Below are 72,089 nucleotides of genomic sequence, written 5' to 3' on the forward strand. Positions count from 1 at the left end.
ACACATGTTATCATCTATAGGAGGGAAAAAAATGATATAAATCAATATGAATAAACCTAAGTCTTTAAGAATATAGTTAAGAAAATAATTTAATAAAATATTCTTATAATATAAAATTGTTATTTTATAATATTTTGTTATTTAAATATTAATATATTAAATAAAATTATTTTCACTCTTAAATTAACCTAAATTTTAATTTTGTTAACTATGTAATAATTTTAGGATTTGACTCAATGATTAGGTGTTGAATTACTCTCCTATCAAACATATGTTTGATTTTCTTGTTATTTTTCTATTTTTTTCTCGAATAAATAATGAGATGTATCGTCTTTTTATTAGAAGGTATTAATATATTCAATAAATATAAATAAAAACATAAATAATGTTATAAAGTATTTAATATAAGTAAAATTATTATTTAAATATAGATTTAGTATAGTAAAAACACTTCTAAGAATAATTTTTATTATTTTTTTCTGTTTAGAATTTAAATTTTAAATAATATTTATAAAAAAAAAACTTAATGATTGATTTTTATTATACCAAACCAACTTATTGTTAATAAATTTGGTTTCATTCGATCGATGAACACATTCACATTAGAGAATTTTACTCGTGATTTTCATTTGTGCATAATTGGAGAATAATCCTATCCCTGTAACCAAACAATCAGACGGAAAGGGGCGACGCCGTTTCGCTCTAGGGCTTCACTCCATCTCTCTATTAAAGCCAAGCCTGGCCTCCTCTCCTTTCCCTGTCCCTCATTGTTTCTTCCTTTCCTTGGTTAGGGTTTTAATTCGGAAAATTGTTTTCTTTCACCATTAACGCGATTTGAAAGCTTTAATTTTCGATTAGCTATCTGCTTGATTTTTTTGTTTGATTTTGATTATGAAGATGATGAAAGAAATTGACGGGTGATGATCAACATTTTTTTCATATGATCAAAAAAATACATTTTCGCTACGTTCTTTCTGATTCAATACTCTCTTTGATTTCTTCTGAAAATACTTTTGTAGTTGAATTTTTCTTTTCTTTTTCTTTATTTATTGGGGTTCTCTTTAATTTGGCTACATTTTTTTTATTCAATTAGGTCACAAGAGTCGTTTTCTGTAGTTAAACTCGATCTAGATCTGAATAATTGTGGGGTTATCACTTATCACATAGTTCGCTGATCCCAAATCAATTGGGATAAGACTTTAACTGATTTTGAGTCGCAGAGATACTGCTTCAAAAGTTCCCTTTTCGTTTCCAACTTCATGCTGCTTCTAAATCCGAAAACGAGGTTATAACAATGGCAAAAACACTGTTTTAATCCATGTTGGAAGTTAATAGCTTCTTATATGAGAATTAACTTGTCTTATACAGTATGAATTGTTGTGAAAATTCAGCTGGTGCAGTGCCTCTTGAAGCTCGCCCTATGGTCCTTGCTTCCACCTCATTGTAGAATCCAGGTCCGACACTTGACGTCTGGGCAGCTCACTCATAATTAGAGATGAGTATGAGTTGGATTAGATCGGGTTTTGATCAATCCAACTTTAATATATCCCTATTATTTATGTTACTTAAATCGTCTTATACCCGCTCTAAGACTTAAGGTGAAAACTTGACTCAACATCGACCCGACCCAAAATATGGAGCAAACACCGATGAAGAAGCTTGCATGGGATAGTTTGAAGATAAGAATTTTGCAAGATCTAATAATAATACCGGAAAAACAAAGATCTAAAAAAAGAAAATTGGAGTTGGAATAATCTTGAACATATTATTAAAAGATATAAATTTTTATAATTATAAATTTATAATTTGAAAAATTTTCCTCTGAGGAATTTTCCTAAGAATAAAATGGGAGAGGAAAGAATAAAACGGTTTCAAGGAATAAGAAATAAAAAAGTGAACCCTAAATAATATGTATATAATGACATTTTTATAAATATATTAATAATATATATTAATTATTCTGGTTGCGGCGGGTTGGTATTTTGTATTCTAAATTTGATTTTAATTCGAATCTGACTATTTTCATATCAAAATCCTATTTGATCTGAACTTAATATTTAAATAAAAAAATTCAATCTTACTATATCAAATCAAATCGAAACTCGTCGAGTACGAGTTATTTGTTTAATAAATAAACATATCTAGTTGTGAGTGATATTAAAAAATAGATTCATCAACACTAAATTGAATTTATTGTCGTTATAGCTTCGGAGAAGACTTGTCAGCACTCCACCAAGTCAAGGTAAGGTCTTCATACAAATTTCATCGTTCATTGGAGAATCCGTGAAAGGCTCAGGCATAGACTCTTGAGTTAACTATAGTGTGTAGACAAAAATCTTAACATTTGACATGTTCACATAATGTATCTGAATAAAGTTTAAAGTCTGACTACTAGATTTTTTAAATTTGATCAGCCTGTGATCACTACAAATAATCTTAACTGGGAATGGAGTGGGAGCTGAATCTTTCATGATTTCGACATCATCTTCTTCACTTTTTATGTTCAAACCTTTCTTCTGCGAACTCATTGATCGACGATGATCACTAAGTTCTCTACCATGACTCGTTATCTTTTTTGTTTAGCCACTAGCTTACGATCTTTTTCTCATCGACGGTGATAATTTGTTCGAATCAAAAGAGATTAACAATTAATAACCGATGAATCTAATTTGTTTCATCAACAGTTGTTACACTAGACGTTTATGACAGAAATGGGGGTTGCTCTTTTCTTATCCGTTTTGTTCTGTAACCTTCAGGGAGTGAAAGTACTTCTCAATCCATTTTCTGAATAAATTTCTAAGCTTTTTTATTTTTAGAATTTTCTTGTGGGTCTTTTTGTATGAATAAAACTTGTGAACCTTCCTGTATGATTTTCATTCGAAACAGATTAGTTACAAACTCGTATTAAAATTATATTTTTTATACTTCATTTGTATTGTGTTCTAATTTTATCAATTTTGATTTAGAACTTAATTTTAAAAATCTTCAATAGAATTCTATCAAATCAATTAATAAACTATGGGGCGTTTCCAAAGGACTCAGCCTAGCATGGCAATATAACTTTGAACGAGTTATCGTGCAAATTGATAATAGTGACATTATGAAACTACTTTCTCCTCCGACTCCGCCGTTGGACAGTCCTTTTTTCCAGGTGAGAATCATAGCTAAGCTTTGTCACAAAGCGTGGTACGTCGACTTTAAACTGATCGCAAGAGAAATTAATGAAACAGGGGACTATATGGCCAAGAACACATCCAAGGGAGATGAATCCCTAGCTATCTACAACTCTATTCTAACCGACCTTTACCGTATTCTTCACAAAGACTTTCATGCCTCATGGTCCGTCTTATTTGCGGCTTAGAAACGTTAGTAATATTTTAGCTTTTCCTTTTTATTAAAAAAATCATAAAAATATTTGTGTTGATTTAAAATAAAGTACTAATTATTTATTATTATTTTTTAAAATCAAATTTCAATATAAAATTTACTTACTTAATTCTAATGTCATAAATAAAAACAATCACTTCTATACATATAAACTAAAATTCTCAAAACATTGTTATAAAAAATTTAGATATATACTTGATCTTCCATTGAACAACTTAAAATTTTTTAAGGATGTGAACTAGAAAGAATAAAATAAAAAATAATATATATAATCGAAAAGAATAATAACAGATTATATTTGATAAAGTAATAAGTTGATTTAAGCACCAAATTTTATAAAAAATGATATTATGTATAATATGTAAAATAGCATTCGAGGTCCTCGTATTTTTTAAACGAAATATTATATTTAACTTCTTTTATGATTTGTGATAAAATGCAAGAACTTAAAACGTGTTTAGAACAACACCTCGTTTTAATCTCCTTGTATCATCCCAACTAAATAGGAGTAACGATGTTATTATAATTGTAAACAGTATTTTATTTTTAAAAACTAAGTTTATTTGATTAATTTGTTCATAATAGATATATGTTTTAGGGTTTTATTTATCTATTAAATATGTTATTTGTTTTTTCAACAAGTGTTTTACGTGATTTTTAATATATGCCTAATCAATATAACAAGCTCTTAATTTTTTAATCTTAATAAAAGAAATCAGATACCGCGTAGTGGCAAAATTAGGGAAATAATATATTCGGGGGAGAATTAAAAAAAATGAGACTGGTTGAGAATTATTTTGTGATATAGGTCATTTGTTATGGTGCGTGTGAAACTCATCATGTGGAGACAATTTTGATTCATTTCATATGATGAGTTATATTTTTTTCACATATTTTATGAAACTCGTCACCTTCATGTGACGAGTTTCACCTATATTGTAATAATACTTTAGATCTCAAAATAAATTTAAATATATCTTATTTTATTAATTAATTATTTTACCTGCATTGTTTACCTAATTTTACCTAACATAGTAGCTAGCCACCGGCCATATAAATAGAGACATAATATAATCCCAATCATATTCAAGATTTTAGAGTCTATCTATTTTACTAAAAATAGTTGACAAAAAATTATTTTTAGAAAATTATTTATTTTTAAAAATTAAGTAATTTATGATATTTTGAAAATATTATGCAGAATGTTTTTTGTTATTTGAAAAAAAAATTAAAATTATTCTTAATAAATTAAACACAATAAATTATATTATCACAAAGTTTTAGGATAATTCCTTATAATAGTACCATAAAATTATTATTTTTTAATATTACGCTTAGGTGATATGTTCAAAAGCCAAAGGCATTTAAAAAGTAAAAGAAAAAAATGAAAATAATTTTAGTGTTTGAAATTTGTGTAAATCTAACTATAAAATATTTTGTTTTTGAATTGTTTTAATATTTTTTTGAATATTCTAAAAAATATATTTGTTTAGAATTTTTTTAGTTATTTATAATTTACACATACTATACAAACACAAAAGCTCGAATTTGTGATCCTTAAAGAAAATAATATTTTCTTTTATGACTAAGAATATTTGATAAGTTTTATTTAAATATTCAAAATTTATACTTTATTAATTATGGTCCGTCCATTTTTTTGTTAGGTGGCGTTTATAAGGGAATTGGAATCTGTGAAGGAATTAGAATCTGTCAGGAATTGAAATCCAATTCCAGACATATAAGATGAATTTGATTTCAGTAATGTAAAATGATAGAATTACCCTTCTTGTTTTTTTTGTTTAATTTTAGTTTGTTTTATAAATTACATGTATCAATATATTATAAAAATTTAAAAAAATATTAAATTTTAATTTTATTGATTGATTATTCATTTCAACAAATTATAAAAATCATGCTAATAAACATAATAAGTTAAAATCATTCTAATTAGGGATGGTCATGGGTCGGGTTTTTGGTCCACCCGACCCGACCCAAGAACAAGGGAGCCTCCATCCAAGACCCGACCCGACCCGACCAAAATAAAGTTTCACCCGACCCGACCCGACCCGACCCGAATATATGAATTAGAAACCCGACCCGACCCGAAATAATAAAAAAAATTATTTTTATTCAATAAAAACAGTTAATTGAAAAAAATTATATATAGAGAGGTATTATTGTAATTATTTCTAAAAATATAAGGTAAAATTATATATTTTTTCGGGTCGGGTCTGGTATTTTTCACCCTAAACCCGAACCCGACCCGAATATCACACTTAAAAAAACCGACCCGACCTGACCAAAATAAAGTTTCCCCCGACCCGACCCGAATATATGAATTAGAAACCCGACTCGACCCGAAATAATAAAAAAATTATTTTATTCAATAAAAAAAGTGACTTAATTGAAAAAATTATATATAGAGGGGTATTATTATAATTATTCCTAAATATATAAGGTAAAATTATATATTTTTTCGGGTCGGGTCGGGTCGGGTATTTTTCACCCTAAACCCGAACCCGACCCGAATATCACACTTAAAAAAATGACCCGACCCGATAAAATATAAAGTTTTACCCGACCCGACCCGAATATATGAATTAGAAACCCGACCCGAAATAATAAAAAAATATTTTTATTCAATAAAAACAGTGACTTAATTGAAAAAATTATATAGAGAGGGGAATTATTGTAATTATTCCTAAATATATAAGGTAAAATTATATATTTTTTCGGGTCGGATATTTTTCACCCTAAACCCGAATCCGACTCGACCCGAATACCACACTTAAATAAACCCGACCCGACTCGAACCATATTTTTTTTTAAAAAAATTCGACCCGATCGGGTTGGAACCCGTCGGGTCTGAGTTGAGTGGCCATCCCTAATCTCAATCAAAATATGTTAATAAGTAACCAAAAGATTGATGAGGGTAGTATGATCAAATTTCACATTCCCTCCAACAAGGGAATTGAATTCTATCATAGAATGGATGTAATTTATTTTCCCTCATTTGATGAAAAGTTGAAGTCATGATGGATTCTAATTCTCTTGGAAAACTTGAACCAAACATGGGAAATCGAAAGGATTTGGATTCCAATTCTCCCTAATTCCAAGGGATTCATGCGAATCAAACGCCACCTTAGTCTTTTTCAAATTTTTGAATTAGTGACCGAATAATGTACTTGACATTGATGTGTACCAAATGGAAATTGTGCAGAGTTATGTCCTTGCATGGTAATTTAACCAAAAGTCTATTAAATGGGAACCCGAATTTGGCGGGGAAATAAAAGGGTGGACTTTCCTATTATGTTTAAACGTATACCTACCCTAACATAATTCGGTCATATTCTAGACTTTAGATTACAAATTTAAGTTTTAGTCAGTTACTTTGAACTCATACGAATTCTGTGATTAAAAAAAATATTATCCTAAAAATTTTGAATTTAAATAGTTATGTCTGTAGATAATAGTAAATGCATGTATTATTTAGGGTAAACACGTGTTCATCTTGAAATATGAATTTTTTATGTTACTTGTCAATTTTATTGAAGATATCCATTATAAAAAAAATTTTGTGCTCACCTCATACGAATTTTTTTATTAATACATATGTATTTACTCTGAAAAATATTTCTAGACCCGTCACTATCTAAAGAGTGTATATTTATCAATAACTAAGACATATTATAAAAAAATACTATCATATAATCGTCCAACTATTAAAAAGAAGTTTTAGCGTTACTTTGGCGCTTTGGTTATTTTTTTTAGTGAAAAATTATTATTAGAATCATTGCTATTATTTATTCAAATATTAAAGAATCATATATCATTTCTCTATTGTATATAATTTTGTAAATTTATCTAATGATGATTAATATATTAAAAATAATAACTAGATTTAATTTACAATTTATTCTTTGAATATATATTTTTTAAATATGATATATGAGATTTTTTTTAATTAACCTAATAGTTTTACAAATGTAGTATATAAATTTGATAATTTTAATATAGGATGGTGTGATGTTTTTCTCATATATCATAATCTCATTGACTATTAAAATGTCATGTCATTATAGATTAAAATTATCAAAAATAATTTATAAAATTATTATAATATAAATACTAAATTGATTCATAAAAATAAAAGTATCACATTTATTAAAAAATAAAAGTATCACATTCATAAAAATAAAAGTATAACAATTATTAAAAAAAAATTAACAAAGTCAGATACTATATATTAATTATTGATATTTAATTTATTGATCGATTGATTTGAAAATAATACTGTAAAAAATTATTATGAAAATGATTATCTTATTCTAATTTATTCTATTTATAATATTTAATTTCAAACTTTTAATCTTAATTAAAACGTAAGCATTAAAGGATGTTGCGTAAAACACTTCTATAAAGTTTAAGAAGGAATTTCTTTTTTTTAAAAAGAGAATTTAATTCCAACCAATCCTCATAGGGTTTGATAAATATTCTTTCTTTCATTCTTTTAGATAAGTGACCATACATGGAAGGTATAATACTAAAGTTAACCCCTAATGTTTATTAAATTAGTTATTTTGATTTAAATTTTATTTTTCTTTTAACATTTTAGTTCCAACGTTTTAATTTTTAGGGTAAATAGACTCTTAACATTTAATTAAATAGTCCCTTTGATCTTTTCTTTTTTTTGAAACATTTTGGTCCCTCATTTTGGAGCGCTAACCGTTTGTTAACTAACGATTTCCATTCAAGGTAGACATTTTTACCTCAAAATGAAACGTTGTAGGTCAAGATGCTATAAAAAAAATAAGGACCAAAATGATTATTTTGATAAATATTATAGATTAATGTTGATATTATACCTGCGTAGAATTACAGAGTATCAAATATGAATCAATTTCCCCTTCTGGCACCTCTTATGAAACTTTTTTATATATTCTTCCAGTTTTATCAATATTCTGACCAAATCAAACCCTCCTGACTAGGGAAGCTCTGCATGTAACGAGTGGGAACTCGACACAGCGATTAAATCAGAAGCTATCCTCCATTTATAAAGTTCCTTTCAAACGTTTTGATGGAGTTTAACAACACTTGACTTCTCTCTGAATCAGAATCTGGAACCATGAATCCTTTGAAAAGGCCACTCTCTCACCCTTTCTTTGGATTTAACAACTTTAGATCTCTCCAATCATCAATAAGCAATGAAGCATTCACTTCCCAAATTCCCATTTTTAATTCCAAGTTTTCTGGTTCAACCATGCCGGTTTCCACTGCCCATTCATCTTCATTCTCAAGGTTTAATACTCACTTCTCAAATTCCCTGAAACAACCAATTCTGACTTCCAAGGCGGCAACTTTTCCACAAATCAGGACTTTTTGTGTTGAAAAACCAAACCCAAATGCTGATCTTTCTGCTTCAAATGATATCCCAGTTGTTCCCACTGTTAGTGGACCAATTCATAGCTCTCAGCCTATTGATGCAGGGTATTCAATGAGGAAACCAATCAGTTTATGGCCCGGAATGTACCATTCTCCTGTAACGAATGCCTTATGGGAAGCAAGATCAAGCATGTTTGAGAGACGTTCTAATGAAACTCAAGATTCACAAACCGAATTAGTTGCAAAAACCCCTTCAATGAGCAGGACTAGTATTGCTTACAAGTTTTCTTCTGATTATATACTTAGGGAGCAGTATAGCAACCCTTGGGATGAGATGAGAATGGGGAAATTGCTTGAGGATCTTGATGTTCTTGCTGGAACCATATCATATAAGGTAAGAAATTTAACAATCTTTTGTAAGATTTATAGTTTTAATATATTTTAATGGCTCTATTATGCTTGTTTGAGCTTAGACTGGTGTTTTTAGTGCTTGAAACGGAGTGAAATATATGCATTCTATGATGATCTGGTACCGAGATTCGTACTTTCAGTGACTTGTTTGCTTTTGGACTAGCACTGTCGGAAAGATGATGCAACAAGGCCTATATTGTTGGTTACAGCTTCTGTTGACAAGATAATTCTAAAAAAGCCGATCCGTATCGACTTTGATTTGAAAATCTCCGGGGCTGTTGCATGGGTTGGGGATCATCAATGTAGATTCAGCTGGAAATAACTCAATCCACACTAGGTAGTGAAGAGGAAAGGCTAGTTAAGTTTTTTTCCCCTGCTTTCTTACATGTTCTGTATTTGGCCGCTGATAATTTTTCGTTTACATGTGTCTGTCTATTTGTTTCTTCTGGTTCTGAATATGTCCATTATCCTGTGGCAGCCTTCTTGAAATAGAAAAAATGTGAACATAAATTGATCATTTTGAGTTTGCAGCTAGATTGAGTTGATAACTATTCTGGTACATTGATAATCTAGAAGTTCGAGTTTGAAGGTTTCCATCGATATCATTATTTGTCTTTTTTCAAAAAAAAAATTGGCTGCTTTTGTATGCTTCACACTTGATGTTCTTGGTTGTAGATGCATGCTTTTGGCCTGTTTTGATCATCTATGTTGCATATCAGTCAATCATTGATTGATCATGGGCATTATGAGATTAACCCCAAAGATTAATAGAAGGAACCTTGTGCTAATCTCAGATATTAGGTTGTAACAGATATTTTGGCTTGTTGAGTTCGATAGAAAGGCGAGAACCTTCAGCTCTGATGAATTTTATCATCTTGCAATGACAATTAGCAGCTCAGCTATATCACTTGTTGAAATGTTATTTGTTCTTTCAAAGATGTTTCACTCAACTCCATACCTTTAGATCTTTATATCAATGTTAGTTGTTTTTGCTTTCTGACTCAACATTTCTGGCTTTTCCGTGGCCCGTTAACTCTCTGTAGGAAGCTTACAGCATCTGTTTCAACTTCGAAATATCGTTAACGTGGACCTGGGATATTTGTACCATATTAATTCCAACATTTAGATATAGCACGCACAGATGTTGCCGAGTGAACTGATTTTTATGCTTTTCTCTATATATGATTTTTTTTTTCATTTTGTAGATTCTCCGGATCCCTTGGATTCAGTTGCTCTTGTAGCGAACTTCACGTTAGTTGCTCGTGACTCCAAGACAGGAAAATCAGCTCCACTTAATCAGTTATTGCCCGAAACTGAACATGAAAAATGGTTGTGGACAGAAGCAGAAGAGAGAAACAAAATGAGAAAACAGAAGAGAGCAGCACAAAAGGAGGATATTGATGACGGAGATGAAGACCGATGTAACGCACTGTTGGCTGAAGGGCGAGTTTTCTGTGACATGCCAGCATTGGCGGACAGAGATAGCATTCTTATAAGAGATACTTGTCATGAGAATTCATTGATGTGCCAACCACAACAAAGGAATATTCATGGTCGGATTTTCGGAGGATTTTTGATGCGGAAAGCATCTGAACTAGCCTTCGCGAATGTTTATGCCTTTTCTGGTGCCGCACCTCGTTTTGCAGAAGTCGATCATGTTGATTTCTTTAAACCTGTAAGTAGCTACAACTATTAAGTTCTAAATAAACCTTTGCAGTAACTAATCTCGTTTGGCAGTAGCTATGACGAAATCTTTCGTTTTTATTTATATATGAAATGATCAACAGAACAACATTTCATTTAATGATTTTTCTTGGCAAATGAAGGTGGATGTTGGAAATTTCCTCCGTTTCTGTGTTTTATATACAGAACTTGAGAACCCTATGGAACCTCTGATAAACGTAGAAGTTGTGGCACATGTCACAAGGCCTGAACTAAGGTGCAGTGAGGTGAGTACCTGAAATTATAAAAAAAAAATTGTGTAATAACTGTTAGCTATGTTAAAGCACATTAGATCTAAGATTAAAACTTGATCGAGTTACCGTTATCGCTCTCTAAACCTGTTTCTGTAAACGAAAATAACGAACAATAGAATTCGACAAAGTTGTATATGAGAATAAAGATATTAAAAATGGTTCCACAATATATGCATGCACTTTGATCATCTTAAATGCTCTGAAGTCCCAGATACAACATCAAAAGCTAGTTGGAGTTGCAGAATGATAGTTAGTACCTTTCAAAGATTGTGTCCTCTTATGCTAGTTCTTTAATTTAGTGTTTAGATCGGTAAAATATTATCCGACTTGAATAGGTATCCAACAAATTCTACTTCACATTTACTGTCCGCCCCGAGGCCATGAAAGAGGGATTGAGGATTCAAAATGTTACTCGCCGGGTGCTTGAACGAAAGGATGCTGAGAGGTCCCAATAGGTATACTTATGGAGTTTCCTTAATAGGAAAGAGAATAAACTAAAACATCTTTAAGGCATTTTGGGGAGCAAAACACATTTGCTGTTTTACATATTCATTTGAATCCATCTCTGTAATAAACCCAGTGCCTGTAATTAACTCATTCTCAAGATGAAGTGATGGGGAATTTTCCATCCCAATCAGCCAAAAGCTGATTAATTAATTTCTGGAAATACAATAAAGAGTTCTACTTGTATCATTGAACATAAACTTCAATTGACAGTCACTAATTTATTTACAAGATAGATTCAACCTTATAGCTATACCATATTTAACTCCTGATATAGTATATTATATATGTGATGAGATTTGCTCACAAGGGCATTTGCATTGACAGCTGCATTTGAAATGGGACCTGTTAGATATTGGACATCCAACTGTGATGAAGATGAAGAGATTTACCAACAAGAACATATGGATGTGGGGCATTTATCACGACCTATGACGGAGTTTCATCATCGGAGGAACTATAATGCTGCCTCACGCTGAATCCAGAAAAGACTGGAGGATTTGGTAACGGACGTGCCAAACTGTATACTGTTCTCTCGCTGACCTTTGCAACTTCCTTGCATGCTCGATCAAGAATGGAAAGGAAATCCCTTACGATTGTGAAGATCCGGAACGGATGAGCTTCCTCCTGGGCAGAGTTCCCGTGAAAATACCCTGTTATTTCCTTCACCATAGAGAGAGCAACTCTGTCTTGGGCTTGGATTCTTACAATCTCTTCCTCTGCTTTCTTCAGGAACTCGTTCATTGATTCCGAGAATTTAAGGTTACTGTCTTTCAGAGCAATCCCTTCATTTAGCTTTATAACTTCTCTGATTTTAGAGATACCGGTAGCAAACTTTGCAACGTCAATGCTGAGAACATCGGAATCCATAGCAGCAGCCTTCTTCACATTAGTTAGCTCCCCACTTAGACCAGAAACTACTTGCAGGCCAAGCTCCCTAAATTCAACATCATCCGGAAAATCAGATTGCTGAGTTTTCTCGGCTTTCAGATTTTGATTGGCACTAGAAAGGCGAGAACCTTCAGCTCTGATGGTTTCCTGCACAACAAAATGCAGAAGTATAGTTTTCCCATCAGTGCCCTTTACATCAACAAGCTTTAAGAGCGTGTTAAGCTTGAAGGCATGGGCATCACAACGATTGGTGCCGACATTCATGCGGTTCCCAGTTTTGAGCACTGCCTCCAAAAGCTTCAGAAACATTCTACTGTTTCTCAACTCTTCACATGCAGCCTGCAGAGGAGAAATACGTTGCATCAATTAGAGAATTACCACAAAATGGTAGATATTTCAAAATGGTAAACTGAAATATCGAAATCCTTCATTTAAATCAATACAAGACCATATATCAAGAGTAACAGTTATGAAAAGGACGTCGAGATCATGAATACATGCAGCATGAAGCTTTATCTAAAGCAAAATGGTGAAACAATGCATGGTTGCCCCCAAAATGACTAAACACGGCCTTCTTCTCCATTGAGCTTGATTACCATAAGCATTTCCAGACAAGACAAATATGAAAGTTGTAAACACTAATATTTTCATTTTGTTTTATTATTATTATTAAAATTATTATTATTATTATTATTATTATTATATATTATTATTATTATTAAATAAATATTACAGGCCCGTTTTACAAATCATAAAGCCCAACAGTGATCGGCCCATATCCATAAACCTAAAGGAAACACTAAACCTGATTAGGGTTTGTGTATCAGCCGTCAACATCAGTAGCCTTTGGATTTGGCAAGATCCAACGGTCCAGAACCCTCCAGATAAAAACCCTAGGGTAGGGCCACGTAGCGCCGCCGCCTCAGCTATTTCCAGCAACCACCTTCAACCGAAACCTCCTTTGCTGCCAAGTGCTCCAACCGACGCGATCGACACTTCCACTGCCAGATGTTTCAACCATGACACCGCTGCCTCCAATGAAGGCACTAGAAGGCCCAGCTGCCCTCCACACGTCAATGTTCAAGGGTGAGTCACCACAAATTCGGTGACTCACCAAACTTCACCCATGGGATCGGTCCAAGAGTCACACCGTCGATAGTTATAAAAAACCATCGACCACACCTGCAAAAGGGAGAGGGGAGGAAGCAACCAACGGACACGGGGAGACATAGCAAGCAAGAATACGCACCAAACAGTACAAATAAGAGAGAAAATAGAAAGCAAAAAGAAAAGAGAAGAGAGTGGAGTAGCTTACCCTCATTAGAACCCCAAACTGCCATCGAATCATTGGAAACCCGAAGGTATAAAACCTAGATTTAGAAAATTTTAGGGGATTTTAGGATAAACGGGGTCGGAATCGATCTTAGGGAGTGCCGATCTATCTTATGAGGGGCTTTTTTTAGTTTCCGACCACCGGAAGCGGTGGTCGGTGGCGATGTTAACGACGACGATCGGCCGGAGCGCGGCTGCCAGAAGGTGGTCGAACTCTCTCTGGTTTAGAGAGAAGGCAGAGAACTTTTGTTCTCTCATTTAGAGAGAGAGAAGATATGAGAAAATGAGAGAGATGAAGTCATTTTGGCCGGCTAAAAGGGTTTATATACCCTCTCCCAAACTACACATTTTGAGGAGGGTATCTGTGTAATTTCCCTTTTGAGAAAATTATTTCCGCAATCACTCGAAATTCGAGACTTTCCATTTTGGTCACTCGTATCATACTTTTAATTATTTTAATTTTTTTCTTGAATTTTATTTTGTTTTATTTTAGTCCTTATTCGTATACTTATATATACTTCGGGTAAATACCATATTTAGTCCCTAAAACTTTAATAACTTTTATTTTGATATGGAATTAATTAATTAAGGATTAATTATGTTAGTAACACCTAATTTTCATAATATTTTAAACTAGAGCCTTTAATATTAATATTTTATAATTTAATCACTAATTTTAATACTTTCATTTATTTTTAATTACAAGTTTTATTACTTTTTATATTTTAATATACTATAGTTTTAATTCTATTTGTTTTAGTCACTGTTTTGTTATATTTTAAATTTATATGTTTAATTCAATATTTTAATTATTATTATTTTATTTTAATCTTATTAATATATATATTACTTGATTAATTTTATAAATTAATAATATTTATTTTTTAATATCAAAGAAAGAGACAATCTTAAAGCAACTAGATGTCCCATTCAGATATTTTTAAATAAATAAATATCCTTATTTTATAAATTATATATATTTTGATTATTAGGAAAAAGTTTTATTAATATTTATTTATTTTTCAATATAAAAGAAAAGGGCAGTTTTAATATAACTGGATGTTCTGGTATTTTAAAAATTATAATTTAGTTTTATTTAAATTATTTTTAGGAAAAAATATTACATTTTTAATATTTATTTATTTATTAATATCGAAGAAAAGAGCTGGCTTAAAGCACCTAGAAGTCATTTTCTGATATTTCTAAGTAAATAAATATCTTATTTATAAAAATAGAGATATATTTATATTAATAGATTTTCTTAAAATTATAGTAATAAATTTGAAACAACAAGATTATAAATTAAATATATCTTGGAATTTTTAAATTTCTAATAATAGAGACAATTTATAATTAATAAGTACTAATTTTGGGCGTTGTGGGGGTGCTAATCTTTCCCCAAATGTAATCGACCACGAATCCCTTTTTATTATCAAAAAGAACAAATTTTTGGTTAAAACGCAGACCAATGTATCTTTTAACTGATGTTTTCTTAAAAACTCTTTTAAAAGATAATTTTTTAAGTATTCGACCTACCTGACCCAAAAGGCCGATGACGACTCCTTAAACATTTTAAAAACCATTTATTCACATCACTTTTCCCGCCAAGTAAAATTTCGTGCCCGGGCAAAAATCGGTTACGACAGCTTGGCGACTCCGATGGGAACCGGTCAAACTTTGAAATTAATTATAAATTGTCTGTATCGATTAGAAATTAAAAATTCATATATTTAATTTATAATCTTTTCTTTTTAAATTTTTTATATATACTTATTATTTTCATAATATTTTTATATATTATTTTTTATTAAAGTTTACTTTATTTTCATGTATTAAATTTTATTATTTATTTATTTGTCAGAAGTTTGAACATTTCTCCTCACACACATCACTTGCATTGCATAACATAAGCTTTATAATCAAGCTTGTCCCTTTTAAGTGGGAGTGAAAGCGACGTCTTCGTGAGAATTTATTCTTCGTGCCAGACCTAGCAAGTAGCTTTCGGGGTTCATATGCTCTCTGTCTTCGTGAGAATTTTATTCTCTGTGTCAGGCATATGGAAATGTGTCCCCTCGAATTGAACTCGATCCATTTAAGTTTGTAATGGACTAGGATTGAGAGTTTGGCAGCTCAAAGGGGCACCAACAAGGACAGTTCGAGTACCTTTACTCCTAGAACTGAAACCCTGCATATAATAAAACCTAGAAATTCTCCTGATCTAAGACAGTACTGAACCTCTGTCCGTAGGTGTACACAAAGGAGAAATAAGTTCTAACTTTTTGTCTTTTTTAATTTATTTGAATTTTATTTTTTCTGAATAAATGTATGTGAACTAGTAATCATGCGGTTAGGTTAATTTTTTTTCAAACAAAGAATAGAATTAGAAAGCATGAGGTTAGGATTTATACCTTGATAGATAGAAGATTTTGTCTTTTCATTAGTTGGTACTAACCATTTTATTTTATTATTTTTTTATCTTTTTTTTACTGCATGTTATTTTGCTCTAACTTGTTCATATTAATATCTTTTGTCTGTATTGCATGATCATGGCATAACCAAAAGGTGTTGACTTGAAAGACTGTTCATCAAATTAGAAAGAAATCGAAATGGACAAAAATTTTTATGATCAAACAAAATATGATACGGCCAAAGAAAGACATCCTGAGGAAACTCCAATGATAGAAGCGAGCAATGCACACATATATCCTGTTATATTAATACCAAAAGTATTCCACAAAGATCCCGCTAGATTGATACCAAAAGCAGTCTATGGTAAGAGTATCAGTTAGGACATTCAGAGTAGAGGAGGTTTTTATGAAGCTCAAGCATGTTATTTGAAGGACTTGAATGACCAAAACAAGAAATTGAGTACAGAAGTGGAAACCATGCATGAAGATTTCCAAAAGATCAGTCAAGCCTTTCAAAAAGCTGGCATAAGAAACACTCCAGAAGAATGGATAACAGGGGTTACCAAACTGAAAAAGAATTGCAACATATATGAAGATCTAATCCAAGAACTTCTTGGACAGAAATGTTCTCTTACAAGGGAAAACGAGTAACTCCGAGAAGTGACACAGAAGATGAAGAAACACCAGAATGTCATGGAAGAAGCTGCAGTCCAGACAAGCAATATGGTCCATAAGCTGATAGACCAAGCTGACCTTACGAGGAATTGAAGCTGACTAATAATTCAACTGTTGAGCATGAATTGAAACTAACTTGGCTTTAGAAAAGTTAGGAGGGAAAGTTATCCCCTATATGTAAAGTTTTGTTGAAGATAGGACTGAAAGATTTCCCCTACATGTAAAAGTTTTGTTTGATGCAAGGAAACTTTTGTGTTCAATGAGATATGTTCTAAGATGACCACTCTTGAGTAACACCTTTTCATACATGCATTTGCATTTTGTACCTTTGCACTTTCATTTGCATTTTTATTGTTACATTCACATATTTACATTCCATTTGCATTCGTATTTATATTTTCATTCGTATATATATTTTCATTTTTGCATTTGCATCTTTGCATAATTACATTTTATTTCAAACTATTTTACATACATTTAATCATAACAATGTGGAATAATTCGTGGAGAATTCCATGACAGAATTTTTGAAATCAAAGTGGAGGTAACTTGGTCTTCCTAAAGAGGGATATAGCCATGAATGAGATTTTAGCAAGGGTTGGTAGAATTGAGAAACTGCAAGAACAATTGATTGATACACAACAAGAGATGACTGATCAAGCAAAAAAATTCCAAGATGATTCAAAAGAGCAAATGACAAAACTAATAGATATGGTGAATATTGTGATCCATGGAGAGAAACCCTTAGAGGATCCTGTTGTGAAAGATTTAAATGGGATTATGAATGATGTAGCTGATGCAATAGAAACAAATGACCAATAACTTGTCAAGAGATGTGGAAATCCAATAAGGCTCCCAGAAAAGGCGACAGAGATCAAGCTGAAACGACGTATAGAAGAGGTTCAAAAGCAATTGAAGAAAGCTAAGAAAGGTAAAAAGAAAATGATACCTCTCATTCCAATTCCAAACTCATATTCAGATTTATTACCATTTATTTTTGAAAATGACCTCATAACACCAATTCCTCCAAGGCCTAATAATTATTTGCGTCCAGATTGGCAGGGTGTCAAGAATTCATGCAATTATCATTCTGGAGAGTTTAGCCACTCTAAGGAGAATTGTAGGATTGTGAATTTAAAGGTCCAAGATCTTATAACAGAAGGATTGCTATGTTTTGAAGATGGGAAACCTAAGATCCTAAAAAGCTCAAAAACTAGTCGAGAGATAAATTTTCGAATCACTGTCCGTCTCATGATGTTCAAGAGTCAAACATTCAAAATAGACATTTTGATCATCATTCATATGGTCTTCAAGAAAGCAAAGTAAGCAATTGTAAGGAGACAGTGATGTCAAGGGAAATTCTACCCAAGTTTCCTTCAATTCCGTGCAACAAGTTATATCTTGAGTTACTCAAAGCCCAGATTATTACTCCATGTCGAGCTAAGCCTTTGTTACTTCCATACCCGAGTTGGTATAATGAGAAACTCTCTTGTGATTATCATGCTGGAGCCCGAGGACACTCTATTGAGAATTGTGGTCGTTTCAAATAACGAGTTCAAGACCTTTTGGTTCATGGAATCATAGAAGTGGATGATCAGTCTGTTTTGGTCAAATAATCGAGAATTAAACCCCAAAGTGGAGTTGATAGTATCAAAACAAGTGAAGTACATGTTGCAGAGGAAGAAGAAAATGAAGTATTTGAACCAAAGATAAAACGTTCAATTTGCAATACCTCTCTGATTATAAATGATAAAAAAGTAAAAGGAGAGGTAATTCGAGACTGGACCACAGGTTTAAGAATGAATGGGAAAGATGCAACTCTGAAGAAACCTCAAACACCTATATCCGATTTTTTTGAGGACCAGTGAGGCATTGGGTAATACAAATAGTATGGATACAAAGAGTCTAGTGAATACTACTACAATTACAGCCACAATATGTGTTCAGAAACATGACAAGGCTATCATCCTTGGTAAAAGTTGTTCTGAATCTAAAAATAAGCTCAATTTCCAGCAAGAGAAGAAAAAGATGATGATGGAGACTGCTCAGAATGAAGCAAAGAGTTTTGTATCTAAAGGCTTACCCAAAGGTCTTGACACAATAAATGATCAAGAAATGGGGGGCAAATGAGGATAAAAAAATCTTGGGTCGATTACATACCCAACATTACTGGAATGATGGGGTAGGCTAACTAAACAAGTGGAAGTTGTTATCTACCACTATAGTACCTTTCTATTTTCAGCATCTCGTTTGAACATGTTTTTTGTTCATTTCTCCATTTTTTGTGCAATAAATAAATTTTTATTGCCTTTAAGGTTATGAGCATTGAGTCAATTTTGCAATCTTGCAGTTCTTTGAATATCAATTGGATTAAAAAAAACTTTAAATGATTAGAGTTATAATATTTGACAAAATATCAGGATTGAAAGACAAAAAAAAGGACCCTTGACCTTACCTCAGAAGAAATACACCCAAACACTATCCTGTTACAAATATGAGATAACCTTCTCCTATTGAAATGAATAACAAAAAGGCTTGGTATTTATATATATGAGCGTACAACATGGGGCATCGTTGATGTATTACATTGCAAAACCGACTAGAGTACTTTTCTATTGATGACTTTCGATGATGAACATAATTTTTACAAATAGGTAAATCTAGTTTAAGTCAGTTGCTTGGGAATTGAACTCTAACGAAGAGATTTTCTGAATTCCACCAAAACACCTAGACTATATCAGGTTCTTCTTAACAAGCTTAAGAAATTGGATTTGGATACCCATGTTATATTATTATATACAATAAAGCTTGAGTTGTCCCACTAGAGCAAATGGTTAATCGCCCCGACTTTATGGATAATATTCAGCTAATCTATTTATACTATTATATGAAATAAAACATTACCTCTAGAGCAATTGGTTAATCACCCCGGCTTTATGGATAAGTTTCAATTAAACTGATAAAGGTGATTATATTATTATATATAATAAAGCTTAATTCAGCTAGCCAAAATGGCAAATGTGTTAACAAATGGACTAAGGGAGTTACGAAACACCTGTTATAGTCAACTTCACACAAGCACTCAGAAATTTCATTTTTAGACCGATATTTTTGCACTAATTTGATTAGATGAATCTAAATGAAAGATTCTAGAGAATTGAAATGGAAGGACTCTAGAAGGTATAGTAATTGGCAATCCTAGTTGCGTCATTTTGTACGTATCCGGTTAAAATACCAAGTCCTCAAAGTGAGGCATGTGACAAAGTTCACAAAGAGCGAGAGAAGAGTGACATCTTAAATAAATGTAACCATAGAAAATAGGAAAGCCATCCTGAAACCAAACCAAATCTTGATACTTGTCAAAGAACTATAATTCTCAAACATTAAAGAATTGTTGATTCTTTTGATATTCTTTGAATTGATGCTTATGATTTGATTTTATTTTGAATCTGTGAGGGGTAACATTTTACAAAATTCTTTCATTCTTCGATAAAGAAAGGAGGAAAACATTTTCAAACATGATAGTTTCAAATAAGAGAAAATAACCTCAGTGACCAAAAATCCCATATAATATACGATTTTAACCAACTTTTTCCGCATTTTCCAAAATGACCAACAAAATCGCAATGCGATCGCTAATTCGCAACGCGATCTCCATTATCGCAAATTCGCGTTGCATTTCGCGTTGCGATAGTTGGAAATCGCGTTGCGATGGTATACAATGTCGTTGCGATTTTCCCAATTCGCAATGCGAATAAGTAAATCACAACGCGAATTGGGAAAATCGCAATGCGATACTGACTATCGCAATGCGATACTTACTATCGCAATGCGATAATACAAAATCGCAACGAGATACTGACTTTCGCAACGCGATTTACATAGCGCCATTCGTATTAACGCGTATTTTTTTTTCAAATTCCAAACACGAATTTTTTCTTAATAAATCGGAAACTGAACCGTCCACAGTAATCGCAACTCATAACCTCAAACCCAAAAACACAACACTCAGTCCCATCTCCATCTCTCACTCTCTACGGCGAAATCCGTCCCTATCTCCAAAGATTTCCGTCCCCATCGCCGGCGAAATCCCTCACAACCATTCACAGTCAAAAATCCCTCACAATCATTCAGAAATGGAAAATCAACCTTCGAGGGTTAGTTTTTTTATTTTTATTTTGAAATTTTTGCATTATTTTAGGTTTTTCATATTGAGATTGATGATAAGTTTACTGGTAATTTCAATAATAGATTAACCATTTCACTTAGATTTCTTATTAAATTCATTCGATTGCTGCCAATACTGCTAAACTGTTTAGCCTGTGAAGTTAGTATTTGTCTTTGCTTTGTCTTTTGGTTGAAGTAATGCAGAAGAAGAATAGTTTCGAGAATGAAAATCGCAACGAGATAATCGCAACGCGAAACCAAAATCGCATTGCGATTTTCATTTCGCGTTTCGATTTTCATTTCGCGTTGCGATTTTTATTTCGCGGTTGCGATTTTCATTTCGCGTTGCGATTGTCTGGTCGCGATAGTCATTTCGCGTTGCGATTCTCTCGTTACGATAGTCATTTCCGCGTTGCGATTTTCATTTCAACCAAAAGACAAAAACAGTGTTGCAAATTTTAGTTTCAAGAATAAACTACTATTTATGTTTATTGTTTTGTTTTTGGTATATCTTGACAGTGTAATTTTTGGTATATCTAACTTGGTATGTTTATTGTTTTTTTGTAGAAATTTTTTTCGGCTTCATTGACATTAAGGAATAAAGTTAGCCTAGCCACTACAATTGCTTCGAAGCTTTCACCTGCACAAAGAAAATTGTTTGAAGAAACCTGCTTCGGGCCATGGCTGAGAGTACAGCATCCGGGTGGAGATGCTAGTTTGACCCATTTGTGGCTTCAGACCATGACTAGCGATCTACCCGACAGTATACAACGTGGTGAGGAAGAGATATGGTTTCATTTTCCACCGGCGTATACTTGTTTTGGGCGGAAGGAGTTCTGCTTAATCACTGGTCTACGATTCGGACACGATGATGTAGGCCGGTACACTCGTCATATCACCCGCCCATCATGGTTATCCAGGGTTTTTCCTGATGAGTCAATAGAGAAGCCGAACTTACACGTCGACGACATGAAGAAATTGTTTAATAAGAAAGATGGTTTTACTCGGATGAATGACGTCGATGTTGTCCGAGTATGCCTTCTACTACTTTTGTATGCCGGCTTTTTAGGCAGAGAGGCCAGACAACCTATTCCTCAGGAGCTAATATTATTGGTAGAGGACCTAAATGCATGGACTAAGTTGTCGTCTGCCTTTGATGACCGCAAAAGTTTGCGGGGCGATGGGTCGAAATACACTTTGTCAGGCTTTGTTTGGGCCTTTAAGGTAAGAATTTCTATATAATGTTTTCAAAATTATAATTAATTATTTAACAATTACTAATGTTTGTTATTATATTGTTTGTAGATTTGGATATTCGAGGCTTTCCCCAGCATGCGGACATATGCATTAAAATCCTCAGATGATATTCCTAGGGCTATTTCCTGGAAGAGGAAACGTATGTTGGATTGGGAAGACTTAATACCATATGCGACAATAAATAATGTAAGTTAACACAAATACTATCATATATAAACAAGTTATTAATAGTATACGTTTAACTTTGTTTTAGTTTTTATATTTTTAGGAGGCCAACACTCCATTAATGAGATTGACACCCACGGAGGCTGAGCTTGCCACTGATTGGTGGCAAGCTAGTCAGCGTTTTTTTGATGGCACGAATGATGAGCAGCCTCCACTTCCTCCACTTCGAGAGCCATCACCTCACCCAGAGCCATCACCTGATCGACCCGACTATACACCTCTACAACGAGAGCCATCACCTATCCCGTCACATCATCGAGTCTCTTCTCCACCATCACCTCATGATAGACGACCGACAAAGATGCCACGACTTCTATCTCCCTGTTCTCCACCTCCACGGGATGAGTCAAGGGAGTTACGTGATGAGGTCAATGCCTTGCATGAGGAGATCGGTACTCTACGCGATAACGATGGTGCATGGCGTGTGGAGGTGTCTACTTTACGTGGTGAGGTTGCCGCTCTACGTGAGATGGTAGTATCGTTGCAGAATGAGGTTCATACTCTACGCAACGAGGTAAGTTTAAGATTTTCCATATTTAACTTGATGATAAATTTACTCGTAATTTCACTTAAATTAACCATTTCACTTAGATTGCTTAGTAAATTTATTCGGTTGCTGCCAAAACTGCTAAACTTTTTACTTTAACACTGTGAAGTTAGTATTTGTCTTTGTTTTGTCTTTTGGTTGAAAGTTTGAAATGTATTTATCTTTGTTTTCACTGTTTAAATATCATGTCTGTTTATTTACTGATATTTGTATTTTTATTTAGCGGACCGATAAGGTGGATGCTTTACGTCGGGTTTTTTCTTGCACGACAGAGTTCACGCATCAGACGGCGTGCACGTGCTATTAAGTCTCCGTATACCCCAATAGTGCGAAGACACCGCAAGAAGAAGCCCGACTCGCCTATCATCCCTCAAGAGTCCACTCCTATCGTTGAAGAGGCCCCTATCATTCCTCGAGAGTCCCCTCCCACCGTTCAAGAGGCCACTGTCATCGTTGAAGAGGTCCCTCCCACCATTCAAGAGCCCGATTCACATGGTGTCATATGTAGGATTCTTGAGAAACCCTCTGACGTGCCGGACATGATGGATTCAAGTTGGCTCTCGTATGAGTTATCGGCCAGTACCATACTGGTATCTGAAGAGGAGAGGAAACAACTACCGGACACAATTCTGGATAACACCCTTTGGGCTAAGACCGCAATTGATTTTTATCTACATGAGCGAAGCCAGGGGTGTTTCACTGACATATGCAAGCTCAATGATGATATCTATTTGTTGCTTGATCGGTCTTGGTGGGGCGTATTATTAGGGGTCGAAGACAATGGCTATTTCGATGGAGGGGTAAGTCTTATATTTTTCTTATATTTTCATTTGATTATTTTTTTTGTAAATTTATGTAAGTTACTAATATATGTCTTTTTTTGTAAAAAAGCATATCGATGCGTGGGTGTCACGTCTTCTAATAATTAGGAAACTTAAGGAAAATAAAAGAAATACACGGTATACAATTATGCCGACGTCTTTTAACGCCGTTCACTTGAAGAATCAACGAGATGAATCATTTGCGTTGGGCAATGGACAAGCTAAACTTTATCCTGCATGGTGGGAGGTCGATAAGGTTAGTGTTTATTTTAGATTGAGTTTAAAGGTATTCATAAATAAGTGCGCAAATGAATGAATTATTACTTATGATTGCAGGTGTTTATCCCTGTTTTGGAACGTAACCATTGGCTTCTCGTCGAGCTTCAGATCCCATCCCTTAAGGCAATAGTATATGACAGCATGATAAATTACATATCATTGGCTGATTTAAGAGATATTATTAAGGGATGGAGCTCTTATTTGGCTAAATACTTGGATGCGATAAATTATTGGACTCGTTCTGGAAACAAGAAGCCAAAGAAGCTCAATATTACAGTTAGCAGAGATGAGACCGCACCACAACAAACGAAAGGACCCAGAGGGGATTGTGGTCCTCTTGTATGCTTGGCGTTGGACCGTTTGATCACAAGAAGTATAAAGTATCTACCTCCCACCGATATAGATAGAGCTGCAGTAGGCTTGTGGTTTCAACATTATATGGCTAGATCGATATATACGAGACGCTGCCTACCTGCATCCGCGTTATAAAAATGTCCATAAACAATTGGTATGTTTATAGGCTTGTGGTTTGAAAATGTTTGGTTAAGTACCTAGAATTCAATAATTTGCTGTTTGTAGGTTCTAGATGTGTAGAAAGTGTTGTTTGAGCAAATGTTTGGTTTATGCAGGTTAATCTCATAAGTGAGCTGCGTGAAAATGATGTATGGCTGCAAAAGTTGATTCAATAGTAGAATTGTTATTTTCTCTAATAATTATTGCTTATTTTTTGATTGTTTAATTGATTTGTAAAAGGTGATTTGTAAAAGTTGATTTATTTAATTGATGTTAACATAATTCTTATTTGTGCTTGTTTAATTGATTGAAATGTAATGGTTGATTTTGTTGATTTCAATCTGCATTATGTTGAAGGCAAAAATGACTATCGCAATGCGAAATGAAAATCGCAACGAGAGAATCGCTCGCAACGAGGGAATCGCAAAGCGAAATGAAAATCGCAACGCGAATTTAGTTTCGCGTTGCGATTTTAGTTTCGCGTTGCGATTTTGTCGTTGCGATTTTCATTTCGCATTGCAATAGTCATTTTCGCGTTGCGATTTTCATATTCGCGTTGCGATTTTCATTTCGCATTGCGATTCTCTCGTTGCGATAGTAATTTCCGCGTTGCGATAGACATTAAGATGATTGCGAACTTCATTTCCGTGTTGCGATAGTCAAATGAATGCCTAATAAGTGATAACAACTAATACATGCCTAACTGAAAATGTTAAAAGTTCACACATAAAATCTACATAATACAACGTTTGCATTTAAAAATCACCTAAGTTAACAGTCCCAAAAGGTGAAGCCAGTTGTGATTGGGATTTTAAAGATGATTGCGATTTTGATTGCCTTTTTCTTGACACCATATGAGCTTTGGATTTTGATGATGATCCATATTTTGGTAGAGGAAAAGATGATTGTGATGGCACTGGTGATCCACATGTCAACCTTGTATGACCACTTTCCTTGCACCGACTACATGTTGATCTCTTATTCTCTTCACCCTTAGACGGTATACGATCGTGACTTTTTGGTCGGCCAGGTAGCCTTCTGTCCATGGCTGGTGGCAAAACTGTTTGTAAGTCATCTGGTATGTCCCACTCATAAGGATGTGAAATAGGGTAGACAATCTCGGCATAAGTCTGTCGATATACTTCTGTAGTGTAGCAATCCATAGCGTATGTGCTTGAATCATCTTGGTTTAGATGAAGAGCAACTTTTATAACATGGCCACATGGATAACCAGATGTTTGCCATTTCATACAACTACACATCCTTGCATTTAGATCGACAAGCCCATTTAAGTTATTATCCAGTACTTCAAACAAAGTGTTTGAACATGGTTCAACTCTCCATGACGTTGACTTCACAACACGTTTCGTTATCTTTTTTTCAGTCCATGGTGTAACACGATGTTCCAATGTTCCTGTAAATTTAAATAAATAATACTTAGTAAATATATGATAAGTTACGAATTCAAAGAAATAATACCTGCATGGTTTCTTTTCTTGTAGTACCACTGTTGAATAGAGGCTCGAAAAAACTCCATTAACATAGTAATGGGTAATTTCCGGGAATGACGACTTAGAGCGTTAATTGATTCTGCACTATTAGACGTCATGAAACCATATCTTGCTCCAAGTTGATGTACTCTTGACCATCTTTCAAACCCGACATCTTCTAGTGTTTGAGCACACTGAGGCAAAACACGTCTTAAACAGTTTATATGCTTATTGAAATCCACTTCCCGATAAGCCTTTACAGCCTTCCAGTATGTCCATTTGTGCTTTTTTATACCAGCAGACCTTGATTTTAGATTTCTATACAATGAACACCACAAAGTCCATGAAAAGCATCTGGGAAACACCTTCTAACAGCGTTGTCAATTGAGTTTGCCCTATCGGATATGATTGTCAGATTGCTAATAGGACCTATGCAATCCCTAAGATGCCCCATAAACCATGTCCATGAATAAGAGGTTTCAGATTTGCCAACCCCGTAAGCTATTGGCAATATCCCATTGTTAGCATCCATGGCTACTGCTAATAAGTTTACTCCAAGGTATCGACCTTTCAAATGTGCTCCGTCAACTATAATAACTGGGCGCATGCAAGTAATAAACGAACGAATCTACAAAATAATATACACAAGAAATATAATCATTTAAATGTGAAATGCATGTAACTAACAGAAATGAGTCAACAGAATTATATTGATTTACTAACCGCAGCACCAATGGCGATAAACAGCAACTCAAAGCATCCATCTCTATCTGTTTTGATATGAGTTACCGACCCAGGATTTTTCAGCTTTAAATTGTGACAATAAGCCGGCAGTTGGGCAAACGATGCTTCTGGCGACCCCCTCAACAATTCCAAGGCATAACATTTGGCTCTCCAAGCTTGAGAATATGATATACTAATCTTGAACCGAGCATTCATGTCAGTCATAATTTCATGTCCCCGATATACCCTGCCATTCAAAAACATTAACTCAGCCATAAAACCACCCAACACCTTTTTGTTTGCCTGTCTATGGTGAGGAAAAACTTGGGTTCTTGAACATGTATGTTTATCAATAAAAGTCCTAACTTGAAACATTGCGCAATCTTTTATCCTCTTTGCAATCATACGCCACGTACAGTTTTTGTCAATCGTACACCTTGTTTCGAAACGATCTTTGCTTGATTTGTTAACTTTTAGTTGATAGCCATCTTCCACACATTTCGTATACAAAGCTATTTTCAAGTCTTCCTTTGTATCAAAACAATCATCTTTCTTGATACGAATAACTTTTGTGTAACAATCAACTGCTTTCTTTGCCAACTCTTCTTCCGGTAACTGAAGTAATTCTGACATATTCCAGTTATACTCCCGTGGCATTTTCTTTTCTTCAGGGACTTTTTCTTCTTCTTTTTCTTCTTCAGGATTATATGAATTACAGAATGGATGTTCAACATGTTCATTCACAGTCGTAACTTCCTCCTCATTATCATCAACAACATCTTCCTCGGCAACGGGTGTTTCATCATCAAAATTCGGGTATTGACCAATATCAAAATCATTATACGCAGGGTCTGTTTCTTCTTCTGAAACATCATCAAAATCCGTGTATTGACCAATATCAAAGTCCGGGTATTGACCAAGATCAAATTTCGAATACTGACTAGTACTCACAATTTTTTCTCTTGGCTCATCATCGTCTAATTGGTCAATACGAAAACCGGAATTTGGTGCTGAACGTTGATTTGGATTTGGATTAGAGAAAGGCTGTGGGTTTTGAGACCCACTTAGTTGATTACTACCCGCTACTGACCCAACAATACTACTTCTAGGTTCAACAACATACAATGTAACATCATCACTTGAAACATTAATTTAAGCAATGAATCGTTCAACATCTTCATTGTCGGTTAACAAATAAACTTTACCATTTCTCTGATAAGATAGCCTAAATCCACTTAGGGGCTCTAAATTCAATTTCTTTGAAACACGTAATATTAGGGTTTCATAAGTTAACTTCTTTAATGACAGTTTTAGTTGAAGTTTCATGGGTAAAGGCATATATTGTAAAACACCATGAACATTCTCCCATGACCCTCCAAAACACAAATCTATCCAAACATGATCAACATTAGATGATTTCATGGTTGTAACTAAACAAACGAGATGCGAAACTAAGACCTGTTGCCGGATGGGGAAGGATGTCGTTGGATATTGGAACGGATGTCGTCGGAGAGAGTGATAGATGGAGATGGAATGAGTTGCGATTTAGGGATTTAGGGTTATGAGTTGTTGCTGCTGCGTATATATATACACAAAAAATTTGGCTTGCGAAACTAAAACCTGTTGCGAACTTTGAAACTCGCATTGCGATTCTGTATTATCTCGTTGCGAAAGTCAGAATCGCGTTGCGAAAGGCAATCATTTGACCATCGCAATGCGAAATGCAAATCGCAACGATAGAATCGCAATGCGAAATGAAAAAGGCAACGAGGATTAACATGCATAAACTTTTAACAATTATTATTGAATTCTAGGTACTTAACCAAAACATTTTCAAACCAAAAGAAGTATATATGTTAACAAAACTTGCATTATGTGTATTTTATGCGTGCACTTTTAACATTTTCAGTTAGGCATGTATTAGTAACTTGAGTTTGAACATTGCTATGATCTTTTCAGTTGTCATCACTTATTAGACATTCATTTGACTATCGCAACGCGAAAATGGCTATGCGAAATGAAAATCGCATTGCGATTTTCTCGTTGCGATTTTCATTTCGCATTGCGATTTTCTCGTTGCGATAGACATTTCGCGTTGCGATAGTCTGTTTTGCCTTCAACATAAAGCAGATTGAAAATCAACAAATCAACTATTACATTTCAACACAAATTATGTACACATCAATTAAACAAATCAACATTTACAAATCATCTTTTACAAATCAATTAAACAATCAAAAAATAATAATAATTCTTATTTCTTCATCAATTATTGAATCAATGAATCAACAACTTTGTGACCCCGTACATCCATTTCACGCAGCTCACTTAAGGATTAACCTGCAGAAACCAAACATTTTCAAACCAAAAGGAGTATATATGTTAACAAAACTTGCATTTGACTTACCAATTAACAATGGACACTTTCATAACGCGGATGCAGGTAGGCAGCGTCTCGAATATATTGCTCTAGCCATATAATGCCGAAACCACAAGCCTACTGCAGCTCTATCTCTATCGGTGGGAGGTAAAAACTCTGTGCTTCCCGTTGTCAAACGCGCCAAGCAAAGGCATACGAGAGGACCACAATCCCCTCTGGCTCCCGGCGATTGCTGTGGCGCGGTCTCGTCTCTGACAACTGTGACATTGAACTTCTTTGGCTTCTTGTGTCCAGAATGACTCCAATACTTAATCCCATCCAAGAAATTTAGCCAAATGAGAGCTCCATCCCTTGAAAATATCTCTCAAATCAGACAGTGATATGTAATTGATCATGCTGTCATACACTATTATCTTCAGGGATGGGAGCTGAAGTTGGACGAGAAGCCAGTGACGACGTTCCAAAACAGGGATAAACACCTGCGATCATAAGTAATAATTCATTTATTTGCGCACTTATTTATGAACACCTTTAAAAAATTTAAAAAATAAACACTAACCTTATCGACCTCCCACTATGTAGGATAAAGTTTAGCTTGTCCATTGCCCAACAAAAATGATTCATCTCGTTGATTCTTCAAGTGAACTGCGTGAAAAGCCGTCGGCATTATTGTATATAGCGATTTTTTTTTTATTTTTCCTAAGCTTCCTTATTATTAGTAGATGTGACACCCACGCATGGATATGCTGTTTTACAAAAAAATACATATATTAGTGAATTACATTAATTTTTAAACAAATTAATCAAAATCATATATAAGACAAATATAAGACTTACCTCCCCATCCAAATAGCCACTGTCTTCAACCCCTAATAGCACACCCCACCAAGACCGATCAAGCAACAAAAAATTTCATCGTTGAGTTTGCTGATGTCAGTGTAACACCCTTGGCTCCGCTCATGTAGATAAAAATCAACTGCGGTCTTAGCCCAAAAGGTATTATCCACAATTATTTTTCGGTAGTTGTCTCCTCTCCACTTCAGATACCGGAAGGGTACTAGCCGGTAACTCATACGAGAGCCAACTCTCATCCATCATGTCCGGAACCGGTGGGGGTTTCTCAATACTTTGATATATTACCCCATGTGAATCGGGCTCTGGAATGGTGGGAGGGACCTCTTCAACGATGAAAGTGGCCTCTTGAACGGTGGGGGGGGGAATCTTGAGGGAGAATAGGGGCCTCTTGAACGATTGGAGGGGACTCTTGAGGGATGACCGGTGAGTCGGGCTTCTTCTTGCAGAGTCTTCGCACCATTGGGGTGAACGGAGACGTAATAGCACGTCCACGCCGTCTGATGCGTGAACTCCGTCGTGCAAGGAAAACCCGACGTAAAGCATCCACCTTATCGGGCCGCTAAAAAAAATTAATACATAAATTAGTAAATAAACAGACATGATATTAAACAAAGACAAATATGTTTCAAACTAGCATTGTATTCACCCAAATCATTATTCTATCATAGTTCACAAAATGCTCAGATAACATTCCAGAAGTAAGCACTTATATAAACATTTAAAAGGACAACATATATAAACATTCCAGAAGAAGAATAGTTTACTTTTGCAACACGAAACTTAAAATCGCAACGCGGAAATGGCTATCGCAATGCGAAATGAAAATCGCAACGACAAAATCGCAACGCGAAACACAAATCGCATTGCGATTTTCATTTCGCGTTGCGATTTTGTCGTTGCGATTTCATTTCGCATTGCGATTTTGTCGTTGCGATTTTCATTTCGCATTGCGATAGCCATTTCCGCGTTGCGATAGTCATTTTCGTGTTGCGAAAGTAAACTATTCTTCTTCTACAAATTGAAACTTGAATGGATTGCATTACTTCAACCAAAAGACAAAAACAAAACCAAAAACAAATACTAAAAAAAACAGTTTAGCAGTATTGGCAGCAACCAAATGAATTACGAGTATGAAAAATCTTAAACTTACCTCGTTGCGTAGAGTATGAACCTCATTCTGCAACGATGCTACCATCTCACGTAGAGCGGCTACCTCACCGCGTAATGTAGACACCTCAACACGCCATGCACCATCGTCTTTGCGTAAAGTACCGACCTCCTCACGCAAGGCATTGACCTCATCACGTAACTCCCCTAACTCATCCCGTTGAGGTGGAGGTGGAGAACAGGGAGATAAACGTCGTGGCATCTTTGCCGGTCGCCTATCTTGCGGTGATGGTGGAGAAGAGGCTCGATGATGTGACAGAATAGGTGATGGCTGTCGTTGTGGAGATGTATAGCCGGGTCGATCAGATGATGGCTCTGGGTGAGGTGATAGCTCTGGGCGAGGTGATGGCTCCCGAAGTGGAGGCTGCTCATCAACCGTTCCATCAAAAAAACGCTTACTAGCTTGCCACCAATCAGTGGCAAGCTCAGCTTCCGTGGGTGTCAGCCTCTGTAGAGGAGTGTTGGCCTCCTAACAATATAAAAGCTCAAACAAAGTTAAACGTGTACTAGTAATAACTTGTTTATAAACATATGGTAGTATTTATGTTAACTTACATTATTTATTGTCGTATACCGTAGTAAATCTTCCCATTGCAAGGTCCGTTTCCTCTTCCAGGAAATAGCCCTGGGAATATAATTTGAAGTTTTTATTGCATATGTCTTCATGGCGGGAAAGGCCTCAAATATCCAAATCTACAAACAATATAATAACAAACATTAGTAATTGTTAAATAATTACTTATAATTTTGGAAACATCATATAAAAATTCTTACCTTAAAGGCCCAAATAAAGCCTGTCAAAGTGTATTTGGAACCATCGCCATGCAAACTTTTTTGATCATCCAAGGCAGACGATAACTTATTCCATGTAGCTTTCCATAAATACGAGCCCCACGAAAACAGGTTCCACGCATTTAGGTCTACTACCAATTTGATTAGATCATTTGGAATATGTTGTCTGGCCTCTCTGCCTAAAAAGCCGGCATGCAAAAGAATTAGAAGGCATACTCGGACAACGTCGACGTCATCCATCCGAGTAAAACCATCTTTATTATTCAAAAATCTTGTCAGGTCTTCTACGTGTAGACTCGGCCTCTCCAGCTCAGGAAAAACCCGGGATAGCCATGATGGGCGGGTAATGTGTCTAGTGTACCGACCTACATCATCGTGTCCGAAGCGTAGACCGGTGATTAAGCAAAACTCCTCCCGCCCAAAACACGTATACGCCGGTGGAAAATCAAACCATATCTCTTCATCACGACGTTGTATAGTCTCTGGTAGATCTCTAGTCATGGTTTGAAGAAACAGGTGTGTCAACATCGCATCTCCACCGGGATGTTGTACTTTCAGCCATGGCCCGAAGCATGTATCCTCAAACATTTTTCTTTGTGCAGGTGAAAGCTTCGACGCAATTGTTTTGGCCAGGCTGACTTTATTTCTCAAGGTCAATTGAGCCGAATAAAAGTTCTACAAAAACAATAAACATACTAAATTAGATATACCAAAAACTACACTGTGAAGATATACCAAAAACAATAATAAACATAAATAGTAGTAGTTTATTCTTCAAACTTAAATATGCAACACTGTGAATTTCGTATTTGTCTTTGTTTTTTGGTTGAAGTAATGCAATTCATTCAAGTTTCAATTTGCAGAAGAAGAATAGTTTCTGAAAATGAAAATGGCAACACGAAAATGACTATCGCAACGAGAGAATCGCAACGCGAAACTAAAATCGCGTTGCGATTTGCATTTCGCGTTGCGATTCTTGGTTGATTTAATAAGCAATCTAAGTGAAATGGTTAATCTATTATTGAAATTACCAGTAAACTTATCATCAATTTCAATATGAAAAACCTAATAATAATGCAAAAATTTCAAAAAGAAAATAATTAAAAAAACTAACCCTCGTTGGTTGATTTGGTTGATTTTCCATTTCTGATTGTGAGGGTGGCTCTGAGAGATGGAGATAGACGGATTTCGCCGGAGATGGGGACGGATTTCGTCGGAGATGGGTGAGAGAGTGAGAGATGGAGATGGGACTGAGTTGTGATTTTAGGTTTTAGGTTATGAGTTGCGATTACGGGATATACTGTGGACAGTTCAGTGTTCCAATATATTAATATTCATGTTTGGAATTTAAAAATAAAATACTTGGCAAGGATACTAATGGCACTTTGAAAATTGCATTGCGATTATGTATTATCGCGTTGCAAAAGTCAGTATCGCGTTGCGATTTTGTATTATCGCATTGCGATAGTCAGTATCGCATTGCGATTTTCCCAATTCGCGTTGCGATTTACTTATTCGCATTGCGAATTGGGAAAATCGCAACGACACTGTAGATCATCGCAACGCAATTTTCAACTATCGCATTGCGAAAATGCAACGCGAATTTGCGATAATGGAGATCGCGTTGCGAATTAGCGATCGCATTGCGATTTTGTTGGTCATTTTGGCAAATCCGGAAAAAGTTGGTTAAAATCGTATATTATATGGGATTTTTGGTCACTGAGGTTATTTTCTCTTCAAATAATGAAGGTCCTTGAAGCAAGTCGATGCCTATTCTACTGAAGGAAAAGAATGAACGAGGCCATAATGATGAAGCATTTCACTTTCTTGAAAGCAAGTGGTTCAAGAAGCCAGAAAGTCTAGAGAATTGAATTTGTAGTGACGATCTCCTTTGACATTATTAGCAATTCATCAAGAAAGATTATCACTTATCTTATGCTGAGAACGATAAGCATCACCAGACAAATTATTTTCCCCAGCCATCAATCTATGTCCCCTAGAAGAATGAGATATATAGGTGTGTATCTTGAAGCAGCAGAAGATGGCAGTCACTTTAGCAGCCATTGTAAGAAAAGACACCAACAAAAATCCTCGAGTCTATCCCGATGATGTTTATTGTTTCCGGTAAAGTTGTTACACTGGATGTCACCAACAACAAGGTCGAGTCCGTCAAATCTACTCATCAATTGCTCTAACCAATAACCATTCAGTTCTTGCACATTTCAAGGATATGCCAAGACAGTAGAATGCAACCTCTGCATCATTGATCTCAGAAAAAAGAGACAGGACATTGATACCACCGGGGAACATGTCTCTAACAGATCCTCCTCCTCGTATATGGTTTTTAGGGAAACCTGAAATCATTTCCACCTCATCAGGTTTAAATGGAACAACTTTATTTCTTCCAACCCATACAAGATTCCATTTTCGGCACTCATCAAGAACAAACTTCTGGATACTCGAAGGTGGCTCATCGTCATAAGCTTCAAGAGCCTTACGGATCATTTCTGTCAATTTGGCACTTCCTGTCCATATTCGTAAATAGTTCAACTTTGTTCTTGGATCCCAGGAAGGCCACCATTTTTTTGCCAATGAAAAAATATCATGTATGGTGCGTGGAGGAAGCAGAATAAGAGAATATGTTCTCAATTGGCAGATTATGAATATAGCCTCTTTTCCAGCAGCAAAAAAATACTTCGAATCTACAAATTCTGGCTCTACATCGTATAAGTACTGTGACATTTCGGTCCAAACATCAATTGGAGAAAATGCCATTTTCTCGTAGTAGAAATAAGGAGACCCAATAGCATCTTCTGAAAGTGTTCTATGAGTTATCTGATTTGGTTCGGTAAAACCCCAAAACCAATCATTGGATTTGAAAGATGAACTGCATGATCGTCTTCATTAAGAAGCTTCTTTTCAACCTACCTCTGCTTCCTCTTTTTCTAAGAAAATCATATCCCAAGTTTCACCTTTTCTTGTAATTGGGATCATTGCATAATGGCTTCCTATCTTCTACCGGAAGAAATGCGTCAGCAGCCTTAGCCATTTGAGCAGCACATATAAAATCTGTCAACTCTGCAATTGATGAATCCTGACCACATCTCTATGACTATTGAAGACTTAGCATCTGAGTACTCCATTTTCGTCAAGTATAACATTTTACTCTCCTCATCAGAATCAGAATTCAGGATTTCCTCGATATCAAAAGAACTATAAATATCTGTGAAATCATCCTGAAAAATCACTTCATAATCAGATGAGTTATTAGAATCAACATGTTGCATGGAATGAGAGCATTCAAGATTAACAGATTTCGGGCACAGATAGAGCCACGAGTACCCACAACAGTACATTGTCAAAACTGGACCTCGTGGGAATCATGATATTGAAATCAAACAAACATTGAAAGTAAGCCTTACAGTTTAAAAGCTTGGGGGCATTTTTAAGGCCCAATTCAGACAGATCCATGAGGAACATCTTGAAAGCCCCTTTCAACCAGAAATAGAATGGTGGGGCATTTTGAAGGCTCATAGTAATATGAATATTTGGGCATTCATAGAGGCTCATCTCAGCAAGAAGTAATGTTGAGCACACTTTTGACATCTGAATCAGCAAATGTTGGGGAACTTTAAAGGTCACTTCAGACAGATCCATGTGGGACATTTTGAAAACTCACATCAACAAGAAGCAAATTTTGGGGCATGCTGGAAATCCATCTCAATCAGAATCAGGAATGCTGATGCATTTTGAACGTTCATATCAGTAAATGCTGGAGCATACTGAAAACCCATATCTTCTTGTAAAAAGATCATTAATTTTGAGCAAATATTTCCAATAAGACAGAAAAGGAATGAAGAACGAAAATGGTAAAGCAGTGACAGTAGAGCTGACTATACATAACCGCTTCGTTCATCAGGCAGTTACATTGGGATCATATTGTTAAACAAATATATACTCAGCAAGTATGGTTTCAAATACCCAATCTTCTTGACCATGTGTCACATGACAGCGTGTTCTTTGTAAGCTACATTACTATTGGTCTTTTGTGTGTCAGTAATGATTGGACATATTTCTTTGAGGTTTCTGGCAGTTAGTTTCAACCATACTGTTGAGATTACAAAGCTGTTTTTCACATCAGTTTTTATTTACTTGATGACATTGAATAAAGAGGTTCAACTTGTGTTATTCTTATTCCCGTTGTTACTGGGGTTATCATTTCCAGCCAGGGTGAATTGAGTTTTCATCTATTTTGGTTTTATCATGTGTGTTTCATCCCCAGCGGCAAGAATTCCATGGATATCGTTCTGTACATGGCTCCTATAATTGATGTGTTTCTATTTCCTACAACACTCATTATGGAAGAAAACATGATCAGTATCATACTGACCCTTGCCCGAGATAATATCAATATCAGTTGGCATCTCTTATTCAATTCAGCACTAACATATTTTGTGAATTTGACAAACATTTTTATTATGAAACGCACCGACATCTCACTTCTATTCCCACTGAGTTTTGTTCTCAAGTGGTCTTGTGACATTATACAAAAGCTTTGAATATTGTGCAAAGAGCTTCATTAACCAGAAATCTGTGCAGAAGCCACAACTGGATGAATGTATTGTCAAATATTTTACAAACATTTGTGCAGAAACCACAAGGAAAAATGAATGTGTTGTCAAATGCTTTATGAATATCTGTACAGAAGTCACAGAAATGGATGAACGTGTTATCAAAAGCTTTACGAAAATCCGGGTAGAAGCCACAAGAAATGATGAATATATGGTTACGTATTTTACGAACCAATGATTATGGTGCTGAACCAATGTTGCTATCATATGGTGTTTCCATTTATTGAGCCAAGATGAAGTTTGTCTTCTTCAACCTCAAGGTTAGAAGTGAGATGTGATGAAGATTTCTTTCCACAAAAGGGAAACTGAATTTTTTTAACAACAAGAAACTAGTGGAGCCAACTAAAGTTGAATGACATGTTGTTGTTCGAGATCTGATTAGATGTGGAGACATGAAAAGAATTAGGATACATCCTCCTTATAGTGTATTGCAAGAGTCAAATCAAAACAGACGCTGATCTCCTAATTAATCTCTGCTGAGTTAGGCATATCTACATCTACATTCCTCAAAGATGATAGATTCGCTTTTCAAAGATGAAAGCTTTATTGGATTTCTACACAAGTCCAAACAAAGAAAGCAGATGTTATCAAAGACAAAAATGGGGCATCAAGGTCATAATTCTGATTACGGCAAGATTTTCATAAATGAAACATTTCTTCTAATTTTTTAATGCAAGCAAAGAAGATACAAAGATACAAGATTGATCAGATGATTCTTCAGCTTTATGGCATGGGTTGCTACACTGATATCCAAAGGTAACCCTGGCAATAAAAGATCAAATGAAGGAAGACCAGGTTCACCACTTTGAAGTCAAATGAAGATTGCATCAACATTCATGCATTCATAAGAACATCATTTACACAATAGACAATGCATTACATTGATACATCTGAGTGCATTCAAACATGAAATTTTACAGATCTTCGTATGAACAAGAAGATTCATAATGAAAAATACCTTACAAGAAAAAGGTAGAATTCAAATCACATCAGGAGACGCCAACATCTGAAGAATAGATGGACGCAGTCCACAATAATGAGCATTATCTTGAGGTTGGGGCATGTTACCCAATCAAAATGTTATTTTGAAAAATAATGAGAAAACGATTTCCATAGTTTCTCATTCAATCTTTTCTGAAAATGAAATTGTTAAATAGTAAGAAAACGATTTCTATAGTTTCTTACTTAGTAAACTATTTCCTACATCTATAAGTCCTTCAGTGCATGATGTTATCAAAAACCTTCGGGTCATCTGTAAGTCCTTCAGTGCATGATGTTATCAAAAACCTTCGGGTCATTTGTAAGTCCTTCAGTGCATGATGTTATCAAAAACATTTGGGTCATCTATAAGTCCTTCAGTGCATGATGTTATCAAAACCTTCGGGTCATCTGTAAGTCCTTCAGTGCATGATGTTATCAAAAACTTTCGGGTCATCTGTAAGTCCTTCAGTGCATGATGTTATCAAAAACCTTCGGGTCATCTGTATGTCCTTCAGTGCATGATGTTTTCAAAACCTTCGGGTCATCCATAAGACCTACAGTGCAGGATGTTCTCAAATGAGATTTTTAAGAAACTAATTTTCAAAGGTTTCTTGATCTTAAATCCTCTGGGTCATCTATAAGACCTATAGTGCAAGATGATAAGACCTCTGGGTCATTCATAAGACCTCTAGGCAGAATGTTTTCAACATTACCATCCTACTCAAAAGAAGCCAAATGAAAAAATTATTGTTTTTTTGTCTTTGATCTATTCTTGTTAACACAAGAATAAGCAAAGAGGGGCAACTGTAAACACTATTTTTTTCATTTTGTTTTTTTATTATTAAAATTATTATTATTATTATTATTATATATTATATATATTATTATTTTTATTATTATTATTATTAAATAAATATTACAGGTCCGTTTTACAAATCATAAAGCCCAAATGTGACCGGCCCAGATCCATAAACCTAAAGGAAACCTAATTAGGGTTTGTGTATCAACCGCCAACATCAGCAACCGTTGGATCTGACAAGATCCAATGGTCCAGAACCCTCCAGATAAAAACCCTAGGGTATCATACCCTAGGGCCACGTAGTGCCGCCGCCTCAGCTATTTCCAGCAGCCACCTTCAACCGACACCTCCTTTGCTGCCAAGTGTTCCAACCGACGCGGTCGACACTTCCACTGCCAGATGTTTCAACCATGACACCGCTGCCTCTGATGAAGGCTCCATAAGGCCCAACTGCCCTCCACACGTCAATGTTCAAGGGTGAGTCACCACAAATTCGATGACTCACCGACTTCACCCATGGGACCGATCCAAGAGCCACACCATCGATGGTTATAAAAACCATCGACCACACCTGCAAAAAAGAGAGGGGAGGAAGCAACCAACAGACACGGGGAGATAGAGCAAGCAAAAATACGCACCAAACAGTACAAATAAGAGAGAAAATAGAAAGCAAAAAGAGAAGAGAAGAGAGTGGAGTAGCTTACCCTCATCGGAAACCCAAACCGCCATCGAATCATTAGAAACCCGAAGGTATAAAACCTAGATTTAGAAAATCCTAGGGGATTTTAGGATAAACGGGAGTCGGAATCGATCTTAGGGAGTGCCGATTTATCTTATGAGGGGCTTTTTTTAGTTTCCGACCACCGGAAGCAATGGTCGACGGCGATGTTAACGGCGACGATCGGTCGGAGCGTGGCTGTTGGAAGGTGGTCGAACTCTCTCCGGTTTAGAGAGAAGGCAGAGAACTTTTGTTCTCTCATTTAGAGAGAGAGAAGATATGAGAAAATGAGAGAGATGAAGCCATTTTGGCCGGCTAAAAGGGTTTATATACCCTCTCCCAAACGACGCCGTTTTGGGGAGGGTATATGTATAATTTTCCTTTTGGGAAAATTATTTCCGCAGTCACTTGAAATTCGAGACTTTCCATTTTGGTCACTCGTATCATACTTTTAATTATTTTAATTTTGTTCTTGAATTTTATTTTGTTTTATTTTAGTCCTTATTCGTATACTTATATATACTTCGGGTAAATACCATATTTAGTCCCTAGAACTTTAATAACTTTTATTTTGATATGGAATTAATTAATTAAGGATTAATTATGTTAGTAACACCTAATTTTCATAATATTTCAAACTAGAGCCTTTAATTTTAATATTTTATAATTTAATCACTACTTTTAATACTCTAATTTATTTTTAACTACAAGTTTTATTACTTTTTATATTTTAATATACTATAGTTTTAATTCTATTTGTTTTAGTCATTGTTTAGTTATATTTTAAATTTATATGTTTAATTCAATATTTTAATTATTATTATTTTATTTTAATCATATTAATATATATTACTTGATTAATTTTATAAATTAATAATATTTATTTTTTAATATCAAAGAAATGGACAGTCTTAAAGCAACTAGATGTCCCATTCAAATATTTTTAAATAAATAAATATCCTTATTTTATAAATTATATATATTTTGATTATTAGGAAAAGGTTTTATTAATATTTATTTATTTTTCAATATCAAAGAAAATGGCATTTTTAATATAACTGGATGTCCTATTCTGGTATTTTAAAAATTATAATTTAGTTTTATTTAAATTATTTTTATGAATAATTATTACATTTTTAATATTTATTTATTTATTAATATCGAAGAAAAGAGCTGTCTTAAAGCACCTAGAAGTCTTTTTCTGATATTTCTAAGTAAATAAATATCTTATTTATAAAAAATAGAGATATATTTATATTAATAGATTTTCTTAAAATTATAGTAATAAATTTAAAACAACAAGAATATAAATTAAATATATCTTGAAATTTTTAAATTTCTAAAAATAGAGACAATTTATAATTAATAAGTACTAATTTTGGGCGTTTTGGAGTGCTAATCCTTCCCCAAACGTAATGGACCACGAATCCCTTTTTATTATAAAAAAGAACGAATTTTTGGTTAAAACGCAGACCAATTTATTTTTTAACTGATTTTTCTTAAAAACTCTTTTAAAAGATAATTTTTAAGTATTCGACCAACCTAACCCAAAAGGCCGATGACGACTCTTTAAACATTTTAAAAACTATTTATTCACATCATTTTTTCCGTCAAGTAAAATTTCGTGCCCGAACAAAAACCGGCTACGACAAAAGTCTTTTCTTCCTTCTCGGCACTTATTCTGAATATTTTCAATGCAAATACTGGTGTTCAACAGTCCTCTATTTCCCCAATCCTTAAGTTGACATCCACCCGAGGATGACCAAATCTCATTTACAAGTGATATAGCATTGAGCAAACTACGTGTAATACCACATAGAGACTCTCAACAGATGCAACGATTACAACCATAGGGTTAAATCCAAGCATCAGGCTTTGAATATTACTTACCTGTAAAGTTTCAAAAGACCCTTTCAGGTACTCAATTTCAGAGTCAAAATTAGCGATGTAGAGCAAAGAATCGACCCTCTTGAAGGCGAAAGGTATGTTGAGCACAACCATGAGGAATTTCTCGGCTGGACCTAGCTTAAAAGGGGATTCATCATTGAGCTCCTTCAGTCTAAGCTCTTCTTCTTCGGTTGGAGCCATCTTTAATAGGCTTTCCAAGAGCTCAGTCCCTCTTGGCGAAAAAAACTCATCTTCTTCATATTCAATATTATTTTCAAAACTACCCATTTGTTCAGTTTGGAGAAACTGTTCTCCGCTTTGAAGAGTTTGGACTTTTGGCAATGGGGCAATGAATTCAGGTCAGGGGAGCCAAGCTTTTGATATGGAGAAGACGAAACTCCCAGCTTGATACCTCTATTGCTAGAAAGGATAGCTGTTTCTGGGTCTACTGTAGAGTTGACAAGTGTTCCTAAGTATAGAAACTCCGAGTTGCGGTTTGTTAAGACATAGCTTGGTGGTTGTGGAGCCGGAGGCTTTTGGGAGGCATCTGAGGTGAGAATGTTGGGAGGGAATAAGCGCATGGAGTCTGAAAGGGAAGCTTTATCGTCGGAGGAAGTGTTCTGGCTGTTATGATGGCGGAAGAAGAGTGTGAGGACGACGAGAGAGAGGATGACGGCGGCCGCGAGGAGGGCTGAAGAGAGGGAGATGAGGATGATTTGTCGGTGGTGGGACGAGGGCGAGAGAGAATGGGGTACGAGCAGGAGGAGATGTTGGCGGGAAATGTTGGTAATGTGGAGGATGGTGGAGGAAGCGGCGGAGGGGAAGAAAATGAAGGAAAGAAAGGCTTTTGAGTAGTGGAAGGGGGAGTGGTGGCGAAAGGATATTTGGGTTGTTGTTGCTGGCTATGATAAGACTGCGGTCCCGGTAGGGGAAAGTGGAAGCGCTAGGAGGAGGATAGACTGGTGGAAAGGAAGTAAAAGGCAGAAAAGGCTGGTGAAGCAAACGGTGATGATAACAGAGAGAAGTGGTCGTTGTAATGGTGGAGAGGAGGAGGAGAAATAGAAGTTAGAGGTGGCTCCCGGTGGCCGCCGACATTATTGTTTCTTGAACGTAAAACCACACTAAAAAAAACCACCATCACGCACTTTATTTGACTGTTTCTGACAAACAAAAGATGATAATAGCAATGAAATCTGTTTGCAGCTAAAATTAGTCCGAAAGTGAACAAAAAAATCCAATATTTTGAGAGGGAATCAGTAAATGGAAAGAAGAAGAGTAAAAACATAAAACTGCAGTGGTTTTCACTCACATAGCTGTCTTGAGAATATAGAAAGAAGAGTGTGAAGCACACAGATGTGAATGGCAAAGTCAAGAAATGTAATTTAAGAAAACACAACGTAAGAGGTTAAAAATGTCTGACACGACACAGATTGCTCTTTCATTAGGATTTTGGTTATTTTACCAAAAAAAATCACCCTAAAATCCTAATACCCCCAGTCTAACACTCATTCTCTATTATTTTCCAAACTAACACCCTTTCTGATAGCGTGGAGCGAAGGCACGTAACCGGAGGCGTGCCTTTACAGAATTTTCTGATGTGGAGGAAATACGTGTTTTAGGAGGTGTCTTTCAAGGGATTCGGCTGATGTGGCTTTATGGTGAAAAACGCATTGCAAGGGATGCATCTTCCAAAGACGCGTTTGGGGGCATGCGTTTCCCCTCGGTTGAAAGCAGTTTTATATATTTTAGGATTTAGGGTTATACATGGTTTAGAGTTTTAAGGGTTTAGGATTAATGGTTAAAGTTTTGGTTTTTAGGGTTTTAGGAATTTATAGGATCAAGGGTTATGGTCTAAGGTAATTTTAAATGTTTCTTAGGTTGAAGTGATTTAAGGTATTTTTAGGTTAAAGTGGTTTACGGTTTTTTAGGTGAAAGTGGTTTAGGGTTTTTAGGTTAAAATGATTTTGGGTTTTAAGGTTAAAGTGGTTTAGGTTTTTAAGGTAAAGTGGTTTAGGGTTAGATTAAAATGAAAATGTTAATCACATGAAGTAAGATCTACTAGTTTATTTTAGAAAATACAAATACATTAAAAAAAATTTAGAAAATTCAATTACATTGAAATATTAGAAACAAAATACATACATTGAAATATTAGAAAAATAAGATTACATTGAAATATTAGAAAAGCACATACATTAAAATAGTAGAAAAGTACATACAATATTGAAATATTAGAAAAACACAAACATAGAAAATACAATTAAATAAGTAAGGGTTAACGATTAAGTAATGATAAAAGAGCTGAACAAGTTTTCCTATTATGGTATAGGTTTCTGCAATGTCCACATCTTTTATGTTCTCTTGAGCTCTCCTAAATATCCATATCACAATGAATTTGAGTGGATTTTGGACGACCTGAGTCCCTCAATAGCAACGGATCTAGTACAATTGTAAGTCAAGTTTGAATCTCATCTAGGTCTTTTTGTTACCTATTGGGGAAACTCAAATTTATATATCTTGAATACTTGTGAAAGTTGGTATACGGAATCAACATAACTTTTGTAGTTCAAATGAGAATGTGAGCTAGCTGATATGACATGGGAGCATGTATATTTGAGTGCTTGAAAGAAAACATAATCATACCACCTTACTTGCATATTAACTCTAAAAGAGTTAGCTTCAATCCCTTGAAGAGGACGTGACATTTCTGTAACACAAAATAATTCACGGGTGCGAGAAAAATTCGTTACCAACATCACATTTGAATCTGCAACTTTTTTTTGTAAATCTGTTACTAGTCTTGGGTGATAAATATGGTCGTTCTGCATCCAAGTAAGAGTTTTGTTCCTCGAGCTTTACAAATAGTTGACACAAACAAAAATAAGTGGTTTTGACCAATGTTGTGACTGATAAATGATGCGTCCCCTTTAAGGTTGAATTGATAGCTTCAGCCAAATTGGTTGTCATATGACCATATCGATACCCCCCCGTCATAAGCATTTGTCCACATTTCTTTGTTGATGTCCATAATGTACTCGTGCCCTTTCTTGTTTTTTCCAAACAATTCTTGTAGCATAGACTAAAACCATTAAGGTAATAGTTCGTAACTTAAGCCATAAACCACATGTAATTGTTAGAGTGAAGTAGAAATAAATAAAATGAAAATGTTTGAAAAATAAAATTGAAAAAAATAACATACTCACGTGCACGACTAATTGACGTTCATCATTCTTCTTGTATTTTTCATAGTAGTTTGCAGCAATATGACAGACACAATAACGATGTTGAACATGTGACATTGATCGCGAACCACTCGATCATTCACATAATGATGTTGAGTTTCAAACTCAACTATTGTCTTGGGATTCAATATTTGCATAACTTAAAACCAACTGGGTAGCTCGTTGTAAGAGGAATCCTACTAGCCATGAAGTTTGACAATGACATTCTGTTTTGTCGTGTAAGCTTTTTTATAGGAGACGGTGTACCCATATTGTGATTGTATAACAGAAATTAGCACTGCAATAGATATGTGAGAGCTTTACTTCACTATGAGCATGATAGCTTGGCAAATAATGTTGGAGTCCAAGTTGGGATGGTCTTGGTTGTTACCTATTACACAACATGTATAAGGACCGTTGTATCTTGTTAGTTCCCATATGTTGTTATTTCTCTTCCTCTTTAGTACACGAACCATCTAGTTACATCCATTATCATGTTGGACACAATGGCAAATATACTTCTCTATGGTGGATCGATTAATTTGGAAGTGAACTGACTTACTAATATTGTAATTCTTAATCATCATCATTACTTCATCTTTCGATGAGAACTCCATACCAATATATAACTCACCATCATTGACTGATGGGTTAAATCCATAGTTGCTAACATTTTCCATATCTGAAAATTCAAGCTTGTACATTGCATCATAGTCAGCTTTATACATATGTGCAAGAAGTTTGATTGGTGGCGTATTTATGAGAATTTCATCTGCATTATCATCAGAGTGTATGTTAAATTATGGTGATTCGTGTTCAACGAATAATCATGTTTCAGCACCATCCGTACTTGGCTCACGAAGAGGTTATTCTGGTAGAGATGAGGGTTCCTTGGTTAATCCGATGTTGAGGTCGAACAAGTTTCCAGATACATGAGTTTTCCTTAAACTTGAAGCCATTGTGCCATATGGGTTGTGAACAAAATGTTTTGTTGATGGCGTTTCCATGTTCAAGTCGAGAAAGGTGGTAGATGAATGCCTACCCCTTGAATTAGAAGAGATGTTTCCATATGGATTGTTGGTGGAGCCACCTGGTTAGAGATCATAAGCAGTTTCTGATGAAAACATTCACATTGAACTTGATGGCATGGCAAAAGGGGGTGGATTTGCCATTAATGATATGAAATCATTACAGATCATTTGAGTCGGATTGTCAACTTAATCATCTTGATAAGCCAATCCATAGTGAGAGCAAAATGACATACCACGAAAAGCACAAACCTCAATAAAAGTGACATACATTTCAATAAGAACTCGTGAATTTCCCATATGAGCATAAATCATCATAGCAACATCATCAACGTTCGAAAGATTAAATGGTGTATATGTCAATGGAAAAAGTTCAGTAGGAAATCTATACTGAAGTGAAGATAATATTCTAGTACTTTCAACACGAACTTTTAACAATTTTTTTGTGATTAACTCCTCAAGAGTGATGTTTCTCTTGAAGGTTAAGGGGATATAATGATATGATTAAAAAACAACCCCCTCTTCAGATTGTTGAATTTGTCAATCATAATAAACAATAGCAGAAAGACGACCCATTTTTAGAGATATCAATTAGAGAGTTTGAGAGAATTTGAGTGTTTTGAATTTGAGAGCATTCTTCAATTAATAATAGACAAAAATGATGTCTCTAGACGAGGAAATATTTATCTCAACTATTCATGTCAACCAATAATATGCTTAATGGGATGAGACACTATGACATGGTAGAGATTATCTGAAAAGGTGAAAGCGCTTCTTGTGGGATGTTCCTTCCCTTTTCGTCAGAGATTCTCTGCATTTTTCAATTAATAATAGCCCTAATTGATGTTCACCATTGGGGAACTATTTACGCCAACACCTATTATGTTTGATGGGATGAGACAATATGACATGACAAAGATTATTTGACAAAGGTGAAAGTGCTTTTTGTGGGATGAGCCTTCCCTTTTCGTAAGAGATTCTCTACATTTTTCAATTAATAATATCCCTAATTGATGTTTCCCATCGGGGAACTATTTATATCAACACCTATTATATTTGATGGACGAGACACTATGGCATGGCATAGATTATATGAAAAAAGGTAGAAAAGCTTCTTGTGGGACGTGCCTTCCATTTTCGTCAGAGATTCGTTATATTTTTCAGTTAATAATAGCCCTAATTGTTGTTATTTGTCGGGGAACTATTCACATCCACACCTATTATGTTTGTGGTCATAAACTTCACTTTTCGTCATAGATTCTCTTATCACATAACCTCAAAATAGAAATGATAAAATAATAATATAGAATTTGAGATACTTTGGCCAGAAGAGTTTATATATATATATACATAAGATTTTGTTTGTGGTCCAAACTTTCAAAACTTCTCATTTTGTTTGTGGTCCTAACTTTTAAAATTCTCATTTTGTTTGTGGTCATCACTTCCCAACTTTTCATTAAGTTTCATTCGACCAAAACTAATATTAGTATGTCATCCAATATTTGCTTATATGATCTCCCAAATGACATATTGTATGAGATTTTACGATGTACTGTCGAGAATGATATTGATAATTTCTTAAATCTTCACTTAAATTGTTGGGATTTTTGTTTGGCTGCAAATTCCAACTTAATTTTTTTTCAAAATCTAAATTGTATTATTCCCCATTAAAACCTTTGGATCGTTCGTAATACTTGTTTCTACAAAAACCTTTTATTTTAAAAAATCCTCATACACTCTATACAGAAGTTATATTTGAGTGTTTTGCGACATATTATGTAAATGTTCATGTTGGATGTAAGATTTTGAAAGAAGTATCTACGATGGGTACAATAGAGGCAAAATATGCATTGGGAATATGATTGCTTCATTGAGAGGGGAGGTTTCGAGAAGGATATAAGATGTTAGAGAATCTCCCTCCAATGCATGATATGCAAAGCATTGGAATATTATCGAAAAATCAATTTGACGACAATTAGCAAAATTCCCTCAATTGCAACCATCATTAAGGATGAGACACGTATTTGCAAATGTTTTGCAAATGTTAAGGGTTGTTTTTTTTAAATGAAAGTAATATGATAACTGATTTTGTTAATAATTTAAGTTTTAATTATAATGTCAATTTCAATGTAAATTTTAATTGGAATATGAATATGAATTTGAATTTGGACTAAAATTTTAATTTGTAATTGAAGTTGAATTTGCATTTCAATTTTATTTTTCCAACATCTATAAATTTGAACATGTCTTTGTGGTTTGGTTTATATACGTTGTGTAGTTTTCAAGGTAGTGCTTGTGTTTCATTATATGTTTATATTCTAATGTAAGGTAATGTACTATAATATTGCAAGGTAATGTATTCTAATGTTCCTGATAATGCTTCTAATGTAAGGTAATGTACTATAATATCATGTAATTAACATTTAACAAACATAAATTCACTTATTTATTGAATGAAAAGATTAAACATTTAACAAACATAAAGACAAATGAAAAATAATAATAATAAATCATTAAACATTTAACAAACATTTAACATTTAACAAACATAAACAAATATTAAAAACATTACATAAAAATATTAAATACAAATATTAATATTCCAATGGATCAACAATGTCGTCTTCTCGAATGAGTTCCACAGAGCGGTGGTTGTCTATTTCGCTGATGATTTCTTCGTATAACTTCATCTTCACTCTCCTCATCTTCACTATAATCATCATCATCGACATTTTCTTGATTTGGCATGGATGACGATGAAGGCCCTCTATAAATAACGACCCTGGATGAGTATTACTAACTATCCCACTGCTCAAAGAAAATTGTGAAAACATTGACATCGATGTCTGTGATCCATACGGAGGTGAAGCTGTTTGTGGAGGAGGAGCACCACCCGCTAGATAAGAAGCATATGAACCATATGCTAGATCAGTAAGCATAGCCATATAAAATCTTCCATGGGGTGTCATAAAACCCTACGGGCTAGGAATGAAACCCTACGGGCTCGATATATACCTCTGTGGGCTCGGCATGTATCCTTGTGGTGATGACATATGAATTGTTGGACTGGGCATATGCCCATACGGCGGTGGCATCTGAACTGGTAGGCTGAGCATGTACCTTTGTGGGCCCATAATTGATGGAGATGATGGATAATGTGATGGTTCCAGTGGTGCTACTGATGTCAAACTGAAAACGCCTGTTCTTCGTCCACGATTTGGGGGACAATGAGATTTTGACGATAGATTTCTATCTCAGCGTCAACTCGTGTTTCCTTAGAAAATAGAAATGCATTCTCTTTTTCATTGAACCACTCCACATAGTCATCTGTAACCATCTGACCAGTTTCAGCATAAAATTGCCGAGGGGCCAAACATTGGTACAAGTTCTCCTAAATTGTAATCCAGACTCTATGCTTCACCACCCAGTTGGCCTCTTGTTTTCCTTGTCTATCTATGTTATGCATATTGTCCAAATTCATAGGTGCTCCAAGAATATATTGTGTACAACAAAACTGACGGAGCACACGATCAATCGAATGTCACTCAACAATAGCATAACATATAAGAGGCACAACTGACATCCATACATCTAATGACACATTCAAGTGAGGTGGAATGTAAGTCTCTATTTCATTGCTCGCATACAGTATCCATTGAAACTAAAACATAAATGTATATTTCTTATCAAAATAATATTCCAATTATATAAAGCAAATTAAATAAAATTATTCAAATTTAAAGATGTACATCTGACCCAGCTTTTTGATCAATAAGTAAATGAATATCTTTTAGTTCACTAGGGATATCTCTATAATTTTTTCTTCTAACCGACCACCTATTTAATATAATATAAACATTATTTCTCTATCGAGAAATGCCAAAACTGCGACACTCCAACTGTATCTGCATGCTTTATCAAAATCATTAAGGTAGCACAACCACATATAATGCACTTGGTTGCGAGATTTGTCATGTAACATCCCAAACTATGGGTTAGTGACCGAATTATAAAATTTTAGAATTTGGTGATTAAAGTGGAATAGTAAAATAGTTCAATTATTTATGTGGAAATATTTCCTGAAAATTATTAGTAATTATTAAAAGAATTAAAGGGCAAAATGGTCATTTGACAGAAAAGATTTTTATTTCCCTTATAAGATAAGGGAAATACGCGGAATCCATTTTGATTCCACACAATTCACTCATCTTCATCTTCTTCTTCATACGAGAGAGAAGGCCAAGCAAAGGTGAGTTTTCTGATTTCTTGATTGTTTGTTGATTTTAAGTATGGGTTTTGATCCTTAGATGATAATTAAGTTTAAGGAAAACTTAATTTGTCTTAAAATTAAAAGATGAGGAAGTTATGGAAGATTAAAGAGAATGGTAGGAAGTTATGGAAGATTAAAGAGAATGGGTTTTTAAGTGAATTTCTGGAAAAGAGTTGATAAGTTGAATTCGAAACTAAATTTGACTTGTCATAGGTGTGAATAAGAAGTTGTAAGTGTTAAATCAAAGTTTAGATAACATGGAAAATTGAGTATTACTCTTAACTTTAAGAATTTGGATGAAATATGGAAGATTATAAAGCGTAGGAATGATAAGAATTGGTTAAAGTTGTTATAGATGAGTTTAGTAGCATAATAAGGATTTTATACATGAAAATTTGGGTGAAGTCTTGTGATTTTCGGGTGAAACCAATTTATTATTGACAGGTGCATCGATACACTATGAATGAGTACCGATGCACTAAGACCAATTTTGAAGGTGCATCGATACACACCAGCAGGCATCGATGCATGGGAATTTCGAAGCTATTTTGGGTACCGATGCACCCATAGTGCATCGATACACCCCTAAAGGAAAAAAATGAAATTTTGGTTCATTAAACTAGCTTAAGTCATTAATATTAAGTTATAAGGTTTAGGCTTCTGATAATCATCTCAGAAATTATGTTTATGTAGATATTGAGGTTAAACAAGTTCTGAAACAATCGAAGAATTAGGATTGAATCAAAGCAAGCAAGGCTAAGGTGAGTGCAATTTAATTTGTACTTATGTTATTGATCAAACATTGGCTTGCGATGAGCCAGTGACGGAGTTACTATAGTAAGAAGTAACTTCTAAAATGTTATGTGATTCTTATGTGTGCATGAATACATGGAAATGGGTATATGTTATTGTATGTGACATGATTTACATGATTACATGTATGTGTGATGTATATATGAACATATGTAAATAAGATATAATATACGTGCTTACATGAAAACATGAGAAATGATATAAGCTATATGATATGATCTATGTGATTACATGCAAAGTGATATGAACTATGTGACATATGAATGTGAAATATGCTATGTGATTATATGCACATGTGATACATATTATATGATATGAAATAAATGTTTACACAATTTATATTCGATGTTTTTTGTGCATCGGTACACTGTAGCACTGTATATGGTACTGTTCATGGTATTGTTCGGTACTGTTCACGGTACTGTTCATACCGTATAATATTGTTCATAAATACGTTTTTGCCTTAAAGTTTTATAATGAAATATAATTTAATAGTATATTATTGTATTTTCTTAATATGAGTTCAAATATTTTGTTATTTTGTAAGAATATTGTTTCAAAAAGTTAATGTGACATCTCGGACTCGTATCCGGGTTGGGTACGGGTTGGGGTGTTACATGTCAGGCATTAATATTCCTCTAATTATTCACAGTATATATGCCCGAGCACATGCATTTGCTTCATCCTCATAAGCATTTTCATTTAAATATTCAAAATTGGCTTTTAGCCATGATAATGATATCCGACCACCATTGAACTCTGTCAGAGAAGCTCCAAGATACTCCATGTATAATGAATGCCAATCACCATCGGCCACACCACACATAATATTTCCATCAACAGGGAGCCCCAAATGCATTGACACATCCTCTAGTGTAATGGTCCACTCTCTGCATGGAAGATGAAATGTGTGTTTCTTCGGTCTCCACCTCTCAATTAATGTGAAATTAGGGTGGGTTCGAGTTTGCAACCTCAAACTACTTTTGCAATAAAACCAAAGCCGGCAGCAAACATATATCGCCAAATATGTCTTGGTGTCACTATCGTCGTGTTTCGAATAAATGGTTCCAATTTACGATTATTTTCCTAATTAATAAACATTCAACGAATTTAAATTTAAAATAATATCAAATAAATTTCAATTAATAAAATATAAACATTTACATAAATATGAATAAAAAATTAGCATATCGCCAAAATGTCTTGAGATATGATTAGCATCCAATCGTAGCAACATCTCGCTTTCCATTATAACAGTAGGAAAAAAAGTAATTATCACAAATAATTAATTAATAAATTATATATATTATAATTATATAAAATTAATATAAAGAAAATATAATATAATATTATTTACAATAAAATATTTAATAAAAATACTTAAAAAATACTTTTATAATAAAATATACTAATTAATAAAAAATTAATTACCAACTAATAAGATAGAATTAACTCAAATAAGATATATATTTAAGTTATATTATAGAGGAAGAAGAATTTTTTGTGTGAGGATGAAGGGGTAAGGGGTTTATATATGGGAGGGTGATTGGGCAGGAAATTTGGAGGGAGAATTGGGCCGGAGCTTTGGGTGGGAAAGAAAGGCGTATCTCCGGAAACTCTCATTCCGACGTGGAATCTTTTCCTCGCGAAGGTGCCCCCTGAAACGAGCCTTTGCCCCCGTGTCGCCACCTTAGCAAAATCCTTGGAAAGCGTGCCCCTGAAATGCACCTTCACCACTGTGGTGCCCAGTCAGTAAAAACCCTGCGAAGGAGCCCCGATAACGTGTTTTTGTTCCACGTTATCAAAAAGGGTGTTAGTTTGGAAAAGAATCACAAATGTATGTTAGATTGGGGATATTAGGATTTTAGTATGATATTTTGATAAATAACCTAGGATTTTACCATAATTTTCTTTTATTCCCCTTCATTTTCATGCGTTGGGATTCTTCATTTTTTGCAACTTGCAACTCTATCCAACACTTGAATGAATGTCGTTGATATAATAATATCTTATACAAAATTATTATAAATACCTAATTAACTTATTTTAGTGGTTAAAAAAATCATTGTTATTCCTAAAAATTATGAGTAATATATATAACTGGTTTCGTGTTCGACAACATCCTTTACATAAATATTTGATTATTTATTGTCAAAATGGTTATAAGTCTTTCAAATAGATATTATATTGTAATTATTTTATATTAATAAAATAATAAGTTTATTGTATCAACATTAAAAATATATTTTATAAATTTATATTATTTTTACATATAATGTATATACTAATAACAAATTAATTTACATAGATTATAAATATAAGGATTAGTTATATAATAAGCATGTAAATTATACAATTTTTTCAATTTTAAATGTCTATTTTTTAATATATGTCTAACATTTTAAAGTTATCATTTAAGTGTAACAAAAATTTATTATCTAATTAGTACTTAACATGAAACATGTTTTTTTAATTCGATTTATTTTTTAAAAAATAAAAGTAAAATCATCAATTATATATATATATATATATATATATATATATATATATATATATATATATATATATATATATATATATAATCTAAAACCCTAGATTACCCAAAACCCAAAACTCTTTAAATTTCTAATCTCAAATCCATAAGTCTCATATGTCGTCGTTGAATCAACCATCATCTATCATTTTTTTTATCGTCAGGCTCCCACCCATCGATCATCTTTTTATTGTCGTAGGTCGTTGTCCGAAATCATATGCTGTCTCTAAAGATATGTCGCACAAAATTAATTTTTTCATCCTATCTATCGCATATTCGTCATCGTCAGTGAGGCTACACCGTCGATCGAACCTCTGACCCTATTTATTGTCTGACCTTCGATACTTCTTTACAATCTCAAATGTTATCTGATCCAACCTACCTCAAATGTTAAGTTTCAACTGGTTTGTTTAAATTCTAACCTGTTGTATTCTCATGCATCGATACTTGTATATATATATATCGACACCTACCAATGACATAAGTTTATCGATTACCAAATTTTTTAATATTTCTTCATATTTTCAACCTACAACATTATAATTAGGTTAACATTACGGCCACACTTAACCAACTTCGTTAAGTTTTTATTAAATTTTTGGTCACATAATTATTTTTAATTTTATATTAATCTACTTTTCCTTAGACTTACGAGTGAGAAGAGCCTGAGAAATTGTTATTTTGCAATAATTTTTCTGACTAATATGCTTGGTCTTTATTTTCACAGGTGGGTGGACGTCAAGTAACTTTGGAAATATTAATTCATTAGTTTTGCATATGTGAGTCTCAATCAATAGAAACCAAAATGAAATGAATTACTACAAATTTGATTTTTTATTATCAATATATCATTTTTATATATTTTATTTATAAAAGCACCTTTTACTATCACTAAAATTGTATAAATATAATAATAATTTTAAGGGTAAATTGCATGTTTAATACATTAATTATTACTTGTATTCTCTTTTGATCATCTAATTATTATTTTTAAATCATACTTAACATTATTTTTTAGTTTCATTTTAATAATCTATCATTAAAAAATTAACAAAATTGTTGATGTGATATGTTTTAATTTTTTCGATGATGACGTGACATTATCTTATGATGACACGTCAGTATCACCATTAATTTTTTAACTATTGGTAATCAAAATGAAATAAAAACTAAATATTATGTATGACTTTAAAAAAAAGAAATAGTTAAATGATCAAAATAAAATAAAAATATAGTTGAGGTATTAAATATGCAGTTTACCCTAATTTTAATTTGCAAACAAACATTCCAACTTTGTCGGCTTACCTAACATTCACAAAATTTTCACCAAACTTATATTTATATATATTACGAGAATGCAATCTAATTATCTAACTAATGTCAATGGAAATAAGCTTGTGGTCTAAATCAACTATATAAACTTATTGAATATTATTTTTCAAAAAAGGAACTTTTATATACATATTATAAACAAAAATTAAAGTTTAAAACTTTAATCTTAAAATCTTAAGCTCTAAACTCTAATATTTAAACTATGCACTCATAAACTTAAAACCTTAAATCATAAATATTAAATAGTATAAATCACATTAAAATAGAAAATTTTGTAAAAAATTAAAATTTACGCTAATACGGATCTACATACATACCCCCTAAATTTTTTGGTCCAATAGTAGTTTTAGTCTCTATTAATTTAAATATTATTTAATCTAAATTTAAATATTTAATAAATCTCTATTTTTTAAAAAAATAAACAATTTAATTCATTTTGTTATTTGGTTTTAACTCTCTGATTTATATAAACTATAGTTTAAATAAGTTCATTTTAAAAATCATACAAATCAATCAAAGCTTTCTTATTTGAATTAAAGATTTTTCTTTAAAGTACGAACATATTATTTTAATAGTTAAAGAAATTATAGTTGTTATTAGAAGTTATAAGTTCGAGCATCAGTAACTGCAAAAATAACTAAACATTTATTATCAAATAATTAAAAATATTTAAAACATATACAACTTTATAATCACCTTAACATAATAATTTTTTTCATAAAAAAATCCACCACCACCATTGCATGGTCAGGTAGTTCTGCTTTGCCTTTTCTTATTTTTCCCACAAAAGTTCACCTTTCACTCTCTTTTTAGCAACAAAAATATAATTAAATAAAATATTGAGGAAAACAACTTTTTTTTTCTTAAAAATCTTTATGAATATTCTGTCCTTTTTGCTACGGAAAGATTAGGGGTAATATGGTAAAAGCATAAGCTGATTGGAAGATTTCTCAGAAAGATGACGGACAGAAGCCGGTGGATCATTGCGGAACGAGTATCGAGAAACGGACATGTGTCGTTTTCCACACGAATCACGGGTTTGGTTGCTCTTTTTAAAAATTTGTACCCATTTCTAATTACGTTCAGGTTGGGTCAGTTTTGACCAACGACTTTTATAGTTCGTTTTTTAATATTTTAGGGTAAAAGATACAAATGGTCACTTGGCTATAAGATATTATTTTATTGAGTCCTTCAATTATTAAAAATTATAAAATAATCTCTTAACTACAGAGTCATAATTTGTTTTATCACCTATTATTAAAAGTTACAAAATGATCATCTGACTATTAATATGTTCTAAACTTTCTTTTTTTTCGTTAAAAAATTAAAGGTCGTCTAAGTTGGACGTTACCCTATTGATTGAGACATGATAAAATCTAATTCCAGAATTATTTGAGCGGTATTTTATAGATCAACTCTGTTTACATTATGTCGGCGAGCCAGTGCTTAGAACATTATGTCGTTGAGACAATACTTGAAAGCAATAACGGTGTCGGTATACACCATTAAAATATTATTTTATCATATCTCAATCAATAGATTAACATCTAATTCATACTACCATCAATTTTTTAACAGAAAATGACAATTTTTGAAACACATGAATAATTATGTGACTATTTTATAATTTTAATAGTTGAGGGACTCAACAAAACATCTATCTATAATCAGATGATAATTTTGTAATTTTTAATAGTTAGAATACTCAATAAAACATCTTATGGTCGAATACCATTTGTATACTTTAACTGATATTTTTGTTAAGGGATTCACTGTTTGTTTCAAAATCTTGAGTTAAATTTTTTGTAAATAAAAATAATTATAATATTTTTTAAATAAATCTTGTTTATTCATCCCAAAAAACCTCCAGGTTAAATTAACATTATAACCAACATTTCAGCCACAATATCAAAACCTACATTCCAATAACACGAAGTCTCAAACTAAATCCCTCATTCAATAGCTAAAAAAGAATTAAGATTACAGATCTTTTTATGGCCATCAAGTCTTAAACGTGTATCATTTTTTATCTGAGAATAAAATAACAGTGAACTATTTTGCCCCTTCCCATGTTGTTCATTATTCCTCTTTTGTCAAATATAGTAGTAAAAAGCACATCAAACTATCCGAATAAAACGGATATTCCTCCCGTCCCCATCCACACCTAATATTTTTTAATCTACCACTCGCCCACCACCCATGATAGATAAAAAAATTCAAATACACACCCGCCCACGCGGGTATATTCTCAAATCCATCCCCACACCCACTACCCAACTGGAGACGTACTCGACTAGACCCGCCTGACAACTAGGGGTGTGTAAAAAAATCCAGTCCGACCAATCCAATCTGTTGATCCGATCCAAAAATTCGGATATCCGATCCGTTTTTCAATTTTTGGATAGTTCGGATTGGGTATCTGAAATTTTTTCGGGATTATTGGATCGAATACGGATTGATAAAAACCATGTTTGGTTATCCGAAAACCCGAAAAAAATTTGGGCTATATTCGAAGACCAGAGGAAGTTTTCACATAAGGCGTGGGCATGACTTATACATCTTGAGCTATTGTAGAAGAAGTCTGTAATTAAGACGTGGGCATGCCTTACCAGTCCGTACAACCCTAAATTAGATTTATGAATTTACAAGGAAAAAAGAGTTTAATGATGATTGAAAGACTCTATTGAATCATTCTTATCTTTAAAAAAGGAGTTTAAGACGATAAGAATTACAAATGCGGGATAAACACCTAAACAAATCCAATCTTTGAGTTGTAAAAATATTATAGACACAACTTTCTCTGAGTTATTTAATCAGTGACCCTTTGTTTGTTGCTGCACTTGTTCTAATTATAATAAAGTTTCACTTATCCAAAATTAAAACATGATTTCATCTTTTTTCCCCACACCAACAATCAAAAAAACTTATACAAATCTAAGCAAATGATCCAGGATGCGTAAAATATAGCCCGATGTTTGGATCTTTACCTTGCATTATCCCAATCTAGGAAAAGAAGATCAAATCTAAGTTGTATTGGTTTTGGGCTTTCTTCAATATGTTTTTGTTTTTCAATGCATGATTATACAAATTATAATGCATACATTTTTTTATAATTGTCAAAATCAGCAGAATGTGTGAATGTACTTAAATTAAGAAGAATACCAAAATCGATAATTCAATATACGTACATATAACGCGTTTCTTAAAAATCAAAAACAATATACGAATGCTCTTAGATTCAGTAGAATATCAAAATCAAAATAACATAGTATTGACTATTTACCTTGTATCTTGAACAGAACTAAGAGGATTAGATCTAAAAATCAGAGTATTCACCTTACGACAAATTAAAGTGACCACAAACAACTTCGATGAAACAAACAAGATTGAGGAAGGTGGTTTTGGATCCGTGTATAAGGTGACATACAACTCTACTACTCGCAAAGGAGACCAGAGTAAAGAAGAGGAAGAAGGCATACCTGAATGAGCTGGAGATCAGAGTTTGAAACTTAGAGAAGAAGAAGAACTACCAAAATATTGGCAGTAACCAACAAGCAAAGCACGAGAAGTTTGAAAAAAATTGATTCATAAACTTATTCCTAATATTTGATTAAATTATAAGTTATATCTTATACAATATTAAAATTTATAAATTAGTCCCTAAAATTATACCTAAATTTATAATGGTCCAAAATTTAATAGATATTTAGTGGGCGGGCGGATCTGGGGTGGGTGGATGCGGGGCTAGTAAGGTCTCAAACCCATCACCCGCCTACTACCCGCGACGGGTATCACTTTCTAAATCTACACCCGCCCACTACCCACTAAAATTATACCCATCCCCGCCCTAATTAAAATAGATACGATGTGAAATCTACGAAATTATACTCGTTTATATCCCTACCTTTGCCACACTTCTGCACCCAATTAATCACATCCATCCAACAGTCGTGCAAAAAGAAAACCTATAGACCTGCAAAATCAATTGTCACATTTGACTAGAATAACAACATTCGAAAAACAAATGATCACGTTTCTCCAAAGCAACAACACGTTGCAAACATAAAAGATCGATTTGAAAACTTACTTTATCATCTTATCATTTGTTGGTAGCCCATCATGCACCACCAACCATGAAATAAAAGAATGTCCATGAACAGGCAAACCTTTCCAGACAACTTAAAATCAAGATACTCTGTCCAATTTGTGCCTAAATAGATCCCAAACCCATCTTGCTTTATACTCTCCTACAAACTGCCAATAAAAGCAAAATTATCCTTGAATTTTGATCAATTTCTTCCGAGCCAGTTATGGCTAGCCTTAATTTGAAATTTCCATATATAACGACCTTCTCACAGATATTTCTTCACCGAAACTACCCAAAGCGAACTCGATTAGGATAAAACAAGCCACAGACACTTTATCATAGCTGTTTTCTTTCAAATTTGGATGTCCTTAATCCCAAGCCCTCCCTCACACTTAGGATGATAGATCCTCTCCCAACTGACTGTAGCCTCACGAGGAGAAGTATCACTATCTTTCCATAGAAAAGCAGTGCAAACACAAATATCTCACAGGTAAATAACCAATTTTAAACACAGACATTTCAACTAGTCTTTTGATATTAAAGTCCCCCACATCATGACATAACAACTTACTCTTAGAGGTATTCATCTGTACCCAGATATCTTGTGAAATACTCCAAAAACCCTATGATCTGCCATAGCTGAAGAGAGATTACTTTCTGTAAACACCGAAAGGTCATCAGTAAAATAGAGATATGTTAATCCAATTATACTACTTTTTAGGGTGGAAATAAAAAACTTCACGCTTCCCTTCCAAATTCAACAAACATGATAGAACATTCATAACCATGATGAACAGATAGTGAGGAACTGAATCTCCATGTCGGATACCTTTTGTACTAGAAAAATACTCAGCAAGCCTATCGTTCAACTTCATTGAGAATTTAGGCCTAGTTATACAAACACTAATCCACTCCAACTGTTCAGAAAACCCCAACTCCCTAAGAATCTGAAAAATAAAATTCCAATTAATAGAATCAAAAGTTTTCCTTAAATAATCTTCAAAGCATACCCAAGTGACAAGCATTTCCTTCTATAACCCTTCACAATTTCCTGAGCTAGAAAAATATTTTTTATTAGATCTCTCTACCAATCAAAAAAGCACCTTGATTCGACATAATAGTAAATGGCAGTCAAATTAAAGTGGAACTAATTTATAATAATGTTAATTTGTCAATACTCATCAATGACCTATTTTAAGAATATAATTTGAGAGAATTTGTTAAGTTTAACCATGTTGAGAGACTTGTCAATCATTGTAGATTTAAATTTAAATAGTCTAAATTATTTAAAATTAAATAATTCAAATTCAAGTAAATTAAACTAAAAAATGTTAGTAATACTTAGGGTAATAAAAATTTGGCTTCACCAAATATACAAGAGCCGTTCTCCTTAGATTTTTTTTTAGTTTTTTTCCCCTTTACGCAATTTTTTTTTTTACTTTATGACACGTTACGTCTTTATTTGGAGTATTCCTTGACAAACACTAAAATCAAAACACAATTTCAAAAGCATAAGAGCACAAGAGAAGCTACCTTTTTTTTATATATTTACTGTACTTTTCTCCATATTAAAAAATAATTCAGAAAACTTTTCATTTTATCATTTGTTTCAGATTCAATGCATGACTTATTTTGTTAAATATATATATATATATATATATTTGAATTCTACATTTGTTTTCTAAATAATTAAAAGGTTTGACGTTGAACTTTCAGCAGCTGCAACAAACCCATCACTATCTCTTTTCCTTTCTTTATCCTTTTGTAATATCTTAATGATAATTCAATTGTTATGGACTTAATTTTTTTTAATTCAAATTGATTTTAAAGTTTAATTGTTTTTGTCAGTTTTTATCCAATTACACACCTAAATTTAATTTCATGATTCAGAATGTTATTAATATTTTTTTTATCTAGATAAGTATCTAGACTTGATTTTTATGGTATTTAAGGTTCTTTTGTCCAAGTAATTATGATTTAAAATAATCTAATTTGATAAAAAAATCAAGTTTAAAGTACGTAATTAGAAAAAAATTCATTTGAAAAATTAAAATAAAAGCAAGTTCAAGTATTAATATATATTTGTCTAATAAAATTAGACATACGTATCAAATTAGCCTCTGTCGAATTAGATGATAATCAAGAAACCCTAAGTGATATGTTCAACTAAACCCTCATTTGAAATTTATAATCAAGTAAGCTCCTGAAATTGAATAGTCATTTAAACTAAATCATTATTTAAAAATTCTATAATTAAGAGATCCATTAATTGATCGAATGGTTAAGGATACTCATATATCATTTTGTGTGGATTTAAATTTCGATATTAACCTTGAAAATGTATTACCTCTCTATTTAATAAAAAATTATATAATCAAATTTAAAAAGTTTATTTAATTGCGAATTTTTGAAATTCATCTTACGAGTCCATCCCTACAAATTCAACTATGCGACAATTACAAGATATCTATTTAAAATCTTTCTTAACCATAAACTATGCATATACTTATTGTAAACTTAGTTGTTTGAACTTGAATCTCTACAAAAACATCACTATCTTTTATCAGAGAAGAAACTCAATGAATTCCACTCCCTATAAATATATACCGAGGTGTGACATTATCCACCTACCCCATCCCTATATTTTGTGAACAAAACCTGATGGTAACTTAGTAAAAAGACTATGTTTTGTGTCTTTATACTTAATTTATTGAGTGTATAAAAGCCATTGATTTAGTATTTTAGTTGCATTTAGGACATATTTTCATGTGGTGGATAAATTTTGTTAAGGCAAAGTTTATTTGAATAATTTGATGCTGGTGAGGAGAAAGGTTGTTTGTTGGCTGTGATGATGAAGAAAATGACTAAGGAATAATTCATTTGCCGAGATAAATTAATTTTCTAGGGCTTGTGGAACATAACAAGACGACAGTAAGGAACAAATTTTCTTGCCAAGGCGAGTTTTATCTTGCAAAGGCGAGTTTTATCTTGCAAGTCTAACACAACACAGAACGAAATTGCTGACGTCACTTGGCCAATTGTCCAATCTACCTCACGTGCAATCATACCATCATCAAGGAATTTGAGACCACTGTCAACTGTCATTTTATTCGCATAATGGGTATGAAACCGAGTCCATTTAGGGAATTTCCAAGGGCACTAAACCCTAGAAATTTCCACTATAAATATCCTATTATATCTCTTCATAGAAGAGAGGAGAATATACCTTGTAAAGAGGCTGGGAGTAAGCGACTGCAGTAACTCACTTTTTTTCTACCATGCCCACTCGACCGTCCTTGGTGCCCTCCATAGCCGAGCTTCTCTGGAGCGGCGGTCGAGCCCTCGAGAGAGGCTGGCCGCTGGAGTAGTCACGGTGGTGGTTTGAATGTCACGACAAAGCTCTGTTTTGGGAGTTTTTCTTCCTTTTGTTCTTCGTTTTTACATCATTTAAGGGCTTGTACTTAAAGATTAATTTTTGGGATGATATTTACCACACAATAAACTGTTTTATTTGGTGTTGAATGATGCTTGGATGATACTTTATTTGATTGTTAATGAATGATGAAGTTTGTTTATGCTAAGTTTTGTTTTGTTCATTGTTTTAAACTTTTTCTTTGACACTGTAAGAGCTTTTGAGAGATTGTAATTTTTCTAAGAGTTGACACCTAATATCGAGAGAGTTAGGTTTGATCTACGTGAACAAGGGAAATAATCTGGGATGGTGAGGTTTTAATATGTCTTAGAGATAAAGAGATGGTTTAATTCAACTAAAAAGGGTACATGTTTGAGTAAGATACGCTAAAAGCTACAGTTTACATTGAGGGGTATTGCCGCAGCAACAACTTGACAAACCAAGGGTTGTAGTTCACACTGAGTCAATACATAGCAAACGTTCTAGGAACACTCTAGTAAATCCTGATGGGTAACATATGCATAACATACTAAATCATCCTAGACATAGAATAATTTCTTGCTACATAGAATAATTTCTTGCTATAGGAAAGCTAACCCAAGTGATCCGTTAGAAGTCTGATTGTGTGAGGTTTTTCAGAATATATTAAACTCAACATTTTTATTTGCCTTGACAACTTTTATTTGTTTACCTTTGCATATTTTTATTGCCTAGATCAAACTTTTCTGCTCACTTCATAAAATTTTCGCCTCGACAATACTTTTCCATCTGTTCATATCATTTGTTACTGCTTGCTTTTCTTTTTAGACAAGAATCTTAGGACTAATTAGTGACACTTATTTCTAGCTGTAGCAAACAAAACAAATTCTCACCAATCCCTGTGGAGACGATAACTCACTTATTAATATATTACTTGCATCGATTGTGTATACTTGCACAGATTTGCATGCCACAACACACACATTTACACGTGATCACCTGAGAAATTTGAAGAGGAATCAATGGAGAACCAATAGGAGGAATGTAACCCCCTAGACCCAGCCAAGACGTTATGACCAGATCTAGGCGATTACATATCATATTCATAAATTCTTTTCATATTTAAAACAATGTTAAAATCCAAATAATAGTATAATTTGAAATTAGTCATAAGAAAGATTCATACGATAAACATATATATATATATCAGAAAATCATATAAAACATATACATAACAAAATACCGGTAATACAAATATATCAAGATAGTAGCAAAAACACGTGTCACCAAAATATAACTAAAGACATATAGAGATATACAATGATACAAAAATAAGAGTAGTCAGTCATTCTGATGTCAAGTCTGCTAGTCTACGGTCTGCTACTATCTGAAAATGTTAAAATTTACAAAGTGAGTTAAATAGCACAATGTGCTACTATTTGAAATTGGGGACTCTTAGCATGTCAAGAAGAATAGATTCGGACGAATGCCGTTATTTCGTTGTCGTCGTTGACGGAACTAGAGATCAGTGATTTACCATTGTTTCTGAGCGGTCATTCAGAGTTGTATCCAGGTCTGTGGAATCTTATGAAAAGCATGTTCTCAAATTCTCAGGAAGCCGATTTGACCTTCTGCAATACTTATGATAAGCTGGAACACCAGGTAGCACCATTCAGATTCATAAATAACCTTGTAGAACCAAAATATAATTGATATAATATTTAGCTTTTGATGTTGACGAAAATGATTATTTTAGCCTTTTTTGAATATTTTGATTTCAACCATTTTATTTTGGGTAAAAATATCTTTATGTGATGGAAACTATTAGTTAACAAACGTTTAAAGTTCCCAAATGGGAATATTTTTACTTTATAATGAAACGTTTGGATCAAAATATTCTAGAAAAAAGAATAAAGGTCGAAGTAATTATTCAATCAAATCAAAAGTTAGTGACACTTTTATCCTAAAATAAACCGTGAATGAACAAACTACACCATAAAAAATAAATATCAAAATAACAATTTTGATAAATATCGGGGCTTACTTTTGATATTATGCCATTCAATTTTAAGATTCTCATATTAAGTCATCAATAATAAAATATTAGACACGAAAACATACCCAAATTTATTAATATGTTGAAATCTTTGAGTATTTTAATTGTGATCTTCCACTATCTTTTATATAGGGAAGCATACCTATTTTTGAAGATCGCTATTTCTTTATATAAATTGAATATCAAATAAATTTATAAATATTTATAATTAAGCCACTCATTAAATTATAAATACAATTATAATATTCATATTTTTATTTCTATGATATTTTAATACTTATGACACATGTAACATAATTAATCATTTAATTTTATATTATATATATATTTATACTTATAGATTTTAAGTTTAATATAAAAATAAGTGCCCAAACTTTACTCTAAATTAATTTTAGGTGCTTAAAGAATTTTTTGTTCAAAATATGTGTCTAATGTTTCCGACGTTATATTTTTAGGTATTTTAATGGTAACGGCCGTCAATAAAAATCGTTATCTGACACTTGTCATAGCTATATTTTGTTTTAAATCTTATTAAAAAAATTATTATTATTAAAAAACCCAAAACTTTTATATATATAAAAAAACCAAATCCTTAATTATAAACTCTCATTATTGTCACCGGCCGTCATCGGTAGTCTTTGGTGACGGCGGACGATCACCCACCTATCGTCCACACACTGACCGACTATCATCTTTCTCGTCGTCCCAATCTCCCAAATCCCTAAACCTAAATCCTAATATCCAAATCCTTAATCTCTAAATACCAAATGCCCCTCCAACAGTCCCTTTCACCCTCCATCAGAATCTGTCCCTCTCCAACCACCATAATTCCTAATCTTAATATACGTCATTGCCTTTTGTAAACTTACATTTGTTTCTAGTATTATTTTAAGCTTATTTTTGTTATCTCCTTGCGTGATTTAAGCTGTTTGGGTACTTGGGAGAATAGGGGATTTAGCTCTCGAGGGAGCTAACGAATGCAACGATGGGTGAAGATTCAAGGGCGACAATGGTTGCGACGGGGCCGACCGACAAGGATGGTCTGCAAGTTTTTTGGGTTTATGAAATTTAAGAATTTTATGATATTTTAGAAAATTTATGATTTTTTATATTTTAGAAAAAATTAGGGCCTTTTTAATAATAAGATTTTTTTAAAAAATATATATATATATATTTTTAAAATTTTATAAGTCTGACATGTATTAAATAACGGTTAAATTTAACAGTCGTAACAGACCAGACACATAAAAGTGTAACAGAGAAAAAGTTAAACACCTAAAAGTGTAGTGGATAAAACGTTAGACACCTAAAAGTAAAACGGAGAAAACATTAGACACCTAAAAGTAAAACGAAGAAAACATTAGACATATTTTTATCGAAAATTTCTTTAGACACTTAAAGTTAACTTATGATATAGTTTGAGAACTTATTTTTTCATTAAGTCTAGATTTTAATTGGATTAAGGGCTACTTTTGCCCCTTAATTAGACACATTTACAAATTCCCTAGTTTTTCACTTGGCTAAATTAGAACCAATCCTCTTTACAAATTGTAAAAAGAAGTAAACAAATAAAACCTCTCAAAGATAGGGTGTTTACAAATTAAAGCTCATAAGAACAAAATATTTACAAGAGAAAGTAAAATAAGAATGAAAAACTCTTCTCTTGTGTTTGATTGTTTGGATAGGCGTTCTAACCCTTCTTCAAGTGTCTTGAACTTGTATTTATATGTTGGAATGAAGTTGTGGCCGTTTCTAGCCGTTGGGAGTGTTTTGGAGCCGTTGGAGATGTTTTTCTCTGCAAAACAAAACTGCCCAGAACAGATGGTATCGATACTCCTATGGGGAGTATCGGTACTTCCTTTATATTTTTAAATGAAACTAGTAATTAACTAGCCGTTGGGCCTGACAGTATCGATACTAAGCCTATGGTATCGATACTACTATGTAAAGTAGTATCGATATCTCTTTGGGTATCGGTATCATTTTTGCATTCTGGAATTTGAGCAAAGTTGGTAGTATTGATACTACCTAGTGAGTTTCGATATTTTCCTTACCTTTGGTATCGGTACTATATGAACAATATCGGCACTGTTCATGAGGTATTGATACTGTAAGAAATATCGATACTACTTGTCCAGAAAAATATTTTGTGTTCAATTCCAAGTTAAATGGATTTTGAATTTTTTTTGAAAACTTTGAATAAATTCAATTCAAGTCCAAAAAATTTTGCCATAAATTGTTATATCAAAATATAGTTCAACAGTTCTCTTTAGAGGTCTCGCGTTCGAGCAATTGAGTATGCAGTGTGTGTTGTCAATGGCTAAGAAAGATTCTAAACAAATATTATCTTGTAATCACTCCAAACTATTCAAAAAAAAAGTTACTATATTTAAAAATTTTAAATTTTAAATCATGTGTTGAACATATGAAGTAAACATATTCTCCATTTTGTAATATGAAGTTAAACTTGGATATATGAATCCACATCCGATAGGTGATGTTATTCGAATAATGAATATTTGTCACACCCTAAAATCAAGTTAAGAATTTTTATGAGACTCAATCGGATTATTAATTGGCTTTAAGTTGAATTTTAGGGCTTAATTGATTTTAGAGTTCGGGGAACCAAATATGAACTTAAAATCTCTAGACTAAATTAAGCAGTGTGTAAAACATGTCGAAACGGTTTTTTTCGGGGAGATGCGAGATTTTGCAAACCACGACATTTTTAATTAATCTCTTTCTTGTGATAAATTTTAATAAAAAGTGAAAGTGATTTAAAAAAACCTCTCGTTTCAAAAAATTTGGGATTCCTTTACGAATAAAAACACGGTTCGAAGAGTCGCCACTAATATTTGATTAGAGTGTGATTAGGCACCCAAAAATATATTTGTCATTTTAATAAAATATTAATTTTAATTAAAAAGACAAACTTGGGGTTTGCGTTAACAAAATTTGAGTTCGGGAGTCGGTTACATGTGGGGAATGATTAGCACCCCCACAACACCTTAAATCGGTACCTAGTCGATTAATTAATTGTCTTTGCAATAAAATGTACAAACTCGAGTCTAATTTAATTTAAGATCCCCAAAAATAACATTTTTTGAAATTTTGAATGAAAGATAATCATATTTAATTATTTCTTATCGAGAAGAATCGATATATCATACCTTGAAGCAATCAATTCAGACTACAATTGAAATAAAGAAATATTAAAATTTCATTCTAAATTTCAAAATAATAATACCCAAAATAATTTTAAGAGTGAAAACAATAATATTTAATTATTTCTGATCGAACATTATTATTTTGAAAACCCTTTGAAAATACATGCAAATGTAAAAAAAATTAAAAAACCTATCAAGCAAATGATTATTTATTTATTTTACCAATATTTAATGAGAATAAGGATATTCAATTAATTAAATATCTCGAGACGAGACCATATATTCGATCTAACTATCTTTTCTCGATGAATTTAATTAAAAGAATACAATCTTTTCCTCAATTCTCAAATTTTAAAAAATGAATTCGCTTTAATTGGTGACATTTAGCGGGATAGACTTTCATTTTAAAATTATCGAAAGTAACTTTCTTATACGTTAAAACAGTCACTTTAGGACAATATTAAAATGCTCGAATATTACCCTTAGTCAATTTATTATGATTCTAGTCAAACAAAGCTTATGAAGATATCATGCGAGATTGATTATGACTAAAATGAAATAATATGCAGACAAACAAAAGTAATGATTTTGTACAAATACTGAATTATCAACCATCTAAAAAACATTAACACACATATATATATATATATATATATATAAGCCATGCACATAACAAATAATCAAAATATGAGAATAATTAACATATTAAATATTCATACATATAAAATATAATCGTAAAATAAAAGTACATAAAAAATGTTACATATAAGAGTAAAAAAATATTTAACACAACAAAAAAATAAACTTATAAAATAAATCTCATAAATACCTTTATATATATATATTCAAAGATTGATGTTTAATAAAAATAATAATATACGTAAATTATATATATATATTCGTATTTAATAAAAATAATTATGATATATACATAAAGTATTAAGCATGTTATGCATATATGCTATAATATATATATTACATAATATGGAAAATAAAATAAATATATAATCCTACATACTATATATATATATATATAAACACTTAAATAATATAATATATATGTACATTCACATGAAATAATTATTTATAACAAAGATATTAGTGTAAATATAATAAGATATCTTAATATGCGACTAACATAAAAGCAAGTAATGAAATCACAATAGAATACTACACAACATGAGGGACTAAATAATTAAAACTGGAATTTTAATGTCTCAAAAGCGAAATAAATAAATAACACAACACAAACTGTAAAAATCACATATTAGAAGCACTGAAAATATAATAAACACATACATTTAGGACCAAAATATAAAAATTCAGTATTACATGCCGAAAACAAAAGTATATTGTCTATAGTGACCAAAATAAATGCGTACAAAAAATGAGAGGCGAAATTATAAGTTTAGGAAACTTTAATTAAGGATCATAATGAAATATCCTTAAACTCATAGACCCCACTCACACGATTTACCCATGCGACAACAGGAGGGAACCCTAATATCCAAAACTACATAGTTTTGGTTTTAATATATATATACTATTACAAGGTTTTGGCTAAACCAAATTCATTTCCCGTTCCCTTTTGTTTATGCGGCAAACTCTCTCTCTCTTTTTCTCTCTCTATTTCCTTTTTTTTCTTTGTTTCTTTGTGAACCCAACCGGTGGCCATTAACCACCATGGTCACCACCCTACGCTACCCCGACGAGGGGCTGCTCTCCCTCAAAACAACCCGAAATACCGACCCTAAACTTTTATTTTCTCTAAACCGAACATTTAAACCTTCAAAACCCCTCCAACCCGCAACCTAACAACAAAGAATATACTTGAACGTTCCAACGAATTCTTGGTCGCCGGTGAGAGCCTTAAATCCGAGGTAAAGTTTTTCCTTTTTTTCCGAATGATTTTCTTTTTACATGCAAGGGTTCATACTTTTTTTATTTTTTCACTCAAACACATATATACATATATAAAATACGAAAATAAAAATAATACCTTTCAAACGTTTCTGATTTTTCTTTTTTTGCTTTTATTTTATTGCTTTCGTTCTAAAACCAAAAACTGAGAAGGTGCTCCTCCCCTATTACAATTTTTAGTTTTTTTAGTAGCCTAAAACTTCTCCCCCTTTTTCACACACCGAATTAATCTCTTTATATTTTTTTCACTCACCAAATCCCTTATCTTTTTCTTTATTTTTCTTCCTTGCTTTACTTGGTGGGAATGATTAAGATCTGTTTTTGACTTTTGGTTGTAATTTGGTATAGGTTGATGATGATGGCTTTGTGGATGTCTCAATCTTGAAAAATGAGTGTTGACAGTTGCCCCTCTTTGCCCATTCTTGTGTCAATAAGAACATGGCAAAGACGAAGAAACAATGAGTTTTTCATCCATTCCACTTCAAGGTTTAAAATATGATAAGAGATTTGTTTCGCTGTCACTCAGGGAATATCAGATTTGGGGATGTTGATCCATTACGCTATCTCTTAGGGAAGATTGAATTGATGCAGACTTATTCCGCTATCACTCAAGGAATATCAAATCTTGAAAGAGAGGGGTCTATTTAGCTTATTTAAAAGGGAATATCAAATATGGGGGAGTTGATCCATTGAATCGGGGAAGACTTATTCCGATGTCACTCAGGGAATACCAAATCTTGAAAGAGATGGATCTGTTCCACTTCTTTTAAGGGAATATCATATCTGGGGGAGTTTATCCATTGAATTGGGGCAAACTTGTTCCGCTGTCACTCAGGGAATATCAAATATTGAAAGATATGGATTTATTCCACTTCTTCTAAGGGAATATCAGATATGGGAAGTTGATCCATTGAATTGGGACAGACTTGTTCCACTGTCACTCATGGAATATCAAATCTTGAAAGATATGGATCTGTTCCACTTCTTCTAAGGTAATATCAGATCTGGGGAGTTGATCCATTGAATCTGGGCAGACTTGTTCCACTGTCACTCAGGGAATATCAATTCTTAAAAGATATGGATCTGTTCCACTTCTTCTAAGGGAATATCATATATGGGGAGTTGATCCATTGAATTGGGATTGAACATGAAAATTAAACATTAACCTTTGTTAGTATGTGTTTGAAGATTCGAAAACATCATACCTGATAGTCTCGGGATGATAATTTTTAGAAGAGATTTCTCTTGCAAAATCTTGTCTTGCCACGACCAAACATGGAAATCTGAATTGGTTATTTCTATGTTGGGTCTTTACATCTCTGTCCTTTCTTGTAAAAGCACCTGCAAGCACTCATTATTATTCATTTTATGTCATGATTCTGTTTATGCCTAAAATGTGTGCAATGTTGCAGTTATTTTGAGGGTATTTTCTTTTCAAACGGGAATGTTCTTTTGTTAACGGCCTTGTACTTCAGTCTGATTTGGGCACGAAAAATCAACAACAGTTCATCTCGATCGTCAACCATGGTTGGACACTCTTTGGTTAAGAATGACTCTGATTCTCTTTACTTTTTGAACCCATGTGCTTCTCATTACCCACTATTTAATCAGTGACAAAAACTCTTGGGTTATCCCACATTGTTGAGCATCCGTGTGTATCGCAAGGCTTTAACTTCTTATGGTCTGACATTGCGTAAGCCTTATGCTAAAACTATTTTTGGCTTCAGAATATCTGCACTTTCCAAAAAATTTTGTACGATAATGCAAAATGATCTCCTGTTTCCCGAGCTAATTTACATGTTTTTATTTTTAATCAGGATGCTTGCAACGCGATTAAAAACATCTTTTTATTTATAAATAAAGAGTTTTTTTGGTGAATACATGACAAACTTTTAACTGGAATAATCAAAAGAAAATACAGTAGGCATCATCAGATATCAATATTATGAATGCTTTTGAACTGGCACGCCGTAAGAGGACCCGAGTGTAGCTTCTATCAATGGGATCTTGAGGATTATGGTAATGCGTAAGGGTATGAAGCCCCCCTGTACTGCCAAATTCCCGACTGTTGGATGCCATAAGCCAGTGTTTGAATCCTATTTATTTCTGGTTACCCAAGCTTTTCGATTTCCAGCCCTAACCCATGATTACCATTTCAAGCCTTTAAAACTAAGTCATACACGAATTCTGAATTTACACAATTCTCAAGCCGCCTTTTACGGGTTTTCAACCTGAGACATTCTCTGGTTTCAAGACGCCCTTTACGAGTTTTCATCTTGAACCTTCATTTTATTTTTTCTTTTATTTTTTTTTCATTTTTTAGTCTTTTTCATTTTCTTTTTCTTTTTCAGGCGAAATACCTCTTGATTGCATCAACATTCATAGGGTTAAATCTGTTCCATCCATCTTGGTGATGATCAAAGCACCTCCAGAAAATGCCTTCTTTACTACATAAGGTCCTTCCTAATTTGGCATCCATTTACCTCGAAAGTCTTTTTGAATTGACAAAATCTTTCTTAGCACCAAGTCTCCTTCTTGAAACTCTTGTGGGCGAACTTTTTTGTTATGTGCCCTTATTATACGTTTATGGTACATTTTCCCGTGATAGATATATTTTAATCTTTTTTCCTCAATCAGATTCAACTTATTATACCTAGCTTGCACCCATTCAGATTCATCTAGCTTAACCTTTGATAGCACTCTTAGTGATGGAATCTTAACCTCGATGGGTAACACAGCCTCCATCCCATAAACTAAAGAAAACAAAATTACCCCAGTGGACGTCCTCACTGAAGTTCGATAGGCAAACAGAGCGAATGGTAGCTTCTCATGCCAGTCTCTATAATTTTCAGTCATTTTCTATATGAGCCTCTTGATGTTCTTATTGGCTGCCTCTACCACTCCATTCATCTTCGGGCAATAAGTGGTGAAATTATGGTATTTAATCTGGAACTATTTACATATTGATTCCATCGTCTTATTGTTTAAATTCAAGGCAATATCGGTGATGATCATTTCTGGTAGCCCATACCGACAAATAATTTCTCTCTTCAAGAACTTGCAGACTGTTGAC

The 72,089-nt window shown here is 33.4% G+C and overlaps 1 protein-coding gene, 1 non-coding gene and 1 pseudogene across 2 annotated transcripts; 2 read left to right on the forward strand and 1 right to left on the reverse strand.

The window, feature by feature from the left end:
• Positions 1-889: 889 nt before the first annotated feature.
• On the forward strand, positions 890-985 carry LOC120200742. The gene has a single exon (XR_005523596.1). It is a non-coding gene; the product is annotated as a small nucleolar RNA R32/R81/Z41 (small nucleolar RNA).
• Positions 986-8,573: 7,588 nt separating this feature from the next.
• On the forward strand, positions 8,574-11,611 carry LOC120200722 (annotated as a pseudogene).
• A 228-nt stretch (positions 11,612-11,839) lies between these two features.
• Positions 11,840-41,779, reverse strand: LOC120200723 (formin-like protein 1). The gene is made up of 3 exons (XM_039201487.1): positions 41,611-41,779; positions 41,202-41,530; positions 11,840-12,890 (listed from the first exon to the last, which is right to left on the reverse strand). Exons 1-3 carry the CDS (start codon positions 41,777-41,779, stop codon positions 12,090-12,092), a joined length of 1,299 nt encoding a protein of 432 aa, XP_039057418.1. The 3' UTR covers positions 11,840-12,089.
• Positions 41,780-72,089: the final 30,310 nt, after the last annotated feature.

This window comes from Hibiscus syriacus, unplaced genomic scaffold (assembly GCF_006381635.1).
Source record: "Hibiscus syriacus cultivar Baekdansim isolate YM2019G1 unplaced genomic scaffold, ASM638163v2 tig00006507_pilon, whole genome shotgun sequence".
In the NCBI taxonomy this organism is placed as follows: Eukaryota; Viridiplantae; Streptophyta; class Magnoliopsida; order Malvales; family Malvaceae; genus Hibiscus; species Hibiscus syriacus.

Excerpts from the sequence above, each read along its gene's own strand:
- LOC120200723 (XM_039201487.1), bottom strand. The coding sequence starts at position 41,779 with ATGCGCTTATTCCCTCCCAACATTCTCACCTCAGATGCCTCCCAAAAG. Across the intron at positions 41,531-41,610 it reads TATCCTTTCTAGCAATAGAG|TCCAAACTCTTCAAAGCGGA; the intron begins GTATCAAGCTGG and ends CATTGCCAAAAG. Across the intron at positions 12,891-41,201 it reads GGTCTTTTGAAACTTTACAG|GCTGCATGTGAAGAGTTGAG; the intron begins GTAAGTAATATT and ends TCTCCTCTGCAG.